Source organism: Neophocaena asiaeorientalis, unplaced genomic scaffold (assembly GCF_003031525.2).
Source record: "Neophocaena asiaeorientalis asiaeorientalis breed wild unplaced genomic scaffold, Neophocaena_asiaeorientalis_V1.1 scaffold927, whole genome shotgun sequence".
NCBI lineage: Eukaryota > Metazoa > Chordata > Mammalia > Artiodactyla > Phocoenidae > Neophocaena > Neophocaena asiaeorientalis.
In genome coordinates, this window is record NW_020174785.1 from 45,634 (window position 1) to 117,722 (window position 72,089).

Here is a 72,089-nt window from a genome sequence, read left to right on the forward strand (position 1 = left end):
AGCTCCATCCATGTTGTTTCAAATGGCAAGATTCCATTCTTTTTCATGGCTAAATAATATTCCATGGTGTATATGTACCATATCTTATCCATTCATCCATCAGTGGACACTTAGGTTGTTTCCATATCCTGGCTATCGTAAATAATGCTGCAATGAACATAGGGGTGCGTATATCTTTTTGAGTTAATGTTTTCATTTTCCTTGGGTAAGTACCCAAAAGTGCAATTGCTGGATTATATAGTAGCTCTTTTTTAAATTTGTTGTGGAACCTCCATACTGTTTTCCATACTGGCTGCACCAGTTTACATTCCCACCAACAGCACATAAGGGTTCTCTTTTCTCCACATCCTTGCCAACACTTGCCATTTTTTCTTTTTTATAATTGCCATTCTAACAGGTGTGAAGTGATATCTCATTGTGCTTTTGATTTGCATTTCCCTGATGATTAGTGATATTGAGCATCTTTTTATGTACCATTGGCCATCTGTGTGTCTTTTTTGGAAAAATGTCTATTTAGATCCTCTGCCCATTTTTTAATCAGATTGTTATTTTGGTTTTGAGTTGTATGAGTTCTTTATATATTTTGGATATTAGCCCCTTATCAGGATATGATTTGCAAATATTTTATCTTTCATTTATTTTAAATCTGAACCTTTGTTAAAACGTTTTTTAGGGTCGATGTCATTGTACTGTTTACCAGTTACTCGTTGCTGCTCACTTAAAAAAATACAGAAGGATCCTTCATCTCTGCTTCCTCCTCCCTTCTCAGCCAACTACTGCTCTTACACTCCCCGTTTCTGCTTTATCACTTCCCACTCTGGTCTGGCTTCTGCTCCCACCTCTTCACTCAAACTGCTCTTAGCAAGGTCACCTATGACCTCCTTGTTGCCAAACCCAATGGACACTTCTTAATGCCTGTCTTCCTCGACTTTGCTGCAGCATTTACTAGTTTTCACCACTTCCTCCTCTGTTCTTCCTACTCCTGTGGCTTTTCTTTCTTAGAGTCCTTCATCATCTCCTTCTCCTCTACCAACCCCTTAATTTTGGCATAAAACTCCGAGCATATATCCATAGTCCTCTTCCCGCTTTGTTTGCTCCCTAAGTAATCCCATCTGTGCTTCACTTCAACCATCTTATGACTGCTAAGTGTATATCTCCAGTCCAGATCCACCCCCTTCCTTGAGGTCTGGATCCCACATACTCAACTGTGCATGTGTCACAGGTACATCAAACTCAACATGTCCAAAACGGAGCTGCGCATTTCCCCCTGTAAGTCTGTTCCCTGTCCCACTGACTGGCCCTCCTACCCACCGATTGCCTAGGCCAGCTTACCCACCTAGTTGCCAAGCCAATTTAGGTTCCTCTTAGTTTTTCATCTCCCTTCCTCCCCGTCCAGTCAGTCACCACATCCTTCTACAAGATAATACTTTCTAAAAAAAATCCCCCTCTCTCCCTATCTCTGCTCTCTTAGATTAGGCCCTGCACTCTTAGTGCGTGAATGACCTCAGTGGCCTTCTATCTGGCCTTTCTGAACCTCTGTAGTCTAGACCAGTCTTGCTAAAATAAAAATCTGATGTCAAGCCCTTTGACATCTATGGTTCTGTGGCTTCCTTTTGCTTTCAGGACAAAGTCTACACTCCCTTCCCCAACACGTGAGGTCTCTTGTTTCACACCTCAACTCTTGCCACTTTATATCCCAGCCATACTGAACTATTTATGATCCCCTAAACGGGCTGTGTTTTCTCACTCTTCCTTGACTGGGTATGTACTACTATTCCTCCTACCTAGACAACCATTTTCTCTTACTTTGTTACTTGCTTAGGTGATACCTCTGGAAAGACTTTCCTAATGTCCCACTCCCTCAGGCTTGCTTAGGTACATCTTTTCTGTTTTTATAATACCTTGTATATATGTGTATGTGTGTGTGTGTGTATATATATATACACACACACACACACACACACATATCGTGTTATAATTGTTTATTCAGTCTGTTTTCACCAACTGGACTGAGAGCTGCTTGAAGGCGGGACCTTGTTTTCATTTGCGAACCCCGGGGGCCTACTTAGCATAGTAGTCCAATCATATATATTAAAAGAAAGGCTGACTGGTTAGGGTGAAAGAGAAAGGAGAAAGGAGACAGGAAGGTAAAATGCCACTAATAGTGGAGTTAAGGAAAGTTCCAGACGTTTGAGTTCAATTTGCAGTTGAGGTATATCTATACACTGGAACATTATTTGACCGTAAAAAGGAATGAAGCGCTGATACATGCTGCAATATGGAAAACCCTGAAAACATTATGCTAAGTAAAAGAAGCCAGACATAAAAGGTCACATATTGTAGGATTCTACTTATATGAAATGTCCAGAATAGGCATAGAGAAAAAGTAGATTTGTGGTTGCCAGGGGATGGGAGTCAGGGTGGGGGAAATGGAGAGTGACTGCTAATAGGTCTAGGGTTTCTTTGTGGAGCAATGAAAATGTTTTGGAATTGGATAGTAGTGATCAATATCCAACTTTGCGAATATACTAAAAGCCACTGAATTGTACAGTTTAAAAGGGTAAACTTTGTATAGAATTCTATCTCAATAAAATCATTATTAAACATTTTGATCAGTATAGGTTTATAGTACCTAGATCATTGTGCATATTTGAATGTCAATATGATGATCTAAGTAAAATTCCAGCAATACATTGACATCATAGTGTCAAAGTCAGGACTTCTGTTCCATGTTTTGATTTTGAAACATATTTTAAAATTAAAATCTCACCTTTTAGTATTAGAAGAACTCAGTCAATCTAGAAAAATTATTGACTTTCCAATTTGTAAAATTTGTGTTATTTGGCCAGCCATGTGATTTAGGAATAACTTGAGAAATGCATGTGTTTAAGTCTTGTGAATTGATGGATGGAGGTGGTAAACACATTTCTAACATGATTACACAGTTAGGTTGGGACACCTTGGAGCATATTCTGTGTACAGATGACTTGAAGGTATTTCCTCATTTTGTTACCTTCCTAATCACTTATTTATATCTTGATCTAGGGACGCAATGATACACGTTGTTACCCTAGGGAATGTTTTCCCTTCCTGTCCCACTGGCTTATATGAATATCGAACTCTTAGATTTGTGAATTTAGTAATACTTTAAAATGTAACTTCATTTGGTCTAAAAATGAGTTTAGAATCACAAGGGACTATCATAAGAGGTTTTCTGTTATCAATTCAAAGGTATGTGTGGGGTACAAAAGAAGTAGTCTCTGTCTGAAAGAAGAGCTTATATTATTCTTTTATTATTTCCAGGTCTTTTGGTGGGCCTTGTGCTTCGATATGGCATTCATGTTCCAAGTGATGTGAATAATGTGACCCTGAGCTGTGAAGTGCAGTCAAGCCCAACTACCTTATTGGTAAATGTTAGTGGAAAATTTTATGAGTATACGCTGAAAGGAGAGATCAGTTCACATGAGCTCAATAACGTTCAAGATAATGAAATGCTTAGAAAGGTAAGTTCTTCGTTAAAGGGAATCTTTGGATTTTTTTTAAGGTATATAATAGCAGCAAAGTGATTCAGGAGAAAAATAATGCATTTTTAATGATATTTAGAATAATCAGTCTTTTCAAATGGAGTAAAACCTCAATTAACGAATGTAATGCAAGGCTAAGGAAATTGACATGTCTATAGTTTGCTTTTCTGATTGAGGCTAAGTACTACAACCCTTTTTGTTTCACTCTGTAGTGTTTACAGTTGTAATAAATGGTGACCAGTATTGAGTGAAGCAGAATTTATAAGTGTTTCTTTCAATTTGCTTATGGCCCTTAGAGTTTTATAGTACTTTAGCACATTGAGTTTATTTGATAATACCTAAAATATTCCATTAATATTTTTTTGAATTCTTTCTTGCCTTGATTGTGTTCTGTGCTGAGCACAAGTTAATCTTTCTTTGATTCATAATCTGGCACAACTTCAGGGGCCTCAGCCTGAGTATCAGGTACTGTACCATGGTGTGCGTGAAGCTTGATGTAGGTTGGGTTGCAGTCTTACTGGCTTCCAGACATTCCTGGAGTTGCTTTCTCCTGTCCTCCCCATAGTTGCCATCCTGAAGCTTCTCAGGGCCTCTTTGCTCATGTCTCTGTTTTCGCCCACCCTTGGCCATTTGCCTCCACTTCTGCCTTCTACATTGGCAGGACTTGGCTTTTATAGCTACTTGGTTGTGTTCCTGACCATCTTTAATGCTTTTAAAAATTTCATACAAACTTACAGTTTACTTTGCAGCAAGAGTTTTTTTTCCACCTGTGGAAAATTCCAGTTCCTTAAGAGTTCTAGGAAATGAAATTTTAGCATGAGTATGTGTAGCTGCTCTGTGTTCATGTCAAATACTACAGCCTTATGAACAGAAGGGGGCGTCTGTATTATTATAGGAAATAGGTATTAAAAGGAATGGGCTGGGGCTTCCCTGGTGGCGCAGTGGTTGAGAGTCTACCTGCTGATGCAGGGGACATGGGTTTGTGCCCTGGTCCGGGAAGATCCCACATGCCGCGGAGCGGCTGGGCCCGTGAGCCATGGCCACTGAGCCTGCGCTTCCAGAGCCTGTGCTTCCGGAGCCTGTGCTTCGCAAAGGGAGAGGTCACAACAGTGAGAGGCCCGCGTACCGCAAAAAAAAAAAAGGAATGGGCTGTCAGGACTAGAAATCTGACTTGTGCAGAAACTTTTTACCACAATATTATGTTATATACCTTTAGAGATGTTACCTATGCAAGAAGTCTGTTTCCTCTTGCCAACAACAATGGTGTACCCCCAAATTTTATGTTGCCAGTTTTGGGTCTCTTATTTAAAGCAGACATGTTCATACTTTCTCTTATTTAAAAAATTTTTGCTATCATAGTATTTTAAGATACTTTGCACAGATAGGACTTAACTGATTGTTCCAACGCCATCATCTGCTTGTCATTTGGTTGAGAAGTGGAATAACAGCTATCCTATATGAAATATTTTTCACTTACCACAGTGGTAATATTCTTGCCTTTTGCCAGTTTAACATTTAATCTTTTTTTCTTTTTGCTCATTTGATAATGTAATAAGAAATCTTCTGAGGGAATTCATCTAAAAGAACTCTTTATTTTAACAGGTTACTTTTGATCCAGAAGTATTTTTCAACATATTACTTCCTCCTATCATATTTTATGCGGGATATAGTCTGAAAAGAGTAAGTGCTTTTGTATTTCATATACTTTGAACAGCCTTAAACTCCATGGACTTTATCATCTTCGACACCTTCAGAAACAGGCAGTTCCTTCCAGGTTCCCCTCCCTCCTCCCTCTCCTATCCTTTTGACATGCTGAAGTTTATGCCCATACAAAAATTCTTTCTCTTACTTATTTCCTTGAATGAATAATGCATTTAATATTAGCATAGCACACTAGAATAGAAAACCTTTTCTTTTTTAAATAATTGGTGAGTATTCTAACACGGTGTAACTTTTTTTTTTTTCCGTCAGAGACATTTCTTTCGAAACCTTGGGTCTATCTTAGCATATGCTTTTCTTGGAACCGCAATTTCTTGTTTTGTAATTGGGTAAGTACTTGAAGCTTAAAACACTTTTAGCCTTCAAATTATCATTTTACAATAATACATATTTGACTTCTGCAGTATTGTATTCTTGAATGTGTCCAAGAACTTTTGCAGTAAAATGTATTCACACAGATAAGTTGTTTGAATTTTCCTTAAGGCTAAGGCATTACCATATTTAAATGACATGCAGTAAATTTGGGATTAGTCACAAAGTACTACAGTAGACCCATCTTTCTGTTCTTACTGTATTGTAACTTCTTTAACAGTTGATTTTTTTCTAAAGTAGACATATGTTTATTGAACAGATCAATAATGTATGGCTGTGTAACACTGATGAAAGTAACTGGACAACTTGCGGGAGATTTTTACTTTACAGATTGCCTGCTGTTTGGTGCCATCGTATCAGCAACTGATCCAGGTATGTTTTACATGAGTGTGGAGCTTAAGTACTTAAGTTGTACAGTGGTTTTCCATCAACACACATGTACGTATTTCTTCCTTTGAGGTATAGAATTCAGGATTAGGTACTCCCTATCTTACTATACTTTCCAACTGTGGAGGAAAAAAACAAAATTAATGGCTCCTTTTGGCTTAAGCACACATTTGTTTCTTTTTACTGTATTTCCTATTACTAGTCCACAATTTGATGATGTTTAAATGAGGGCTGTAAGGTATTTTCTTCAGAAATTCAGGTTGGTCTCTATCCCTAGTGACTGGGTATAGAAGATGAACTATATTAGTTAAGATGGGTAATAACTATACATTTCCTTTCAAGCCTCTAGAAAACAGATCCCTAAAAATCTGTTTACATTCAGCTATCTGCATTTAAGAGTAAGAAAAAAAGTTTTAAAATGATTGTTAGAAGGCTGTTGTGCTAGAACAAGTGTGATTTGGGGTCATTGGTGGGCAGTAATATACATTAAAGAATTGTTTTTATAAAATTGGCTTTTGGATTATAAAATAGTTTTGATATTAGCATGACTAGAGAATGAATTTAATTGTATTGAGTTAGATGAGTTAGATGGTAGTTTTTCTAATATAGTATTGGTGAGCTTCACAGCTACATTCAGATTAAGAACTTAGAGAATATATAGGCTGAAGAGCAGAGACTGCATTTTTTGAACTAAAGATGCAAGTTTTCTTTTACTGATGCTAGATTTTAGATCCTTGGTAGAGGTTTGTTCTCTTTTACCCTTTGACCTTGTAAGTTAATAATCTTTAATTATCATCCAGCATAGTCAAAGGTTATCTCTGAATTCCTATGTTAACTCTGATAACACAGAGTGTTATAGAAAGTAGGAAAATATGCTCTGTACTCTATAAGAGATGATTTTAGAAGCTCAGAGGACATTTTAGAGAGGTATTTGTATAGTTTGGCATTTTTAGAACTGAAAAGCAAATCGCCTCCTTAAAGATAGTCAGGGCTGCCCCCTTACTGTTTGTAGCTGTTCCCATTATCAGTATGAAGTTGGGATGGTTTTTGCAGGAAGCCAGTGGTCTCTGTTTTCCATGTTCTCTTACTAGAAGCAAGGTCCTCGACTTTTCAAAATCCATGAGAAACCTGAGTCAGTTGGACTGGCTACATTACTTAAAACTGGTTTTGTTTTGGTGGGAGTATTGCCTGGATGGCTCAAGCAAAACTGTTCTGCTTATATAAAGCTGGATAGTTATATTTCTTCTGAATTATATAGGTATTTGCCCATATAATAATTCTATTATTTTGCAGTTGTTCACTTGATAGAAGGATGAGCCATAGGTTCTCTTTTTAAAATTCTACAGCATTGCTCCTGCCCTCCTTTTCTCCTTCTCTTGGTTAGCTTTGATATCAGGATATTCCAGATGAAATGCTTTGCAGTAGAAACTATATCTTTTAAAATACAAGCTTCCTGTTTTTTGGTTGGCATTTGAAGAGACTCTCCCAACTCTGGTTATAATAATCTTTCATGTCTGCTTGGGTTTATTTAGCAAGTGAGCTGTACGTGACTCAGCAATTAAAGTTATAATGCAACTTCAGTCTCTTCTGATTTTCTAAGAATTCTCATGTAATTGTTTCCTAAGAGAAGGTTTTTTTTTCTTCTCAAGCTGTAATAGCCTGATGATTGGATTCTTATTAAGTTAAATATAGCAGCTGTAATTCTGGTCATAAATTTTATCCCAACCGAAAACCAAACTTGTGTTTTCATTTCCTACTGTCTTTGCTAAACCGGTGTGCTTGAAATTTGTAAGTCAAATAGAAGTGAGTTGTAAGACTCCGAGGAAAAAATGAAGTTTGCAGCAGGAAATGCTTTTCATAATAGTTTTCTTCATCAAAGATTAATGATCACCTGGTCTGTAAGAAATTCTGCATGTATTTTTTATGGAAAAGAAATGTACAAGGCAAGATTATTAGCATTTGCGTGAAGAATGTAGGCCAACTCAGTCCTCCAAGGTTATTTTCAGCTGTTTGTAAGAGAGAGAAGGGAGATACTACAGGTACACAGTTATGGAAAAGAAAAATATTGACATAAAATTACTGAATCTTTGATATGGTAAGAGAATGTTTATTAGGATTGAATTCTGAGATGAAGAATGAATTTCTAAATAGCTATTACGGTCATCTGTGAAGGGAAAAATGTTATATTTGTAATGTCTTAATATTCCTCTGACTCTTTCTACTTGCTAGTGACTGTTCTTGCCATATTCCACGAGCTTCAAGTTGATGTTGAACTCTATGCACTTCTTTTTGGTGAAAGTGTCCTCAATGATGCTGTTGCCATAGTGCTATCTTCGTAAGTGTTTGTTTTCTTATTATATTCTGTATATTGAATGTTAGGGTTCTAAGAACCAAAAGTCACTTATTGAGTGAAGTGCATTATGAATGGAAACATTTGAAAAACTGAAGCATTTTTTTCCTCTTGAAGAAATATATACTTATAGATAACGTGGAAAATGCACGGAAGAAAAGGAAGGGAAAAAAATGATATGTACTCCTGACACCTAAAGACAATTACTGTAAACATTCTAGGACATTTTTAAAAATTCTTTTTTTTCTATGCATAGTATTTTTACATAGTTGTGATTGTAGTGTATGTATAATTTTGTATTATGTTTTAACATTATAACATGGACGTTTTAGTTTTTCATCAAATTAAATTTTGGGCGTACATATATATTCACATGGTTCAAAAATCACAACGATATAGAAAGGTATACATTGAAAAGTCACGTTCTTACTCCTGTCCTCATCCACCTGTCCCCGTAGCCCCTTACATAGGTAACCATTTTATTAGTTTCTTGTGTATCCTAGTATTTCTTTATTCAAATGTAAGCACACATATGAATAAATATTCTTATTTGCCTCTTATTTCTTATTTTAAAAGTAGCATGCTGTATATGTTCTATACCTACCTGACTTTCTCTCACATAACTATATTCTGGAGATCTTTCTGTATCAAAACAAGGAATTTTCTCATTCTTTGTTTGCAGGCGCATAGTATTCTATGAACTGTACTATAGTTTATTTAATCAGTCTCCTATTGGTGGAATCATAAAGGGTTTTCAATTCTTTGCTATCCCAAATAATGCTGCAGTGATTAACCTTGAACTTAACCTGTTTTATACATGCACTGGTATATTGGTGGGATAAATTCCCAGAAGTGAGATGAGTGGCTTAAAGGGTAAATACATTTGTAATTTTGTTACATTGCTAAATTGCCTGTCAAAGGTATTATGCTATTTTGCATTTTAACCACCAAATTGTGGGAGTGCCTGTTTCCTCATAGCTTCACCAACAGAGTATTTGTCAGACTTTGGTATCTTTGCCAATTTGATGATTGAGAAATACCTCATAGTTTAATTCATATTTCTCTTATTTAACATAATTTCAGAAACTTTTTAATTTTTAGAAGTATTAAATAATACACTTTTTAAAGATAATGAAAATGAGCAATATTTTAATCTAGTTGTAGAAATTACTATACGTGCTACCAGAAGGTGTTTGCAGGTGAAAGAATGGGTCTGAACCTCTGAGGAACTCAGTCCTGCCAACTCACTCCTGCTAAGCAAATATCTAATCCTATAGACAGTTGCCTTTACTCCACACCAGAACTTTCTACAAGAGAGAAGTAAAACCCCTTCACCTTTCCTCCTTACTTTTATTTCTCTCCTTAATTTCCACTTCATTAACTATAAAAGAGTAATCAGTCACTGACTCTGGTTTACACAGCTTGATTGCCCCCATTGTCTAACAGCAAAGTGAAAATTATCCTTTCTGAGATGTAACACTAATCCCTTAAATGTTGTTTATGAAGCTGTGCAAAAGATCAAATCTTCTTTTGTGAATGTAATGTATATAAATTCTACCCCCTCCACCATATTTATTGCCAGATTTTTTTGCAGCTGTCTACAACTAATGTAAATTTAATTTAAGAAATAAAGCCCAAAGGCTAGAACTAATATTGATACTAAATGTATGTACCTTCAAGGATGATAGGTGCAAAGTAAAAGTTTTCTATTGTTTGAAGGGAGGAAGAAATGGATAGTGTGGTTATAACTTACGTGTTATAAAAAGAAAATGAAGCTACAAAGATTGTTGAAGTTTTCAGCACATAAGAACATGTAAGATCACCAGTGCTACCAGACGAAGAGAATAGGGTACAGGCAGTTAACTTTTAGCATCAATTCGCCATCCTAGATAATTATTCTGCTACTTAATCGTTTACTAATACGTGTTCCTTCCTCATTGCCCTAATGGATTAAGAGTCAGAAAAATCTCCTTTCTGGTCCTATCTTAAGCTGATGTGCCCTGTGCCTTAGTTTTTCCATTAATAAAGTAACTTATTTCCTGCAACTTCAAGAACAGTTGAATAGTATTAAAAGAAGAAAACTCATCAGAAAATTTTGAGCTTGGGGGTGTACGTATCAGTGTTGGTGAAGAATAAATGTGTTAGAAAGAGAATGCCCTTTCCGTTACACTTCTCACAAAGAGGAAAGGACTTCTTGTCCTTCTGTTGCAACCTTTCTCAAACAGGGTCGTGTGAGAGAATTTAAGCCTTGTAGAGAACGATTCAAGTGATTCTTTCCTCAATTTTCCTAAGGATGGTACATAGCTAGTACTATTCTAGATTCACAGGCGATGAGTTAACTCATTCCATAGTCTGCTGGAACTGTGGTGGAGAAGGACTGTATCTAAAGAGTATCATACCCGGGGAATCATTAGCTGTGTAAGTATCTTAATAGAAGTGAGCAAATGAGTTCCTGCCCAAAAGATGAAGGGAAACCAGTGATGTTGCTGGCTATGGGAGGTCACTAGCTGGAGTGCTCGGCGTTATGTTTTTCATCATCTTTCATTTGCCTCTAAAAGTACGTTAGATAGAAATAGTCTACCTTGTGTTGATTTCTGTTTGATGATTTTCTAATGTGTATATTCTATAGAAACAGCCTTTTACAAAGAGGGGGGCCCCTTTCTGAAGGACTTCTGCTTGGCAATTAACAGGTTAAGACATCTGTTCTTGAAATTTATGTTGGAAGTTGCTTTTGTTTGCTTTTTGACCTGTTAGGTTAGCAGTGACTTTTTTTTTTTGTTAACGTTAATGCTTTTAATCTGGTGAGGGTGGAGTGAAACTGGTTCCCTCATATATTGCTGTATGAGGTAGAGCTGTGTGTACTGATATAGTGTCATACATATCTAGTTAGAGATGAAGTCTAGGTTGCGTAGCATACCTCTGAATGGATATACCATGATTACCCTGGAGACCTAAATTCATACTACTTTAAAATATGTTTTTAGGGTCATTTACATTTTATAGAATATAAGTGTGAGTAAACAAACATGGCTGACAAACTCTTTAACTTTACTGGTTATCAGAGATATACATATTAAATTAGTGGCCATTTTTACCTATTCAGTTAACAAGAAAAAAAATTGTTAGTGAAAATAGTTACTGCTGGTAATGGTCTAGTACAGTCATTCTTAACCGGGGACAGTTTTGCAGCCCCCCGCCCCCCAACCAGGGGATATTTGGCAGTGTCTGGGGACATTTTGGTTATCATGAATGGGAGGAGGTTGCTACTGGCATCTAGTGGGTAGAAGCCAGGGGTGCTGCTAAATATCCTTCAATACACAGGACAGCACCCACCACCCAACAAATGATTATCTGGCCCCAAATATCAATAATGCCGGGATTGAGAAACCCTGGAGTTGTAAAACTATATCACTTGTACATTGTTGTTGACATTGAAATTGGTATTACCTACTCTTTTATATTTTATCATTATGATAATAAAATTAATATTCAAAGTAGTTGACTTAGAAAGTAGAAAATTCCTGAAATTTCAGCTCTCAGAAATAACCACTATTAAGGTTTTTATCCAGATTTTTTCCATTAGGATATTAGCATACGTATAAATATATTAACTTTTAAACAAAAAGAGGCATAGCACTATACATGCTTTTCTGTGACTTGCTTTTTTCACGTAGACATTGTACTGTATTAATACCTCCATTATCCCATTGTATGAATGCGCTACAAATTTACCTCTCCAACCCCCTGTTGATTAATATTTGGTGTTTTCTAATATCGTACTATTGCGAATAGCACTGCAGTGAACATATTTATGTGTAAATCTGTGTGAATCCTTGAGAGTATTTCTGTAGGATATTTTTTAGAAGTAGAATTTCTAGGCCAATGGATATGATCACTAAAACGTTGAGAGATGTCATATTTCCCTCCTGAAATGTAATACAGATCTATTTGAAAGCCATTGTTCAACATGTAAAAGGAGCCATAGGTATAGTAATACCCTATTTCTAGGAATGTAGCACAGGAAAATCGTCCAAAATTTGTAGAAAGCACAAATAAGTTCTTTCACACTGTTATTTATAGTAGCAAAAACAATAGAAGCAAAACTTTTAAATGTCCGACAGAGAGGAAATGGTTAAATAAATTATGTTATATCCATTTGGATCATTTTTGAAGTCTTAAAAAACCATGGTTAGGGCTTCCCTGGTGGCGCAGTGGTTGAGAGTCCGCCTGCCGATGCAGGGGACACGGGTTCGTGCCCCGGATGTCATTGTCAGTTGAAGAAGCAGGATTCAAAACCATATGTTCACTATGATTACAACTAAACATGAAATAGCATGCATGTAACAAAAAGAGGGGAAAGAAATACAGAAGGAAAATAATAGATCTGTCAGAGTAGTGGAATGATGGGGTGATTTTTTTCCCCCTAAATTGTACATTGTATTACTCTCAGGATTTTTTTTAAGTATTCATAAAAATGCTACTGACTCAAGATAAAATGTTGACTGATGTAGAAAAGATGAATTAAGATTTCAATCCAGAGGCCAACATTTGACTGAAAAGGAAGAAAACAAACCTGTCATCTCTTCTCAGCCCACCATGCTTTTCCTGTGTTCTTATACATTTTAGTGATTAAAGAATAAAATAATGATTAGTGTGAATCTTGAATTTCCATGAACCAATCCAGGGAAAGCAGTCTCAGGAGGCGTGGCATCGATATTTTGTTCTTGCCAGCGTTTTGAAAACTATCGCCAGGGAGGAAGGTTATTGTAGCAATATCCTTTCTTCTCTCCAGCCAGCCGCTATATTTTCATGCTATAATGTAGTCAAATCTCATTTACAGTGGTGGAGCCCTTTATGCGTAGGTAAGATATCATGACATTAAAGGCCATTTCCTATTCACTGAAATAATATCAAATCTACCAGTCCCAAAATGATCTGGTCACCTTGAAGATTTAAATGCAAATGTTTAAATTTTTCAATTCAGATTGAGTCTCAGAAATTTCTAGATGCCATTACCAGAAATTCATGTTAGAGTCATACTTCAATAAAATAGGTAAAATTAGGAAATTTTAGCTTGGTCTTAGATTTTATTTTGTTTTGTTCTGTTTTTTAGTTTAACCAGCGAGGTATGAAGAGAACTTGGTAAACATGGTATAGCAAGGCCATTTTTTAGCCTTGAACCATAAAAAACATTGCAGTAACCACAGGGAGAATTCATTATATTCTTCGGAATGTGTTTTTTCTGCTTCTTTTCTTCGACATGACTTGCATGATGTCTTTGAGTCTGGATTTATTATAAAAACACTGGCACCTCAATTAACTGAGATGAGAACTGATTTAGTAATGGTAGGTGCTCTTGCCAGAGACCCACTAGCAGCAGTGATTTTCTCCGCTGTATTTACTTCCTGGGGCGACTGTTTTAAAAGAAGTATTTTTAGACTAGGTTTGAACTGTGAGTTCAAGATGGAGAGTGTCCCTTCTAATTGCTTGTCTTGGCCTCTTACAGAGTGGCTTTCTTTCAGAAGTTCGAGGTGGAGGATCCAGCTGGGTATGCTAAAAGTACTGTCAAGTGGATTCTAATTCATTGGCAGGCCTTTCAAGCCCTTTTATCTATAAAAGTCCATTTCAGTGAATGAATAGATAGGAGGCATTGGGCCCATTCTGGTATTCTAAAAGTTGAAAGGGTACTTTAGTCATCTTTTTTTTTCCCACAGGAAAAACAAAATGTGACCGGGTTGAGTATTGAACAATATTCTTTATATTCTTATGCCTCTGTTGGAAATACGGGGAATTTTTCATTAGTTTGTTCACATTAGTACATTAGGGCTTTCAGGCACTCAGTACCAGGAAGTCATAAACAGAGTCACAAAAGAATAGTACTGCACAGTATCTTGAGGCTGGAGGAAAAGGCTTGGTCCAACCTTATTTTGGCAATTCAAATCCAAAGTTTTTGGTTTTTACGCCCTCTGATTTCATCTTCAAGCTCTACACTAGGTAATTTTTTTAAATTTATTTTACTCTTTTTTAAGATAATGTTTTAAAAGTAAAAGTTGCCTCTTAGAAGTAAGAACCACCTCTCTTTTGTAGCTCAATAGTAGCATACCAGCCAGCCGGAGACAACAGCCACACCTTTGATGTCACAGCCATGTTCAAGTCTATCGGGATTTTCCTTGGAATCTTCAGTGGCTCTTTCGCGATGGGTGCTGCTACTGGAGTGGTGACAGCTTTAATATCCTTTTATTCTATTTATCTTTTCTTGTTAACCTCACAGAGTCATTGAATACTGTGTTCCATGGTCTCCACTAGTTCCATAATTGACATAGTGTTATAATTATGAACCTTATAAACAAGTACTTGGTTTGAAAACATTAGGCAATCATCTTTACCAATAAATAAAAGAATTTCATTGTTTTGTGTAGGACTTCATGCCCTCAAACACTCACTACAGAATTCTAATTGGACACAGTGACCCTTTGGGGGTGAACTTTTTTTTTTTTTTAAGATCCATCCACTTTATTTATTTATTTTTTAACATCTTTATTGGAGTATAATTGCTTTACAATGGTGTGTTAGTTTCTGCTTTATATGGGGGTGAACTTTAAGGTTGTAGACTAAATTGATATAAAGGTAGATATATTCCAAAGAGCCTCTGCTTGTTCTGTACGGCTGTTCATCCTGGCAGTATTTTGCTCTTCGTTTAATAGGACAAATAGGAATGTATGACCTCGATGCCAGTTGAACAAAATAAGGTTCCCAGGTTAGGATAGCTGGGAGTTCATCTCAGCTGTCACCGATTTTAACCTTCTGCTCTCGAGTCCTATGCACTGCCACTAATTTGCTGTTAGAAATATTGAGTAAGTCAATCTTGTATTCATTCAAAAACAACCCTCTTTTTTTCTTACTCATTGTAGTTTTAAGTTAAAATATAATAAGTTAAAATATAATAGAAAATGATAGTTTAATAAATGGATCTAAATTTTCTGTTATTGGATTCTTTAAGTGCAAATATCCCTAAAATTCTGGAACTTCAGTTTTCCTTTTTATATCAGTGTTTCATTCTTCAAAAAAATTTCTTGATTGCCTGCTACATGCCACATGCTATGCCCTGTGTATCAAAGATAAACAAGACAGACGTGGCCTCTGCCTTTTGGAGCTTCTGATATAGAAGCATTGACACTTCACCTCATGGGACCTCAGTGTAGGAAGGTAGAGGGCTGGGACAGCAGGGAAGATGAGTGGGGCTTGATCTCTAAAGAGCTTCCAGCTCTTAAACTTCTAAGGTACTTTCATATAAAACAAGTACTTTTTCTGAGAATATATTCATTTTCTATACTTCAGTTTTGTGGTGGAAGAAACTTGTCTTCAGGCTTTTTACAGACGAACTGAGGCATAAAAGGACAGTGAAAAGAGTTCTGAAGAAGGACCAGGATTTCTTCCCTAGCATAAGTTCCTTGAGGAACTTAATCTTTGTGTTGTAGTACACAGTTGTTGAAGAGAATGTAGACTCCAGCCTGAGATTCGCCACAGCTTGACACGGGCCCTTCCACTGGCAAGTAACATATACTTGTTAGACTAGTATGAGTGAGGGACGTGCCTCAGTTTCTTCATCATGGAATACTCCACATCACAGAGGTGTTAGAGGATTAAATGAACATGAAATCTCATGGAAATGACATATTTCTTAATAGATATAAATCGCTATCATTATGGAAGCTGTCTTGCTTTGGGTCACAAATTAATAGAGTTGGCATGTTGCGTATCTGATCTGTCACTCCTGTCCTTTACTGTCATGTCTATTCTTTACTGTGTGGTTTCTAGCAAGGCATGTGATACCCGTAAAACAATTGATGGACTAAGCTATAGGACTTTCTCATGGAAGGGAAGGCTGCTGACTCCTTAGTACAATGCTTGTATTCAGAGTTTCTTTGCTTTGGTACCTCCTTATTCTGTGACTTTTGTGTTAGAGACTGGAGAACCCTTCTTTTGCTTTTATGCTTGCCTTGCTTCGACTACTATTTTTTCTAGTCACACTTCTGTATTATGAGATCTTGTTATCAACCTTGACAGTATTACGTGACAAAGTTCACCAAATTACGAGAGTTCCAGTTGTTGGAGACAGGCCTGTTCTTCTTGATGTCCTGGAGTACCTTCCTCTTGGCTGAAGCATGGGGTTTCACAGGTGGGTTACTTTTTCCTTTTAATTGTAAACCCTTACAAGGAGGGACTTAGCCAGTGATTTTTTTCTGTGTGTGGCCCAACCCCTCTAGTGTTTGAACACACTTGTTAGGGTTGGGATTCATGCTGTCACTTTAGAATGTAAAAGATTTTCAGTGGAAGCGGTTCCTCTCAACAAAGTAAGTCACAACCGAAAATTTTAACACTAAGCATCTAATTTACTTCTATAAAATAAGAGCCCCCGTATAGAAGTTGGGAACTCTCCTTTTATGTGAACTTGGAACTTGTTGTATTTATAGGTGTGGTTGCAGTGTTGTTTTGTGGCATCACACAGGCCCATTATACATACAATAATTTGTCCACGGAGTCTCAGCATAGAACTAAACAGGTAAGAGAAACTTTATAGTTTGTGAATAAACTTTTCCTCCTTGCAGCAAAACAAATTTTTTCTTTACTGAAAAATAATCTTTGTTCTGTTCAAAGTGATGTCTGCTCATTTCAACTCCTCTTCTGTTGACTCCAGAGATAGATGGGATTGTCAGATTGAAGGGTGACAGCTTTTAGGGTATAGATAGGTCAGCAGAATAGCCAGGGGCTGTTATTATTGTGGCTCCAGTGGTCAGTCAGTTAGCTTCCTTTCCTTGTTTCCCTTGTCTTATGGCTTTTTATCCTTCCAGTTTTATTGAGATATAATTGGCATACAGCACTGTCTAAGTTTAAGGTGTACAGCATAAGGATTTGACTTACATACATCATGAAATGACGACCACATCATCTCATAGAGATACAAAATTAAAGAAATAGAAAAAAATTTTTTTTCTTGTGATGAGAACTCTTAGGATTTACTGTCCTAACTATTTTCATATGTAACATACAGCAGTGTTGATTCTATTTATCGTGTTGTACATTACATCCCTAGTACTTATTTATCTTATAACTGCAAGCTTGTACCTTTTGACCACCTTCATCCAATTCTCCCTCTCCCCACAACTTGCCTTTGGTAACCACAAATCTGATTTCTTTTCTATGAGTTTGTTTGTTTGTTTTGAAGTATAATTGGCCTACAACACTATGTTAGTTCCTGTTATACAACATAGCAATTTGGTTTTCCTATACATTTCAAAATGATGACCATAAGTCTAATTACCATCTGTTACTGTACAAAGATATTACATAGTTATTGACTATATTCCTCACACTGTACATTTCATCCCCATGACTCATTTATTTTGCAATTTGAAATTTGTACCTCTTAGTCTCCATCACCTATTTCTTTCCTTCCCCCCACCCCCAACTCCTCTGGCCACCACCTGTTTGTTCTCTGTATCTGTAACTCTTTTTCTGTTTTGTTATATTTCTTCTTTTTTTTTGGTTTTTAGATTCCACATATAAGTGAAATCATATAGTATTTGTCTTTCTCTGACTTATTATACTTAGCATAATACCCTCTAGGTCCATCCGTGTCGTTGCAAATGGGAAGAATTCATTCCTTTTCATGGTTGAGTGATATTCCATTGGGTACACACACACACACACACCACATCTTCTTTATTCATTCATCTATTGATAGGCAGTTAGGTTGCTTCTGTATCTTGGCTATCATAAATAATGCTGCAGTGAACAGTGGGGTGCATATATTTGCTGAGCTCTTAAGTTCAAATGCATTTTACCCCCACCATGTTTATTTTATTTTATTTTTTTTTTGCGGTATGCGGGCCTCTCACTGTTGTGGCCTCTCCCGTTGCGGAGCACAGGCTCCGGACGCGCAGGCTCAGCAGCCATGGCTCATGGGCCCAGGCGCTCCGCGGCATGTGGGATCTTCCCAGACCGGGGCACGAACCCGCGTCCAATGCATCGGCAGGCGGACTCTCAACCACTGCGCCACCAGGGAAGCCCCCTACTAGCTTTATATATGGTTGATTTATTACCTTTATTGTATATTTGCCTTTACCAATGAGATTTCTTCTTTTGTAATTTTCATGCTTCTAGTTGTGGCCTTTTCATCACAGTGATGTGAACAGGTGGAGGTGGGCAGGCAGCAGGGGAGGGTACAGAGCACCAGGCTATAATGTGTAAGCCCTACTCCCTCAGTGAGGGCTGAGACCCATGTAAAAAGTGAAATCACATGGCAAGGTGCTGTTGTGAGGGTCGTCATGAAGCATTCTGTGCCAGGATAAAAGGATTTGAACTGGATCTTACAGCCCGTAAAGAGGGACGTGTCTTGGAACTGCCATAGTTTTAGGGATTGCAGGGTTACCAGTTAGGGTCCTTTCACAGCATTATGGGTGGGAACTGATGAAAGTTAGACTAAGGCAGTGGCAGGGACAGCAAAGAACATTGCAAAAGAAAAATTGGCAGGGTTTGCAGGATGAGGACAAGAATGACTGAATATGGGGATTGAAGAAGGGAAGCTGATTGGGGAAGTGAAGGGGTAACATTTCTGGCTTTTTCTGTGGGCCCAGAAAAATGTCATCTCTACATTTGCTCCCCTCTGAATCATGAGTTTGGGGGGATATACATGAACGTTACATATTTGAAGTATCTGTTTCAATATCTTAGTAATACTCATGTTTTCAAATTATGTAACTTTATTTACTGGACTAACCTTTTAAAATTTCGTTTCAGTTGTTTGAGCTTCTCAATTTCTTGGCAGAGAATTTCATCTTCTCCTACATGGGACTGACACTGTTCACATTCCAGAATCATGTATTTAACCCAACATTTGTGGTAGGAGCATTTGTATCCTTTATTATGTGTTCCATTTTGGAAACTTCTTTTTAAATTGAGATTTGCATGGGTTTTCTGGAGGAATGATTGATAAGAATACAGTTAAATATATAAAATTTTCCTCTGAGTAAAGCAAATCAGGATTTCAACTTTTTTATCTATTCTATTCTATTTCCATTTTTTGTTTATCACACAAATAATACTAACAGATTGAAATGACAGAAAAAAAGTCTCCTGCCATTCTGCCAACCCCAAAAGATAAAACTGTTTGTCCTTGATTACTGAAGGGAAGAAAGAGAGATTGGGTGGTGGGGAGCAGTTTGCAGTCTGCCACAGGGCAGTAGTTGAAAGATGATGAAAGATGGAAGGAGGATCACCCACCCCTCCCTCCTTCCTTCCTTCCCTCCCTCCCTCCCTCCCCCCATCTCTCTCTCTCTCTCTCTCTCTCTCTCTCTCGTTGAGTTTTTAAAACCCAGCTGAAAAGGAGAAGCTGATTACATGAAAGACAGCAATCAATAGTGCCAGTCTCATGAGAAGGCAGGAGGAGATGGAACCCAAAGCACGTGGGGAGGGACGGGCCTGCAGTGGGAGGGAGCACAGCTCCGCCATTGTTCCAGGAAAGGGTAGGGTATGTAGAGATGAGGGTACATTTGCAAGATGGCGTTCCTGTCTGATTAATTCTATTTTTATCTGTAAAGTAGGAGGTGAGAGCATCTGCTGAAAGTGAGATAGGAGCAGGTGGCCTATCAGTTATCTATTATATAACAAATTACCCTAAAACTTAGCAGCTTAAAACAACAAACATGGATTATTTCACATGGTTTCTGAGAGTCAGAAATCTAGGAGCAGCTTCACTGGCTGGTTCTGGCTCCAGGATCCCTTCTGAGGTTGTAGTCATGCTCTGGGCTGGGGCTTCACTCTCTCGAGACTTGACTGGGGATGGAGGAGCCACCCCAACCTCACTGACACGGCTGTTAGCTGGAGGCTTCAGTTCTCCTCCGCGTGGACCTCTCCATGGGGCAGCGCACAACATAGCTTTCCCCAGAGTGGGTGAGCTGAGAGAGCACCAAGATGGAGGCCAAAGTGCCTTTTATGACCTAATCTTGGAGGTGATGTACCATCACCCCTTCTGCCATTTTCTATTGGTCACACAGACAAAACCTGGTACAGTGTTAGCAGAGGCTACACAAGGGTGTGAATACTAGGGAACCCTCTAGGAGGCTGGCTCCCATAGGTGATAGGAGTTTTGAGGAGAAGGTTTGGAAATAGTGGTTGCAAGAGTGGGAAAGTGAGTTGACCAAAAGAATGCAGTAGAATCGCTGAGCAGTGTTAGGGACCCACTTGAGTTTGAGGAATAAGTATTAACAGTAGAATCAATCTGCCCCGTTGTATGACTTTGTCCAGGAGAATTTAGCTGTAAGCGTGGAGAAAATAGATAGCTGAGTCCGTCTGAGTTTGGTGTTTTGTCAAGTCGGTGCAATGAAAACAGAGGGGTAAGTGAATGCAAGGTATTGGAATGAGTTTTATTAAGATGTGACTAAAAAAGGAAATGAAGAAGGGAGAGGACTGACTGATGGAAAAGTAGCAGGATCTTTGGACTGGAGGTCCCAGTGAGGTGGAAGAATTATCCGGGATAGATGAACATGAAACATTGTGGTCAGAGAGAGGGATGTTTGAATTAGTGATTTTCAAAAGAAGTACTGTTTTTTAAAAAAACACCTCAGAATGAAGATTCTGCCAAAAGAGATTGGCAGAAATATTTCTTTAATTAAAGCTCTAAGTAGGATCTGTGTTAGAAAGTAAAGTATTACTGAAATGCCATTCTGCAGTCTTAGTCTTCTGAGAATTAACTTCAGGCAAAAAATGATAAAGCCTTATTCATAAGAGAAGAACCTTAGCTGGAAGACTCCCATGAGATCAGTAACTTCATATCCTGCTAGTCTATGAGAAATTTTTTGAGCAGTCAAGTGGTTTGATCCACTATACTTATCCAGAAACAAGGCTAAATATTCTCTATAGGTTTCTGAGTCTGTTAGGAATTGAAGTTCCTCGATACAGAATCCTACCACGGAAATTGACTCGTACCAGGAGAGAGTTGCTCTCTTGCTGTCTACGTCTGTTAGGATATAGGTTTGGTTTCATGTGGCAATGACCCAAGTTAACCAAGGTTTAAAGAGGATAGAAATGTGTTTCTTTCTCATGGGAAAGTCTGGACTGATGTGGCAAGCTCTGCTCCACAAAGTCAGCAGGGACCCAAGCAGCCTTACGAGCATCCTTAGGGAGTTGCCCTTGTTCTTAGGGTCCCAGGTGGCTCACCCCCACCAGAACATGCACACATCACTTCCACCTAACACCCATGGGCTACACCTCCCAGCAGAGGAGGCTGGGTGTCTATATACTCAGATGAAAATTGGAGGTGATAGAGAGGAGTATCTACTACTATTGAGGGAAGAAAAAATAGATATTGGGGATATAACTAGCGGTCACTGCCACATTGACCCACATGTTTTGTTGTTACTGTTTTATTTTCTTGTTTATTGTTTTTTTTCAGGGAATCACTACTTTTAATAACCTTTGGATTCTAAACTAGTTTTAGATTTACAGAAAAATTGTAAATACAGAAAGTTCTCATATACCCCACACCCAGTTTCCCCTATTGTTAACATCTTACATTAGCATGGCATGCTTGTCACAATTAATAAACCAATATTGATACATTATTATTATTATTTATTTATTTATTTTTGCGGTACGCGGGCCTCTCACTGTTGTGGACTCTCCCGTTGTGGAGCACAGGCTCCGGACGCGCAGGCTTAGCGGCCACGGCTCACGGGCCCAGACACTCCACGGCATGTGGGATCTTCCCGGACCGGGGCATGAACCAGTATCCCCTGCATCGGCAGGCGGACTCTCAACCACTGAGCCACCAGGGAAGCCCTTGATACATTATTATTAACTGAAGTTCATACTTTATTCAGATCCCCAGAGTTTTTCCCTAATGTCCTTGTTCTCATCCAAAGTCCCATCCAGGCTGCCACATTTTGTCGAGTCATCATGCCTCTGGAGGTTCCAGTTGACTGTGACAGTTTCTCAGACATTCCTTGTTTTTGATGACCTTTGACAATTTTGACGGGGTACTGGTCAGGTATTTTTCAGGGTGTCCCACAACTGGAATTTGCCTGATGTTTTTCCCGTGTTTAGAGCAGGCTTGTGTGTTCTTTGGGAGGAAGACCACAGAAGTAATGTGCCATTCTCATCACATCATGGTAAGGGCACATACTTATCAGCATGTTAATAATGTTGGATTTGCCTGTCTTTCTTAATTCATGATATTGAGCATTTTCCATGCCCTTTATTGTTAAAAAAGAAAAGAAAACATGTGAGTAAAATATGCCTCTTGAAATTGTCTTCTTGAAAGGTTGCCTTCTTTGGAAATTTTTGGTCTATTTTTGACCCCCCAATTTTTTTTGAGGGGAGGTGTCATTCATGGGTCTGCAATTATTGTGAATATTAAGTGACCATTAGCACTGTGTTTAAATCTGCTGTTGCAGGAAACGGCCAAAAGGCGGCAGCGTTTCTCCATTCCCAAGTCTGGTTACTAGGTCAGCAGAGCCTTCCCGGAGGTCGTGTTCCTAGGTTGTAAGTTAGCCTGGAATGTGCCAGGAAAACTCCCCCTAAGTTTATGCCTCACTACTTCTTGTTCGTTTTTTTTTTTTAATTTATTAATTTATTTATTTATTTTTGGCTGTGTTGGGTCTTAACCACTTAGCCTAGATAGCGTTTGTCAGGTTGCTCCATTGTAAAGCTCCTCAATTTCCCCCCTTTCTATGTTGTACTGCTTAGAAGGGAGTCACTACAGGGAGCCACACTTAGGGACTGGGGAGTTCAGTTCCACCGCCTCGAAGACAGCATATCTAGAAAATTATTTGAAATTCTTTCCACGGAAGATTTTTCTATTCTCCCCCATTTATTGTTTTAAGCTATCACTTATTTATATCAGTACAAACTCATTGATATTTATTTTATACTTCAGGTTATAATACAGTACTTCTTTTAAAATTGTGTTGCTTGACCTGTTCCAGCTTTGGCCACTAGAAGCTCTTTCAGTGAGCTCCTGTGTCCCTTGTGTTTTTTTGTTTTGTTTTGTTTTTGTTTAAATTTTTGTGAGTGCTTCCTCACTTTCTGGAACTATAAGGTGCTTCAGGCTCATCTTATATATTTTCTGCCCCAGCCCTAGAATCAGCCATTTCTCCAAGGAGCCCTGGTTCCTTTTATTGGGGAATGGTATTAGAAACCAAGATCTGGGCTCTAGGTATGCTCAGTGCTACTGGGTGTCCTGGTTTCTAAGCCCCTCCAGCTGACAGAGGAGGAATATATATGTATATATTAGCTCCTGAATATATGTGTATCTATAAATATTTACATAGGTAGCCATCTGTATTTCTATTAAGCCAGATACCAATGTCTCCAACTCTAATCCGTTACCATATGGGTCATTCTAGCCTCCTCCCCTGCTGATCTGTGAATCCCCATTCCAGTAGTGGGAAACCTGGCTCCCACCTTCTACCATCCATTACTTAACTGTTCCATTCCAGCATGCATAGTAATATCAGGATTGTTACCCAGTGCTCCCATGGGAAGCAACTTTATCAATGAGCATGTAATGCTTATCTGCAGTTCCTTTTGCCTTTAGTCCTACAAACTCCACGCATTTACAAAGTTACTTAGGTCAGCACTGTTTTCCCCCACCTTTTTTTTCCCCCCACCTTCTTTTGTTTTTAATCTTAGATTTTCCTTTATATTCCTTTCAGAAAATGAGGTGGAGACTGTATTGTAACTCCTGAAACCAAAATTGTACTTTAAAGCAAGAGTCTCTATAGAGAGAAAACTGGAGAAAAAGACACTAAAATTGGTTTCTAGTTAAAACTATTCTTAATTCCAATTAAGCCTTCCCTTTGAAGCAGGGTGAAAGTGTAAACTCAGAGGAGTACATCAAGGTTAGCAGGAATTTCAGTGGTATGAGGTGTTTGAGCTGCCCTTTGTTCTGAGGAAGCAAGGGCAAGTTTAGCCAGTATTACTCTTCCCCCTACCAACACTGTCAGTTAAGATGAACTAGACTGTTACATTAGTAATCTTAAGGTTATGCCAAAGAAGCTCTGTTTTTAAACATGTTCCTATTCATCTAATGAATGTCCTATATCTTAGACCTGCACTGTCCAATTTGGTAGCAACTAACCACATGTAATTATTTAAATTTAAGTTAATGAAATTAAATGAAAATTTCAGTCACACTAGCCACACTTCAGGCACTCATCATGTTGGAGAGTGCAGCTATAGTACTATCGTGGCAGAAAGTTCCACTGGATGGTGCTGAGTCAGACAGTGGAATCTAAAGACTGTTACAGGGAGGGGGAACGGTAAGCTGAGATGAAGTGAGAGAGTGGCATTGACATATATACACTACCAATTTTTTTAATTAAAAAAATAAGTGAAGACTGTGTGTTAGAAACTGAGCTCCCTAAGATAGTGTTTCACCATCTTGAAGGTATAGTGTAAAGAATGTTAATAATAAAAAGAATTATCCTTAACCTATTAATAATTTTAGATTGCTATTTTCTTGGGAAGAGCTGCCAATATTTATCCCTTGTCCCTCCTACTTAATTTGGGTAGAAGAAGTAAGATTGGATCAAATTTTCAACACATGATGATGTTTGCTGGTAAGTTATAATTCCCTCTCTTGCTTACTCCAAGAAACAACTCACAGTGCATACACCAACTTGATTTCAGATGGAAATGATATGCTGATAATGTGAGACTCCCTTAAATATTAAAGTTGCAACCTCCAGTAGAAAATTCTTTTTAAAAGTGTGCCATTCCCTTCTATGGGGATTTTTTCATGTTCTGGTTCCAAATTCCCAGTTCGGAACTATGTCACGTGTAGTGGAGGAGGTAAAGATGATGCATTTTCACACAAAAACCTGTATGTGAGTGTTTACGGCAATTTGTAATTGCCAAAACCTGGAAACAGCCCGACTGTCTGTCTTCCAGTGAGTGAGGGAATAAGCAAACTGTGGTACATCCGTGCCATGGAATGCTCCTCAGCACTAAAAAGAACAAACTAGTGATACACACAACAACATGCATGGACGTCAGAGGCATTATGCTGAGTGAAAGAAGCCAGGCTCAAATGGTTACATACCATATGTTCCATTTACGCAACATCCTCAAAAAGACAAAAGCCCGGCGATGCAGAGCAGATCAGTGGTTGCTAGGGTTTGGTAGGGTGATGAGAGGTTAGACTAAAATGAGGGTAGCACAAACGAATTTGGGAGAGGGGCGATGAAACCGCTCTGTGTCTCACTTGTAGTAGTGGTCACACACCTCTATACATTTGTCAAAATTCATGGAACCGTACACCCAAAAGAGTGAACTTTAAGTAAATTTTAAAACAGATTTCAAAAAATTGTTAAACGATCAATGCCTGTATCATCTGCTAATTCTTTTTGTATTTGTTTGTATATACTTTTGTATGTTAAAATATATTACGTATTTGTTCATGCTCTTCTAAGGTCTCAGAATGTGCCCTATTTCTCTGAATTTATGAAGCTCGCATTGTCCTTCTTCCATTCCCTTGTAGGCCTTCGTGGTGCAATGGCATTTGCCTTGGCCATTCGAGATACTGCCACTTACGCCCGCCAAATGATGTTCAGCACCACACTTCTGATTGTGTTTTTTACTGTGTGGGTGTTTGGTGGTGGTACCACCGCCATGCTGTCATGCTTGCATATAAGGTAAGTAGTGAGGGGCCCTCATTTTAATATTAAAATATAATATGGGTTGTTTTAATCATGAGACAATTTTGAGCTTTGACAGGTCTCTAATATTTCGTTTCTTTTAAAAAGTATATAACATGTAGTACAGAAAAAAATGGAAAACATGCAAAAGAAGAATAAAAACTGTTGTTAACACTTTTGAGGGATGTCTTGCCAGACCTCTTGCTGTGCTTTACATATTTTTTTAACAAAAAGGGGCAACACTTCAGGTACTCTTGTAAACTGATTTTTAAGTGTAATATAGCATAGACATTTATGTTAGTAAATATCATTATTTTAGTGGCTGCATATATTATAGTTTACTAACCAAACCCCTACCATTGGACTTTTGTATTGTTTCTAGGATTTTGCTCTTACTGAGTGTGAACGTTTGTAAATGCATACTCCATTGCACACTTATCTATTTCCATAGGCTGCATTCCTAAAAAGTGGAATTGCTTGGTCAAGGGATATGCCTCTATTTAAGGTTTATGATCCATATTACCAGACCGGGTCAAAAATTTTCTTATATTTGCAGTATATGAGGCAGTCCGGTTTATCCCAACCCCAATCACAACTGGATATTGTCATTCTTTCTCATCTTCATGATCAGCATGGTTCCTGACCTGGCAATCCAAGGCCAAGGTTGTGACGTCTTAGTCTCGAATGCACACTAGTTAATGTATTCAATTGGAAAGCTCCCTTGTATCTCAAGAGTTCTGCCTTTGTTTCCATGGGTATAGCAGTGTATGTTGCTAAAGCCTTTGTAGATTTTACTTCTGTGTTTGGCTGTAACTTCATAGACCTTAAGAGCTACTGAGCTTCCAGCATGTGTAAGGTTCATTAGAAAAAACAGTATTTTGCATCTTATAGAATCTGTTCTCCATTTTTTTCATTCTATTATGCCTTTCTCTTAACACTCTAAATTGCAGCCGGCGCTCAGACTTTGAACGTTGTTACTGCCTTTCTCTCCCTTTACTGTTCAAATCCCTTTCTTACAATTCCTGTGCTGTTATTGTAGATAATTGAAAATACACCAAAATAATGTTCTTGTAACCCTGATTATTACTTCAGGGAGGACCTGGCATTTGTTGAGAACCTACTATGTGCTAGGCATTGTGCTAGGTACATGTTACATATTTGTCTAATGACAATCGCTCCATTTACAAGTGAGGAAATAGAGGCTTAGAAAGTTTCTAAGTTATTCAAGGTCATACATATCATTAAGTGGTGGACAGAGGAGCCTCCAGTCTCACTTAATTTCTCCTAGAATGCTGCATCACGAAATGAGGGTGGTCCATTTTCGAAGGATTAAACTCCTTTTTTTCCTCAAGAGCTTGTAAATGAAGGCTCTTCCTTATTCTACTAAGAACAACAAAATTAAATGTGAGATAATTTAGGAAAAATAACAGTCTTAAGTGGAGTCTCAGTGTTTAAGTAGAATCAGTTCTCTTCCCTAACTGCCTTCCACGTAAACCAAACCAAATACCCACGCTTAGCCCCCCCCCCCAAAAAAAACCCCACAAAAACCTACCTATTCACATAAAGTCGAATCTACCTCACCAGCTTTGCAAGCTTTTTGGCTCCATCTTGCCTGTCCTGTAGCATAGTTTGGCATTCAGTTGTATCCATTACTTTACAGTCTTAGGTTAACTCTTGTTACTGTTGTTGCTGTTTGGGGTGGGGGGGGTTTTGGCCTCTTTTCAAACAGAGACTGGAATTTAAGTTTTTCTTACCTCCCCCCAAATTTGTCTAGTACAACTGTGAAGATACTAAAAAGTCCTCCAGGTTTAAGATTCATGCAGGATCAGACCTGACTTTGAGTTCTTGCCCCTTCGTTTAGTAATTCTGTGATCTTGAGCAAGTTCTTTAACCTTTCTCAGCCTCAGTTTCCCCGTTTGTGACGTGTGTAACAGTACCTCCCTCCCAGGGTTGTTGTAAGGATTCAGTGAGCTAATTAATGTCTGTAAAGCCTTTTATTCATTCATTCGATAAATACTGATTGAGAACCAACTATGTGCCATGGTTCTCTAACTTAGTGGTTCTCAACTGGGGGTGATCCCCCCCGCCAGGGACATTTGGCAGTGCCTGGAGACATTTTTGATTGTCACAGTCTAAGAGGGGAGGCCAAGGATGCTGCTGAACATCCTCCAGTGCCCAGAGCAGCCCTCACAACAAAGAATGATCTGGACCAAGATGTTGGTAATGCGAAGGTTAAGAGACCCTGGTCTGGAGAGGTACAGTGATAGTAATAAGATAGAAGAGGTCCCTGGTCTCATAATGTCTATACTGTGGTGGAAGAAGACAGATAGTAAGCTAGCAAGTAAATAAATGAAGATGACAATTTTAGATGATGTTAAATGCTATGATGGCAAACAAGGTACTATGATAGTAGCTGGGGATAGATGTATTTTATAGGTGGAGGTCAAGAAAGGTCTCTCTGAGGTTAGATTTGAGCTCAGTCTACCTGAATGACAAGATGATGCCAGTTAAATGGTGAGCAGGAGGAAGAGCAGTCCAGGCAGAGGGGAGAGCATGTGCAAAGGCCCTGAGGTAGGCACAAATGTAGCCTATTGAATGGAAAGGAACAAAGGCCACCTAGCTGGACTACAGTGACTGAAGGGTAGGTAGGAAACAAGGTGGGCAAGATCCTTTAGGGGCAGGGGTTGGCAAACGTGTCCTGTAAAGGGCCAGAGAGTAATATTTTAGGCTTTGAAGGCTGTATGGCCTCTGTCTCAGCTACTCAACTCCAGCATGAAAGTCCCATAGACAATATGTGAATCAGTTGCCGTGGCTGTGTTCCCACAAGACTTCATTCACAAAAGCGGGAGGTGCACCAAATTGGCCTGTGGGCTGTAGTTTGTGGACCCCTGCTATCGGGTCTTATAGGACACAGTAAGGAGTTTGGATTTTAAAATCCAAATTGGCAATCTTGTAGGATTTGAAAGCAAGAAAGTGACATGATCTGTCCTGTTGCATGGACAACGGCTCCTCAGTGAGTGAGAGCCAGCCAGCTCTTCGTAGGTCCTTTCGCATAGTCTGTGACAGTCACCTTTGGCTCCTTGTCATTTACCACACATACTTTGCATTTCTCCATCTCCAAACCTTTGCTCACACTGTTGCCTCTGCCTGAAATTCTCTTTCACTCCCAGGAGACGGCACAGCTCAAACGCCTCCTCCTTTTGCCCTCTTCTTTTCTCTCAGCACCACTCTTCCGTCTGCTTAACATGGAGTACCTCTGTTACAGCATGTGTTTCGGTCAGCCTTGTAATAATGATATTGTTATAAGAGCTACCATTTAGAGAATGTTAGTGATGTATGGGACACTGTTTTAAAATCTTTAGACACATTTTCTTGTTTAATCCTTGCAGCGACTCTGTGTGGGGTCTGTCATCCCCATTTTCCAGGTGATCGAACTGCGGTTCATAGGGCCGCATAACTTGACTGAATTCAAACAGCTAGAAAGGAGATGAGGTCAGATTGGAACCCAGCCCTCCTGGATTGCAAAGCCCTTAGGGATTATGCTCTAGTTGTGTCTGTCTCCCCCACTAGTCTGTGAGCTCCCTGAGGGCAGAGCCGTGTCTAATTCATGTCTATGCCCTGTGCTTAGCATAGTGCCTGGCAGATAATAACTGCTCTGAGAAATTTTATTGCCTTGAATTGGCCTCCAGTACTGTTCCATCTGAGAATTACAAATCTGCTGTCTTCAGGGGGCTTTCCTGGTGGTGCAGTGGTTAAGAATCTGCCTGCCGAGCTTCCCTGGTGGCGCAGTGGTTGAGAGTCCGCCTGCCATAGAGCCCGTGCTCCACAGCAAGAGAAGCCACGACGATGAGAAGCCCGTGCACCGCAACAGAGTAGCCCCCGCTCACCCCAGCTAGAGAAAGCCCGCACACAGCAACGAAGACCCAATGCAGCCAATAAATAAATAAATAAATAAAATTTATTAAAAAAAACAAAAAAACCCAAATGTGCTGTCTTCAGGACCACTAGATGTCACTTGAGATACACAAATGTGATTAGAGTTTAATCTGGCTAAGAAGATATTAAACAGCTTCTGGCCATCTTAACAAGGAAGAAATGAGTGTTTCTTTCAATTCTGAAGCTGGTCGTGGCCATCTGTTTTCAAGTCTTTGGCCCTGATTCACTTGCCTTCCAGATAAGGTCGTGCATCATTTTCCTCCCTTCAGTGTTACTGGGCTGCTCCTGCTACAGCTTCTCACACTGCTATTTTTACTGTGTTGTCTGTAGTAGTGACCTTAATCGATAAACATTTGAGCACCTATTGTGTGTCACGTACTGTGCTAGACTCTGGGGATACGGAGATGAATTGGGACATGGCCTTTACCCTCAGGGAGCTCACAGTCTTTTGGGGGAGACTGACTGGTAAATAACTATACTGTGCTAAGTATTATAATAAAGGAATCTAGAAAGTGCTGTAAAAGCACAAAGGAAAAATCCCGCCTGAAGGGGCCATAGAATGGTTCCTTTGGAACTTGAAAAAGGAGGACAAAAAAAAAAAAAAATAAGGGGCAGTACATTTCCGAGAGAGGGAACACCATGAGCGGAGGCGTGGAAGCTCAGGGGAGGACAGGATTTGGGGAGAGGAGCAGTCGGTCTGGTTAACAGCGGGTATGTGGGCGAGGATGAGGGGAAAGCTAGGCTGGAGCAGCGGGGGAGGCTAGTTTGTAGAGTCTTGTATGCCACACAAAGGACTTTAGACTTGACCCTCTGGGTTGCAAGCTGCTCTCAGAGTCTTTTGTCCAGGGAACAAGCCAGTGAGTTAGTTCTCTGCTTGAGACAGCTAACTCTAGAGGAGAGCCTGGCAGCTGGGCAACCTTACAGCCAGTTGCTCCAGACCCCACGAGTCGGAATGAGGCCCGAGTTTGAGCAGTTGGAAAGGAGAGAAGACCTGAGAAACAGTTTAGGGGAAGAATGAGCGGGGTTGGTGAGTGCTCGTGCTGAGGGGGTAGAGGAGTCAAAGAGAGCTTCTTCATAATGAAGCTGTTCCCTGGGATACGGAAAGCAGATAAGAAAGAATTCTGAAGAACCAAGGCTAATGTCTGTCCATTAGCCTATGGGAAAACCCCTGTAATTGGACCCTCTCTGCAGTCATAAGAGGATGTTGCCGTGAGAGCCGAGAGGTCCGAAAACATGCAGCTCCCTCCTGGAACTGCACTGGGCCCAGCCTTGTTTTTGGAACTACGTTGTAGTTCTTATTCAACCACTGGGGCAATGCTGCTTTCCCTGACTCCTGCTTGTAGTGGACTTACAGAAGAAAAAGTTCTTTTTCTGAAACTGGTAAGTGGGATTGGATTGCAGGAAGAGAATATTAGTAGACCCTGCTTGCCTTAGGGTCCAAGCTGTGCTAAGGAGAGTGGTGGGAGCCAAAAGTCTACGTCACCAGCCATCGAGAAGCACGAAAATATTAAGCATTCCATAGCTTCTGTGTTGAGAAAAGCAGTTGCCTGACAGTGCCCGTATGTGAATAGACAATTTTTCTTTTGACTTCAAGATCTCATTTTCCTTTTGTGTTTCTCCTTTAGGGTTGGTGTTGATTCAGACCAAGAACATTTGGTAAATATGCATTTGTGTTGTCTCTGGCATTTCTGTCAAATGTGTAGTCGCTTGGAAAGAAAACAAATCTACTGTAGACTTCATGTCACTATTATTTAGATCCTGTCCTATTTGCATCAGCTTTTAACTGACATCATTCCTGGCTTTTCTCACTGCTCGATAGAGACAAAACTGAATTTTAGGCAGCGTGTGGTTATCAAGGGTGACAGCTCTCCTATCTTTGGGCCAACCTGGGCTTTGGCCACAGACGAGAGCAGTCCCTTAAGTGCTCCTGGGTTTTCAAGTGACTGCTCTGGCACGGGGAGCCTTTTTCCACTTTGGTTTGCGCATGAAGGCTTGTCTCTGATGTAAGCCCCACTCCAGCTGCTCTTCCTGTGTAACTTTCAAATTGGATGACCAGCAGCTGCCCTTGAGAACTGCCCAGAAGCGTTGGACTCTTCAGCCAGTCTTTCCTGCCTGTTCAGGAGAATGTGCTTTCTTACCCCGTGCCTCAGCCCTGCCCATGTTTCCTTGCTTACTTCCATGTGTCGCTTTCTCAGTTGTTTGTCTGAACCTGAACCTGGTAGACTGAATGCAGTGTGACTCAGTGCCTTCCCCTAGACTGACCACCCTTTTCTGGTATTTTCCCGCCACTTGTTAATGCTTTCTGAGCACCACTGACTATGTGCCTCTGCCCTAGACATGAGATGGGGAATCACAGAAATGAGGTTTTTGAAGATGGAAAGCATCTCTTTAAAAACACGGTTCTTTTTCCTGTCTGAAACAAGCCCTGGTTTATTTGTCTTCAGAGTGTAGTTTAAAAATGTTTTTTATCAGATTCATTTCCTGAATGCTAATTTTGCTAGCTATTGAGTGCTGAGTGTGTACGTGACATAGTAAGTACTTGCCCCTTTTGTGGTCAGAACCTTAAAGTATAATTTCATGGGCTTGCACTATTTGTACAAGGCTGGATAAATTCCCGTGATGGTGAGCTGCTGGGGTGCTTTCCAAGGGGCAATAGCTCCTCAGTGCCTCCACCCCAACGGCCAAACAAGAAGAGTTACCAAACAGGCCCTTGGACAAACGCTTGATCACCATCTGCGTAAGTCTCCGCTTGCTATGTCCCCTCTGTCGCCACAGAGGACAAATGGAAATGGAGTGACAGGGAGAGAGCCAGGTAGGTGAGTAGCAGCTGTGACATCCAGGAAAAAAAATCTCATTTTTACCTTGCCCTCAAAGCCGTATGGATGCCTTGGCTCAGTATATTGTTCACTCAGTATTTCGAGTGTCCACTGGGAAGCCCAGAGGAAGATTTTAGTAACTACGGAGCGTGTGGGAGTTGGGTGTACAGGTGCTCATGTAGTGAGAGATCGTGTGAGATTTACAGATTCGTCGCTCTTCAAAAAGTGGAGACATGCAAACCAATGCCTCATGATGTGAAAGGAAATATGGGTGATTCTCCGCTCTTGTAAGCCCATACAGTGTTCTCAAACATTTTTATATTGTCTATGTTTTGATACTTGTTGAGAGGAAGAATCATTTATTTCGAAGATCAGGAAGAACAGGAACCAAAAGCCAGAATCTAAACTCCGTACTCTTCGAAAATCCCGGAAACATAGAACATTCATGCTGGATAGAGCCTTCGAGTAACATTGTATACATGAAAAAACTCCGCTGGAGAGAGGGAAAGGGAGTTGCCCAACTAGTTCGTGTCAGAGCCGAGAGGAACCAGGTGGCCTAACAGCGCCACTGCTGGCCGACCGCATCATATTACACATAAGGACCCAGTTTATGTTTTGGGGGAGCTGTTTTTGAAGAGGCCTGCTTGCTGTTACTTTTCCCTCCTACCCAGTCAGGCTTAACATGGAATTTCCCTACTTACTTACATTTTGTTAGTGTTCTAAGAACATAGTAGCAACTTTGAAAATGCCAGTTAACTTTGGGACCCATGACAACTCACAGAGATCGGGATGTTGATGGGATGTTTTCTACTTAAGGTGCAGTTCACATGGGTGTAAGCCTTTCAGATTTAGGGGATGGATTATCCCACACTAATATTTTTAAATGCCAGTAGACTCATAAATCAGTAAGCAGCCTGAGTAATAAAGGTGTTCAGAAAAACACTTCAATTTTTTATTCCCAAGCCGCAGTGTACAAGCTGTTAAATTTCTCATGTTACCCATGTTGGAGAGTATCTCGTGTGCGGTAGGCTATGTTCCTGATTCTACAAAGAAATGACTCTTAAAAAAATGTGTTTTTATCTTTGTGTATGTATTGATTTATGATCTGTTTGCAGGGTATTCCTGAAAGTGAAAGAAGAACTACCAAAGCAGAGAGTGCCTGGCTTTTCCGGATATGGTATAACTTTGATCATAAGTATCCTTAACTGAGAAAAAAAATGGCAGTATGGACATGGACGCTAGAGTTTAATGGAACAACGGTTTTGACCACTCTCTTCCTGAACTGGAATATAAAACCTGCCTTTGATCTTCCCTTTCCCCTTCAGTGTAGTAGAGAAGGTTACCAGAGGAAACCCACACAGATGAATCCTCTGAAAACCCATGGAACCAGTAAGGACTGGTTATTGCAGAAGCTTGCTGTGTGCAGGGACTCAGGAGCCCTTATGATAGACTTGTTTTGATATATAGGTTTATTTATTGAGCAAACTTTAATATTTATTGTCCTTTAGCTAATCGAGTGAATGCCGCAAAAGGGATTTGTTGGTGTTTGTCCGTGTGCTTGTTAGAGTAAAAGAGGAAAGACTGCCTTAGGAAAAAACATGAGAATGAGAAATTCAGTGATGCTAGGTACCGCAGTAGTCAACGATGTCGTTTTTTCTCTGACCTTTCCACAGACTGGGAGATTCTCCCCTCCATTCAGAATGCCAGTGCTTCATCGTTTACCAGATTTCCTTCTTGTCCTATCGTAACAGTCTTCTTCATAGCTATACTTTGGGTCGGGCTATATATAATAACCTGTTTAAATCATGCCTTTTAAAAAACATTTTATCACTCACTATTTATTAAAATTAATTTCTTATTTGAAAGTTGAACTAGAAAAAGGGACCATGGAGTTCTTTCTGGCTGAGACTTATCAGTAAGGGAATCAAAACCTGGTTTATGTTCCATTGAAGCAAATTTGGGACAACCATGTAAAATGTTTTTCCCTTGCTTTTGACTTTCTGATCAAAACCTTGTATGTTTACAAAAAATGCGCTTGACAATTATCATTAGAAGCTACTATTTACTATATTCTGTTTGCTAGATTTTTACATTCACTTTTTGCGAGGACTCAAAATTAATATACAGGAACATGAATACTCGCTTATCTATGGTATTAAGACTCCTATTAGAGGGAGAGAGATCCTGGCTCCTTAAAATTGTTTAATGAGGGCTCCCCTGGTGGCACAGTGGTTGAGAGTCCACCTGCTGATGCGGGGGACACGGGTTCATGCCCCAGTCCGAGAAGATCCCACATGCCGCGGAGCGGCTGGGCCCATGAGCCATGGCCGCTGAGCCTGCGCGTCCGGAGCCTGTGCTCCGCAACAGGAGAGGCCACAACAGTGAGAGGCCTGCGTACCGCAAAAAAAAAAAAAAAATTGTTTAATGATTATGTCATTACTTTTGGCTCCATTATCAGCATTTTGGGTATAAGCCACTCCCATATCTCTTGGGATTTTTTCATCCCTCTGATTTAATAAAAATTGTTTAGTTTTTCCTTCGTAAATGTTTTGTATATTTTCTGCATAATATACAAAATAATTAAATGATCCTAATGTAGAGAAAGAGTAGAATAATATTTTTTATATTCTTATAGAAGTGACCACCAAGAATTGACTCAGTACTACTAGACAAAGACTTGGTAATTTTAATACCTAGTGCCCTAGTATAATTAATCATTCATCATTCTAGATTTCAGTTCCTTTGTGCAGTCCGTTTGTTCATTTGTTATAATTGAGATATAACTTAAATACAGTAATGTATACAAGTCTTAAGGATACGGCTTAATGAATTTTGACTTATGTATACACCTGTGTGCCTGCCACCCATATAAAGATATGAAGAACATTTCAAGCACCCCAGAAGGCTCCCTGTTTTCCCTGCAGTCAGTAATGCCTTCCCTGAAGGCCTACCCTATCCCAGCCAAAAGGGCGGCCACTGTTCTGATTTCTTGCAACATGGATTAGTTTTACCTATTTTTGATCTTCATATAAATGGAATTATATACTATGTATTACTTTATGTTTTGCTTCTTTCAGTCAACATTGTGTAACTTATCTATATTGTTGCCTGGACCAGTAATTCATTCTTTATCATTGCTGTGTAGTGTTCCATAAATAGTATGAATATACTACAGGGTTTTGGTTTTTGGGGGCTTTCTTTTTTTTTTTGGTTAAGGATATCTCAGAAACTATTGTTGATAAACATTTAGGTTGTTTCCTGCTTTTGACGATTATAAATAAAGCTAAACATTTGTACATCCTTTTTTTTAAAATAATCTTTTAATTAATTAATTTATTTATGGCTGTGTTGGGTCTTTGTTGCTGCAGGAGGGCTTTCTCTAGTTGCGGTGAGCGGGGGCTGCTCTTTATCGTGGTGCGTGGACTTCTCACTGCGGTGGCTTCTCTTGTTGCGGAACGTGGGCTCTAGGCACACGGGCTCAGTAGTTGCAGCACGTGGGCTCAGTAGTTGTGGCTTTCGGGCTCTAGAGCATAGGCTCAGTAGTTGTGGCGCATGGGCTTAGTTGCTCTGCAGCGTGTGGGATCTTCCCCGACCAGGGCTTGAACCCATGTCCCCTGCACTGGCAGGCGGATTCTTAACCACTGCGCCACCAGGGAATTCCCTGTTTGTATATCTTTTGATGAACATAGGCACTCATTTCTCTTGGGTATATACCTAGGAGTGGAATTTGGAGCAAGTGTATGTTTAGCTTTAATAGATATTGCCAACCCGTTTTCCAGAGTGGGTGTAACCAATTTACACTCCCACCAGCAAGTTAAGTTGTTCCACATCTCCTCCAAAACTTGGTATTGGTCAGCATTTGAAATTTTAGCCATTTCAGTGGGTGTGTGGTGATATCTCATGTGGTTTAATTTGCATTCCTCTGATGAGGTTTCCTTTCATATGTTTATTGGCCATTTGGATATCCTCTTTTATGAAGTGTGTCTGTTAGGTTCTTTTGCTCACTATCTAATTGAACTGTCTTATCTTTTTTTTTATTTACTTGTAATTCTTTCTACATTCCTGAATTGAGTTCTTTGTTAGTTATAGGTATTGTGATTATCTTCTCCCAATCTATAGCTCACCTTTTCATTTTTGTAATCCTGTCTTTTGAGGAACAGAAATTCTTCATTTTAATGAAGTTTATTTCATTAATCTTTTCTTTTATGGTTAGTGCTTTTTGTGTCTTAAGAGATCTTTTATATCCCAAGGTCGTGAAGATATTTTCCTATGTTTTCTTCTAAACATATGATTGTCTTAACTATCACATTTAAATTTTCGATCCATTACAAATTGATTTTTGTGTATAGTGTGAGGTGTGGGTCAAGACCTATTTTTTCCCGTACGAGTATTCAGTTGACCCAGCACCGTTTATTGGAAATGCCATCCTTAACCCACTGTATTGCAGTGGAAATTTTGTTGTAAATCACTTGGCCATATAAGTCGGGGGGCTCTTGTTTCCGGACCGTCTTTTCTCTTTGTCTGTTTTTACATCAATACCACACTCTCTTAATTATTGTACTTTTTAATAAGTCTTGCTATCCAATAGGAGAAATTCTACAGGTTTGTCATTCTTTAGTATTGCCTTAGCTATTTTAGGTCCGTGGCATTTTCATCTAAATTTTAGAAACAACTTGTCATTTTCCATACATACATGCACACTCATGCTCACACACACACACAGAAAAAAAGCTGCTGGCAAATTATTGAATTTGTATTAAATCTGTGGATGAATTTGGAGAGAACTGACATTTTAACAATATTGAGTCTTCCAATCCATGAACACTGTATATCCTCCATTCATTTAGATCTTCTTTAACTTCTCTCATTAATGTTTTATAGTTTTTAGTGACTGGTCTTGCACATCTTTCATTATATTTATCTCTATATATTTGGTATTTTGGGTGCTATTGTAAATGGTATGTATTTCATTTTATTTTATTTTCTATATTTTTGCCCTTAATATATAGGTATACAATTGGATTTTTATATATTGGCCTTGTATCCAGCAATCTTGTTAAGTTTACTTACATTTCTAATAGTTTTTAGATTCTATTTTCTATGCACATAACCAAGTGAATAATAATGTTTTATTTTTTCTTGTCCAATACCTTGTATTTTTTTTATGTCTTATTATATTGGCTGGACATTCCCAGTACAATGTTAAATGTAAATGATGATAGCGGGCATTCTTGTCTTATTCCTGACCTAAGGGGGAAATTTTTCAATATTTCACCATTGAGTATGATGTTAGCTGTCAGTTTTTGAGATATCCTTGATCAATGTAAGAAAATTCCTTTCTATTTCTAGTCTGCTAAGAGTTCTTAGCATAAATAGGTATTGAATATTATTAGACGCTTTTTCTACATCAACTGAGACGATCGTGTATTTATTTTTTCTCCTTTAGTGTGTTATCTTGCTGATTTTCATCAATTGTTTGAATGTTAAGCCAATTTTACATTACTGGAACAAATCCCACTTGATTATGATATTATTCACTGTGTATGTCACTAGATTTAATTTGCTAGTATTTTGTGTCTGATTTTTGTGTCTTTTCATGAAAGGTATTGGCTCGTGATTTTTTTTTCTTGTAATGTCCTTGTCAAGTTTCTATAGGAAGATTGTGCTAGTTTTATAAAACAGGTAGGGAAGAATTTTTCTCTTTTTCTATTTTTCTGGAGGAGTTTGTGTAAGATTGGTGTTATTTCTTAAGTCTGGGAAGATTTTAACCAGTGAAGCCTTCTGGGCCTGGAACTTTTTGTATGAAGAGGTTTTTAGTTTCTTTAATAAATACAGGACTATTCAGATTTCCTTTTGTCAATATTTGGTAAGTTTTAGTTTTTAGGGAATTTGTTCTTATAGAGTTAAATACCAAGACTTATTAGCCCCCGTACTAGCCTGTTAAGTACCACTAAACTACGATCTGGTACTTTCTGTACTTAATGCACTAGTAGAATTCATCATTCCAGATTTTCAGTGGTTTTGTGTGGCAAGATGTTTTATGAGCTATGTAAGTGTGTTTATATGAAGTACTTTAATCTTAGAGTTTATAAATATGTGAATTTATGTAAACTTCTTTGGCCTCCTCATTTTTAATTGAGAACAACCTTAAGTTGTAATTTTAGAAAGTAGCGAATATGTATGTGTCTTTCTCCCTTTTTCTGCTTTTTCTCATGATTCCCTCTTTTTTTCTTCTGAGTATCAAATATATTGTTGCATCTGTTTTTATTTTTATTTTTGGAGAATAGATGAATACTGAAATAAGAGTCTATGACGGAGGACCTCATGATGTGTAATTTTTTAATGTTTTTAGAATTGAGTTTCCTTTGATACTAAAGTTTCAGCTCATTGAAGAGGCCAGCTGAATCTACAATAAATAGTTAAAACCATCTTTATTGCTATATTCTACTACTGGAATATTTAATCTCTTTTTAGGCTCTTACCATTCTTTAGTTTCTTCCGTGTCTCCTTCAGCGCTAAATTGAGAGTGATTTTGTCTTCCTTTTGGCTTTAGTAAAATCAGAAATGCAATATGATGTAGTGGAAAGGGCGGAGGATTTGGAATCAAGCCAATCTGGGTTCGAGTATTGGTCCTCCATTTACTTAATTGTGTGACTTTAGGCAGATGATTGACTTCTATGAGCCTGAGTTTCCATATTTGTAAAACAGAGATAATAATAAAATCTCCCTCCCGTTGCATAATAGGGTCATGAAATGGGACAACATTTGCTATCTGAATTGGTAGGTACACTGTGACAGTGATTGTTATCAAACAGATTGTTCTTTTAAATTGGTAAAGAAAGGAACGCAGCTCTTCCTTAACTGGCACAGCTATCTGAAGCCTCTGCTGACGCACAGTGGGCCTCCTCTCACGACAACCCTCCCTGCCTGCTGTGGACCCGTTGCGAGATGCCTAACCAGCCCCCAGGCTTATGAGGTAAGTTGGTTTTATCCAGAACCTAAGTTCTTCATTAAGTTAAATTTAAAACTATCTGTTCTGTGGATGGGTTACTGGTGTTTTGTTTTGTTTTGCTTTGCTTTGCTTGCATTTAAGGTATAAAATCCACAAGCAGGAATATAAACATATTTTGCTCAGCCAGAAAATGCACTGAAATCTATAAATATAATTCACCGCCTTTGAGCCGTCATTTGAAAAAAGATATAGAATAGCATCTCATCTTACTGTCAGTGATTTTAGTAAATAATTCTATTTCCATGCTGGTTTTCATTTATTTGCAGCATGTGGCCTGAGCTTAGTACTAACTGCGTATATTGTAATCTATAAATCAGGGTCGTCACAGTCATGTGGAGAGGATTACTAAAACATTTTTTGATGCCCCTAAAGTGCAACAGATGCTCTTTTATTTCGGGTATTAGGGAAAGTTTATCTACCTGTGTACCGTATCGCTGGGAGGCATGGATATATCTAGATATAATCTAGATTCCATATTTTTTCCTTAGCTGCCGACATAAGATTAGTGATTCAGCAGGTATTGCCACAAAGAAAGAAATGACAAATGCTAACCAGTTTTTATTTTAAAATATGAATATTTAATTTTTCAAGTTCTTTTTTAAAAACCTTTACTTCTAACCCAACCCTTCAAAAATAATCTGGTGCATCAAATAAAGTGCCCATGTTAACAAAACCCACCAATTTTGACTACTCTGATGCAACACCTTGAGTTGAGAGATGAGGCTGTGGTAAAGCAGTGTAGACGTGCACCCTCCAGTTCCCTGTGACCGCCTCCGTGGTGTTTTCGAGCAGATCCCACAGAGAATGGATGGGGAAGAGGAGTCTTAGCAGGGGTGGCACCTGGGTCAGGCAGGAGCACCCTGCAGCGTTGTGTTATGTTGAGTCAGTGCACAGTTCCGACAGACTACTGGTGGGCTGGGGGGAACACCCCGTGTTGTCTTGTCCCTCCCTGCCACTTTGCCCAGGCTCCCATATCAAGCACGGCCCCCATTCCCTCTTTACCCTGTTAGCCCATGTGGCTCTGTGCTGAGGGGTCAGCCAGCTTTGTCAGTTAAGTCATTGAGATCTGGCTCTGGGATTCCAAAGACCCACTCGCCATCACCAAAAGCCAGAAGAGTTCCACAATGCCTGTGTGTCCTGTGGATAGCAAAATACGGCATTGTTCTATTCGTTTCCTTGGGCTGCCATAACAGAGTACCCCGAACTGAATGGCTTCACAACAGAAATTTACTGTTTCAAGTTCTGGAGGCTAGAAGTCTGAGGTCAAAGTGCCAGTAGGGTTGGGGCCTTACGAGGGCTCTCTCCAGCTTCTCGTGGTTTGCTGGCCATCTTTGGCTTGAAGATGCATCACACAGATCTCTGTCTTCATCTGTACCTGGCGTTCTCCCTGTGTGCGCGTATGCCTCTGTGTCTCCAAATTTCCCCTTTTTATAAGGACACCCACCAGTCATACTTGCTCAGGGCCCACACCAAGGACCTAATCTTAATGTGATCACCTGCAAAGACTCTATTTCCAGATAAGGTCACATTCACAGGTACTGGGAGTTAGGATTTCACATCTCTTGGGGGGGAGTGTGGGGGAGAGATACCATGTAACCCATAACAACCATAAAACTTAATTTTTTAATTTTATTTTTTGCTATGTTAACTACTTATTAAATTATAAAAGTAGCATGCTTGCAGCCAGATATTCAAACAGTATGGAATGTACAAAGTGAAAAATAAAAGTCGCTCTCTTTCTCCCACCTCCATCCCCCAGAGGCAGTCTTTATTAAGGGTTTATTTTGGATACTCCCTGCTATAGTTTATCTACACAAACTTATATGTGAATATATAGCTCTCTTTATTGTTTTACACAAATGGGATCATAATAAGAGTATTATCCTGCTACTTGCTTTTTTCACTTAATGATACAGCATGGATATGTTTCTAAGAGTCCATGAGATCCCTTACCTTCTTTCTATTGGTGGCTGCACAGTGGTTTTGCCAAGATTGATTTAGTCTCCTGTGGCTAGACCTTTACATTGTTCCTCCTTTTGTTTTTTTGTTATTACAGACAATGTTTACAGTGAATATCCTTGTGTATATAAATTTACCCAAGAATATAAAGTTATAAAGAATAGATTTTAAAGGTTAAGTTGCTGGGTCAAAAGTCATATGCATTTTAAAATTTGGTAGATATTGCCCCAAACCTGAAACTTAATGAAGTCATTAGAAGGTGCTGAAGAGCCCCTGCTGACGAGTGAAGGTGCCACAGAGCTTTGAGTATTGCTGAATTAAGCGATAGACACGCTTGTTAGACTTAACTGTTATAACTGGATTGGGCAGGAAGGGATTATGGCTGGTTGGTGGAATGGGTTTGTTTGGTTTTTAATTCACATGTCTTTGTCTTTGAGTATTTAGGCAAATTTCTAGCAACAGCAAATTTTTTTTAAGTTTAAAAATTTTTGTCCAATCGTGCCCTCAGTCTATTTGACCATCTTAGACAAATTTAAAGATTTTAAACACGCACAGGATAGGAGAGCTGAGTGTAGGATGTTTCTGTCAGCTCTACTTCCCTCAAGGAGTATTAGTCACAGACTTTTTTGCTAGATCAATATGAGTATTTAGAATAATTCTTACTCTACATTTTAAAAAATGACTTTCTGATTTTTAAAAGTAATATGTACTCATTATAATAAAATTTCAGATAGTACAAAAACATAAGAAAATGAAAACCACTAGCAATTCTGTCATGCAGAGCTAACTATCATCATTTTGTTGAATACCTTCTAGACTTTCCTGTGCACATGTACACTTTTTAATTTGCCACAGTGGCACTATATATGCTAGACATTTTTCCCTTTTCTGGAACTTTATTTACATTCTTTTTGGCCCCAAAGTTTCCATTAGAACCAACGCCCATTGAGCTGGGTGACAAGTGTGTAGTGAGGGTTCAGTATTTCTAGGTATTGTTGATACGGCAGTAAAAGCTTCATTTATATAAATCTGTTCAACAATCAATTGAACTTATATTTAGCAAATACTTTCTCTGTGCCCCCAAACTGTTAGGTGATTGAAGTACACAGCGTACAAGGGACTTAGGGTCTAGTGCGGGGGGTGTGTGTGGTGCAGACCACTGCCTGAGCAGTTACGCAAAGGGGTAAGTGCCACTCTAAGGAGAAGACTAAGTACAGGACGCTAGGGGAGAACACAGGAGGACCCCTAAGCTAGCCTTGGATGATCAAGGAAGACTTCTGGGAGAAAGTGACTTTTCAGCCAAGACCTCAGTGATAAGTAGGCACTAGTTACATGAAGGAGGGGAGAGGGGACAGGACGTAAGAGAAAGCACGAGAGATTTGGGGCAGCTGTCAGCACTTCAGTCTTCGGGCACACAGTGAGGCGGGTGAGGTCAGGGAAACAGAAGGTGGTGGGAGATGAAGCTGAGGGGCCCAAGTCGCACAGTGTCTTTTAAGCCAAGGTGAGGACTTTCGACTTTATCCTGAGGGCAGGGAGCGGCCCCTGAAGCTTTTTAAATAGGGCATCCTTGAAAATTCTGCTATTGGAAATGTTTCTTGAATTTCATAACAATTCGCAAAACTTATTTTATTTGAATTTAGAACCAGGAACAGTTGAAAGATGATGACTCCGATCTTATTCTCAATGATGGTGATATTAGTTTGACGTATGGAGATTCTACCGTGAACACTGAATCAGCATCGTCCGGTGCCCCTAGGAGATTTATGGGAAACAGTTCTGAAGATGCCCTGGATCGGGAACTTGCATTCGGGGACCATGAACTGGTCATTCGGGGAACACGCCTGGTTCTTCCTATGGATGACTCTGAACCCCCGTTAAATTTGTTAGATAATACAAGACACGGTCCAGCCTAAGCTTACTCATTACTCACTTAGTGATCTGTAAAATTTGCACATGTGATTGTGAAGAAATTCGTACTACCTAAAAAGTCCCAGTGCATGTCTCTGAATGTTTAAGCTGTATAAATGCTATTTATATGGCATCGAAAGACTATAAATACCCTGTACAAGGCAGATTGTGAACAAACTCTTAATGTTTTATTGGCTGCACTATGTAGACTGGATCTGTTTTAGAAAGTTAATTTCAGTGATGTCGTGTGTCCCAGCTTTATGTCCCAGTTCAAGTATACAAGGTGACAGATTTACTCTTTCTTATATTTACTTGACACTTAACCAGAGTACCGAGTTCTCGTGATATGAATTAATTTTAAGGCAATGAATTTGTGGGAGGGGAGGGAGAGGAAGAGGGGGCAGTGCTAGCAGGAGAAGTTCCTTTGTCGGGAAACTTGTATTGATTGCTGCTGCCTCTGTCGTGACCTTTTCCTTTCCTTTTTGTCCGGTGGCCTGTTGTGGTGCAAGAGGCCAGTGGCTCTGGATCTTGCCCCATTCAGATTGGGGAGTGAAGTGCGGGGGCCCTTTGCCCCCCTTGCCATGAAAAGAACAGGTTTGTTGGCTACAGTACACTGCTACTCGGAAAAGAAGGCTGCACATGACTTCCAAGACTTTGTTTCTTTTCTTCCACTCCAAGACCTGGGAAGGAGTCGCGCCATCCAGCCCACTTAGCCAAAGTACAGTTGTATATAGTTCAGAGCACTTGATTTCGATTTGGAGGGGCTGGGGCAGGCGGAGAGGGGGCAGAGGCCAGGAAGGGGAGTAAGGAGCATGGTGGTTTCGGAGAGCTCTCCCCCCAAATATGTAAATACTATATACCAGATAAGTTTAAATAAGAAATTCAATTGCTGCTTACTTTTTGATTATGTACTTTATGTGTATAGCAAGCTTTGTGGTCAGAAGTTTTTATATGAATTTAAATCGCTGCTCTTTAGCAGCCAAACAGGAGCAAAATGTAAAACTTTTGAACTTACTTGTGTCTAATTGTCACTCATTAGTCTTTAGTTGATGTTAAAAGTTAATTTATGAATCCATGACCGTTCCACACTACACCACAGCCAGTCATGAGAGAAGTACAGCGCTGCGGAGAGCTTGCTGTGAGGGCGGTTGCTCCTTTGTGTGCACCAGGTGTAGTTGTCTTCATGCTCATGTGACATTTTAATATGAAATACCTAAGCTGCCATGTTTGTTTTGTTTTTTTACAGTTTTCAAGGAAGAGTACATAACATTGCCCATTTCGTATTCAGAGTATGCAAGTGGATCCTATTTTGTAAGCTGCAGATACCTAGTGGTGCATTGAATCTTAGCGGGGGGATCCTTTCCGACACTGATACTGACCCGTCAAAGTTTCAGAAGAAAACTAGAAACTTCTGTGGGTTTTTTCCCCCTCAGGTCTGAGTAGCATTGCCTTAAATCGTACCCAATTCAAAAATGGATTTGTTTATGCGATGTTCAAATTGTCCAACACAAAACATCTTTGCAAACAAAATATGTACTTGTCTTCCCAAAGGTTTCCTTGCTGTGATGCAAACACTCCTTGCGATTTTGAGGGAATTCTACTGTTGGACCCTTGAGTGGCAGCTCTAACTGTTGGCATAGCCATTTGTTATGTAGTGGTAGTGACTTTCCTGCTATGCAGGAACCCCGTGAAGTGTGCATTTTCTACAATGTGTGCCTCTTCATGCAGTCAATAATTTCTTGTTAATGTGTGTTTGAGGGGCTTTGAACTTCAGCGTCATTTACCCACGAAGTCATTCACGTTGTAAAAGGTTATATAAGAAATTCACAACTACCTTTTTTATCCTGTCAAGTTACTGAGCTCACTTTATGAAAATTGCTGTAAATACTTAGCATGACAAATTCAGTAACTCGTCTGTTTCAGCATGCATAAGACCTTTTCTTAGGGAAACTGATAAAGTTTGAGTCAACTAAATCTGCCTTCGTACTTTATCAGAGGGGAACCAAGTCTGCTGCGCTTACATCAGCATCTGGAAGATTCTCCTCTCCTCTAATCTGCGTGCGCATCTCCAAGCAAAGAAGAAAAAACAAACTCTGCTCATACATCTATTGGTTTGAGACACCTGAATGAACTTGGATGAGGTACAGTCTGAGTTCCCATCATGCACAAGTAGAACTGTTCTCAGACTTGTTTTTCTGTTCTTTGTGGACCCTACACGTTTGAATGACTTGAACGTTGCATCTTTTCAAGTTATTTTTTAAGGTTCCTTGGCATTTTATCCTAGTTGTCCGTGTTTGGCAATGTGCTATTAAAGTAATAGACTTTTAATCTTTTATGTATTTTTTGTTTTCCCTTGGAGTTCTTGGACAGATGTTATAGTGGTTTCTTTTAGGAAAATCTGTCATTAAAAAAATTATAGCCTTGCAAATAACCACTCACAGTGTTTGAGTCAACAGTTTATTCTAGTGAGAAGTAAAGAGTGCTGACTTCATTTATTTTTCTACCTATATACCTACTGGGAAAGGGGGAAGACTGATGTTTTAAAAAGCAACAAACAGAAACCTAACGGAACGTAACTTACGGGGTGGCAAATTTTTGGTGCTTATGTGTGAGGCTGGATGTATTTGCTTATGGGACCATTTAAGAAATACGACTCAAAGCAGTCGAATCTGTTACATTGATTTGTAGCCTGTTAGCTCAGTGGTGGATAATGTCATGAAAATGTTAGTTCCATTATATGGGGGGAGTAAATTCTGTATCCAGTTAGGTAGAAAGGCAGTTGCAAGTTGGGTTGAGAGCACGATCACACAAATAGTCCTTTTTCCAAGTTATAACAGGTCTTTCTCTTTGTACGTAAGAAGTTTTATAGGTTGGGGTTGGTGACAGCAGCTTTGATGCTCGTTTCTTGAACAAATGCATGTTTCCTAATTCACAAATAAAACCCTGCATTAGATTTGAGCAAGTCTATTTGTTTACCTGACTCAGTGCACAGGTGTAAGGAGATGAAAATGTAGATGTCTTGACTTCATCAGAAAGTCCTTGCCAGGAAGTACTGCACACAGATGATGCAGCATTGAGGTATGAGGCTTGAAATAAACTGGGAATGATAAAAATAGTACTCATTTTTTTGAGCCCCCTTAGATCCAGGCAGTGTATATAGGAGGTGTTCTTTTCATCCACATTTCAATCTAATCTTAAGCATGCTTTGTGTTATTCTCCTTTCACAGATGAGGGAACTCAGGTGGAGGGAAGTTGTCACACTGCTAGTAAGTGGCAGATCCAGGATTCAAATCCAAAGTCTAGATTTGTTACCTGCTACTCTCCCAGCTCCAATAGCACGCGATGGGCTAGTCCATCTTGAGTATAACTAGAAGGATGATGAAAGGAGTTGCAGACGTCCATCCTGCTGCCCATCCACCGCCTGCTTGCCATCAGGCCAGGGTAGGGCATGAAGTCTCAGCTCTGTCCTTCCGTCTGCTGCACTGTTGGCTGCCAGACACAAGTTCCCCTGGTTGGGAAGTTTCTTGAATTCTTAGTGAAGTGCCCTCCTGTATCTCTTTGAGCCCATGGGTGAGGCACCCTGGCTGGTGCCATGCCTTCACACTCTGCCTTCCAACATTTTCACCAAGGGGCCCACCTTTTATGGCAGACCGCGAAGTCCTGAACAATGGCTCTGCACCCGCAGAGTTTGGTGTAGTAGAAAAAAACCAGGGTTTGGAGTTACACATACCTGGGTTCAAATCATTAATTCATTCAAGAAATATTTGCGTACTTGCTTTGTGCCCCACGCGATGGCTATAGCAGCAAATAACAGCAGTTCCTGCTCTCACAGAGCATACTCTACAGGGGATGCCAACAGCTCTCTCACGGCATTGTTGGGGATCATTCAGGCAAGAGAGACTGAGTGCCTTCGGGTAGGGGAATATCTACCTCAAATAACCAGCGAATAACGTCAAATACAATCATCACACGATGGAAAAATGCAGGAGGCTCTGAGAGGGCCCTGTAATTCGGTGATGGGGGATAGGGAAGCTTTTCCTGACGACGGGATATTTAAGGTTAGACCACAGAGTAACCGGAGGGTCAAGCAGTTGACAGGCGGCGGGGGTGGGGGGGATGAGGAACATTCCAGGCAGAGTGAACAGTGACAGCCTCCGCCTGTAACTGATCTTCGACACAACATTCATTCAATCAAATAGTTATGGAGTGACAAACGTACCAGGTACTGTGCTATTTACATAGCGAGAGGAATAAAATGGATGCCGGCCACCCTCTTAGTACTCATACGTTAGTGTGCAAGACAGGAAGTACCCAGCAGTCCTAATGAGGAACACCTTGAACCCAAGCCCGCCCCTGCAACTTTGTCCCTCCAGCCCTCTCCCACCGCTCCTCTGAGGCAAGTCCACGGCCCTCTTCTGGGTCGCAGCCTTCAGACGTTGGAGAAGAAGAGCTGGTGTGTCTTCCTTGAGTCTTTCCGCCCCGTGCTGACAACCCCATCGCCTCCCTGTCTTTCAGACACGCACCGGAAGTCCACTGTTCTGGACATCTTTATGAATGCACCTGAGAGCACATTGGCTGTTTGTTTCAGTGGCCTCGTCTCCCTCATCTTATGGCGTCACCAGAAAGCCTGAGCCAGCCCCCTGCCATCACGGAGCTTCCAGTCGGGGAAGGCCAACCATAAATAGACAAATACGCACATCAAGTAATTAGAGACGGGGATGAGTACCAAACAGGAAACGGCGTAGAGGGTACTGGGTGCGAGGCGGTGGCGGCCCGGTGGCTGTGGAAGGGCTCATCGAGGAGGCCTTGCTCAGGAGGTGACACTAAAACCAAGGCTTGAAGGAACTGCCCAGGCAGAGGACAGCGAGGAGTGGTGGGAAGGTCTGCTTTAGGGTAGACGCTCAATGAATGTTTGTCAAAAAGGAGCGAAACGTCCTCCTGCCCTTTACTGAGTTGGATTTAGAAGGCCAGCATGGTGGAGTGGGAAAGACAGAGGCGGGAGGCCAGCCCTGCCTGCCGCTGGGCATGCTGAGGAGGCTGCTTAAGCCTCTCTGAGGCTGTTTCTTCCTTTATAAAATGATGACAGGTCACGGATCCCGCAAACATTTATTGAGCTACTGTCATGTGCCAGCCCTGTGGTAGGTACTGGAGTATGATTCCAGCCCCAAGTAGCTGCCAGGCCTGTTTGGGGGATCAGGTGAAGTGATGTACCTTGAAACGTTTTGACCAGGATTCAGAAGGCTCTTGACATTGAGCTTGAGTATTCTGTCAGGTTTTGCTGGTGAGGTGCTATATGAATAAACTATGGAAAACTCTCTGAAGACCGTGCTTCTACTGTGGGTGACTTTCCTTCAGAATCTCCAGTTCAGCAAGTTGGAGGTTTCCCAAGCGGTTGCCATGGTGAAGGCTGAACTCTGAGAACCGGCTTAGCCGGGGCTGTCATTGCTGGAGCCTGAACTCCATGAGACCTGATAGTTTCTGGACAATTCTGTCTGCTGAGTGAAAGAGCCCCTTTCCTTTACCAGGCACCCGTACCGCCATTGCAGCCTGGGAGCCCTGCCCCCGGTGTCCTGCTCGTTTTAAACTTGCTGCTGTCCAGTGGGCGTGGGATCCCACTCGAGAGATGCAGCTTAACTGTGCAAGTTCTTTCTTTTCGCCGTGATGGAAAAACGCATTGAAAGTTGTGTGAGCGCTTCTTGGAAACAAGGCTTAATTTCTCCAGATTTGTTGGAACTGAGGTTGTTCACTGTGTGTTTAAATACTAATCCTACCAAAATTGCTTGAGAAGTATTCAGTTCTTGGTTGCCTGGGGAGTCACAAGGCTTTATTGCATGATTTTTTTTTCTTTTGTTCGCTTGAATTTCCTATACAGCTGTGTTCCCATGTGGACTAGGCAGAAAGCATGTGAGCTGTTTTTTCATCTGAAAAATCTGGAAGACTTCTGTCAGATAATGGAAGCTGACTGTTTTTCCAATCTGAGAGCTGGTTTACTGTGAGAAAGCAAGATAATGGCGATAGGACCCCCTGATTGTGCTATAAAATTGTTTTTTTAACACTTTCTTGGGACCAACAATCAAAGCTCCCTTTTCTAAGGGGAACCAAGAAGCTGCTATTTAAACATTCCAGCCAACCAATATTTTACTTCCTAACTTCCAGTCAGCAAACACTGAGCACCTCACAGGGTCTGAGCCCTGGACCAGGCACTAGGAACACAGAGGTGACTTAAATCATGGTTTTGATATAAAGGCAGCTGCAGCCAATTAGGTAAAAGCATTGCAATCATGTAAAAAGCATTTAGAAAGGGACCGCTATATGGGATTCAGGGCCCTTACCCATTACTGCTTATGGTGGGCGGAATAATGAACCCTAAAGATGTCCACACCCTAATGCCTGGAACCTGTGAATAGTGACATGGCAAAGAGACAGTTGTAGATGGAATTACGGTTGCTAATCAGCTGACCTGGAGATGGGGAGAGTATCCTGGATTATCCAGGTGGGCCCAGTCCAGTCACACGGGCCCACAACATTGGAGAACATTTCCTGGCTGTGTTCAGAGAAAGAGATGGCTAACAGAAGCAGGGGCAGACAGATGCTGCATTCCTGGCTTTGAAGAGAGAGGAAGGCGGTCTCTAGAAGCTGGAAAAGGCAAGGAAGCAAAGTCTTCCCCCAGAACCCCTGGAAGGAAAGCAGCCCGGCCGACACCTTGATTTTAGCCCAGTGAAGTTGTGTCAAACTTCTGACCTACAGAACCGTAAGAGGACAAGTGCAGGTTGTTTTAAGGCACTATGTTTGTGGTAATTTGCTATAGCAGCAGTAGGTAACTAACACATTGCCTTGGAGGGAGAGGGCATTTTGTCTCTTATTTAGTTTTGAATGTCTGCTCTGTGTCAGGCACTGTGAATGGTGCTGCGGGTTCAGAGCTGAACAAGATCCAGAGTCCACCGTCCAGTGAGGGAGACTAGCAAGTACGCAGGCAACATGGCACTGGGATGGAGGAAAGTCCGGATGATAAATGCCCAGCTGGGAGAGGGGTCAGGAGGCTGGGGAATGCCCTGCCATTTCTGTGGCTTTAGCCTAGCTTTAACGGACACTTCCATGTTACTCACTGGTGTAAGAGATTTTCCCAGGCCTCCACGCCCACTATCTGACCAGGGAGTGGCAGTGTGTGGAAGACATGACCATATTTGGGTTCTAGAAGGATCAGTCTCATTGTGGCTGCAGTGGGAAGGATGGCTTTTCCGGACAGAGGAGGAGCGAACACAGGGATGGTGGTTCAGGTGAAAGAGGGCGTGGCCTGGACTATAGAAACGTCAGGAGGAATGGAGCGGAGGGAACAAACGCAGGAGACATGTCGTCAATAGACTCAAACAGGACTTGGAGACTAAATGCGGTGAATGAGTGAGGGGTGAGGTGGGTTACGATGATTCCCAGCGATCTAGGTTGGGCAAATGGGTGTGTGGAATGGTAGTACTGCAGTTTTAGAGAATCCCTTTTTTGACAAAGACATTCAGAAATGTAGGCAGGAAAGGTGCAAATCTAAATTTGCCTCTGGAAGGTGAGGGGAGATGGAACCCAAGCAGGAAAAGAGGAGTGAGAGAAAGGAGCTCAGGGCTCCAAATGAGAAAGTTGGGAGGGGATGAGAGGATGCAAGCTTGGAAAACACCAGGACTTGCAGTCCATTCTCCCATTATGACCGAAGAACACCTGGAGCTTTCTGCTTGGGGTGGCGTCTGGGGAAAATAATTGCCTTAAGCAAAGTACAATAGATGGAGGAAAAAATAAATGATTTTCCCTCACAAAAAACAGAATGCTTCCGAAGTTCTCCGGGAATGATGGGTGGTATTACTAGGAAACTTTAAAGAGTGCGTCACTCTGGATTTCGGTGTATCCTCCACTGGTCTGGCCAGGAGAATGAAAATATATGTTGTGGGCACTCTAAAATACAGTTCTTAGCATTTTCTGGGAGGGTCAAGGGCCAAAGAATGAATCCTGGATCTGGAAAGGAAGCCTCGGCTAGTTGGCCAGACCATTTCTGGTTCTGGGGAGGTTTACATGTGAGCAAGGAGACTGCTTCACTTTGTGCTTTTCCCCAAAGACTGTTGCAGGAGTTCTTTAGCAAATCCAGTGTAGCGTCCAAGGCCCTCTGGTATGCTGTCCTCAAGCACTGTGTGCCATTCGCTTGCTGAAACCGTCGGTGCCGGAGCTGCAGTCTTTGTGGACATTTGAGCCAAATAGCAACTGTGGGGACAGAGTTCATCAAAAACTGCAGAGAGATTCAAACTTTTTAAAAATTGATTTTTGCCCCAAGAGAAGGAAACTAGCAATTGACAGTATAACTGACAAAAGAGAGCATAGAGGCCTATATTAAGATGAAGGAAACATCTGGTTTTTGTTTTCTTAACTTTTATTAATTCATCTGAGGTGTGAGTCATCAGCTCACCCAGCCAATGTTTCCAAAACGAAGTCTTCGTTGCCTCCGGAGTTGTTGGGAAAAGTCAGTTCAGAACTACCTTGAGAGAAAGATGATCCACAGAGAGCTGTCATTGAAAAAAAAAAAAGTAACGTTGATCCCGATAGGTAGTTCCTAAAATTGCTTTTATGTTAACTCATGATTACATTCCTTCCTCAGCAGGATTTTATTCCCCCATCCAGAGATTGTAGGACTGATGTGCTGATCTAAAAAATGTATATTTTTATATATGTATAAAATGTATATTAAATTCAGAACCTCACAAAGTATGCCCTTAACCTATACAGAAAACTTCATTGGCTTACCTCAGTCTTTCCCTGTAGACGGCAGGGTTAGATGTATAGCCCCTGGAGACACTAGGAAGAAAAAGTGTCCTCTCTCTCTCCCCAAGGTTTTCTTCAGCTGACACCAATCCCACCCCAAAAGGGGGTTCAGATGGAGACACCAATGAGAGGAGAAGATTACTTACTGGGGTGAGACCCTACCACCATCTGGGTTAGTGATGCTGCATTCTCACCCACTCCTCTTGATGACTAACATTACGTTTTCAAGACAGCTGGTCAGAGTTCACAGTTGGCCTAGAGTTACCGTCCAGGACAAATTTGGCTGGTCTGGGTAATAATGTAGCCAGCAACTTTGCTCTCATTACAGTATACTCTATCCAGCTGAACTCTACTCTTTTTGACCCGATGGTAGGGATGTCAGTAGGGGGATTCAAACCTCTGCCTTTCATAGGAGACCAATGACTTGATTCTCCTAACCATTCATTCATTCAACAAACTTTATCTGAGTGCCTGCACAAGGTATTGGGAATTCAGAGGCGAATAAGACATGGTTCCTGCCCTCAGGGAGCTCACAGTCTAGCAGTAGAGACACTTGTAATTAGATGAATTACTATTCTGTGATTCCTGAGGAAGTTCACGTTGAATTGAGCCTTAAAGGATAAGTTGGATATATAAGCCTGGAGCACAGGAGAAAAATCTGGACTTTGGGAGCAGATGAGATCCCCAAGAGAAAGTATATAATAGGAAGAGTCCTAGAAAAAAAATACAAAACAACAACAAACAAGCAAGCAAAACCAGTGACGTTTAAAGAGACTAGAGAGGTTGGTAGAAAACGAAAGCAGTGTTACAGATATTAAAGGAGAAAGAGTTTTCATTAGGAAAGGATGGCCAATAGTGTCAAATTCTGTAAAGAGATCAAGTCATACAAAGATAGGAGAGCATCCATTGGATCCAGGAATATGGAGACCAGTGGTAACAGTAAGGGAATGACAAAGCAGGTTTAGGAGAGACCTGTTGACTGCTTGCATATGGGAGGTGAGGAAGAGTGGGAGGTTAGGGATGACTGTCAGGTTTCTGGACTGAGTGACTGGTGAGTGGTGGTTCCATTCACCAAGATGTGGAACCCAGGAGGAGCAGAGCAGGGAGACAGGGAAAGGGAAGGAATTCAGGTTTGGACACACTGAGGACACATCATGTACCTATGGGATACCCAAGTGGAGATGTCCAGTGGGCCTCTGGCTTTATGGGTCTAGAGCTCGAATTTCCTAGTTTGTAAATAAAATAGACTAACATGGCCAATTTTTTTTCTGTAGAAAACTCCATGCCATCTTTTCATTTTGCCCTTAACCAGGACCCATCGCTTAGATATTTTCTAATTTTCGGTATTTCTCTGTGATTTCTCAACTGATTTTATCTGAACCAGGAGCAAGTGTACATGCAGTTTCTGTACCACACATCTGAAGCCACTTCTGAGGAGAAACAGAAGAATTTACAGGTTAATAAAAAGTAACTGGAACAGCTCTTCTGTCTGTATTGAGCCTGTTGCCCATCTCCTTTCCATAACACTGATTTATTCTAGAATCTCCTCTTGTTATTGTTTACCTAAGGAAGAAGTGGAAGTAGCTTCGATGCTACCTCAATTATAACAGCATCTAATGTCAGTGTTTATAGACAATGATCTGATTCGATATGAAATAAAGGGCAAAGCAGCCTCAAATATTTAAATGATATGACTGAATTTGAACAGCAGTGTCTACCCTGGTCACTCAGGACAGGAATTGTAGCACCCATCCCTATGCCATACACACAGGGGGTCCTCAAGTCCTTTTGTGTGAAGGAGGGTCTGTGTCTAGGCACCTCTCTCTCCTAATACAGATAATCTTATGTTCTTGCCAGTTTCTGGTCATGTAGTTTCCTACTCAAAGGTAGTCTTTATGTTGTGTCCCTTGTAATAAATGAAAACCCCAATCTTCGTAAAGAAAATTGTGTCAGTGGCTGGTCCTTTTCTCGATTCTCCATCAGACTGAATTTACTTATTTATTTATGTATTTAATTTTAAGATTTTTTTTTGATGTGGGCCATCTTTAAAGTCTTTATTGAATTTGTTACAATACTGCTTCTGTTTTATGTTTTGGGTTTTTGGCCACGAGGTATGTGGGGTCTTAGCTCCCCGACCAGGGATCGAACCCGTACCCCCTGCGTTGGAAGGCGAAGTCTTAACCACTGGACGGCCAGGGAAGTCCCCTGAATTTAGATATGATACTGGCAAGAGCAACAAGGTAAATGATCAATTTGTGATGTGTTTGGTCCAAGGGGGATTATTTTGACAGTCTGTTCTAACCATACAAGCAATGTTTCTAATAATAATTTTTATTAGATGTTGTCACAGATGTAAATGTTTCATAAAGTTATCACTCCAGTTGTAAATCATATACTTGAATTCATACTCAAGTCACCTCATTAAATACCAAGAAAAACTATGTCTTTCATATATCCTGGTCTCAAGTCACTTTAAAAAAGGAGTAAAACCAAAACACCAAACTCAAGCCCCAGCCATTTATGGCTGAACTTGAAGAGACTGAGAGGAATATGAAATTATTTTTTATCTCTTTCTTTAATCTTCCTTTTGAGATCATATCCTCCAGATTTGTCATTATCTTCCTAGGTCCATTAGATTCTTCAAAAAATAATAGAACCAGAGAAATGATCCAGACTCTAACAAAAAAAATTCTGATTTATTGAGGAACAATTTATATACGATAAAATTTATCCTTTTAAGTGTGCAGTTCTGTGAGTTTTGAAAAACACATACGATCATGTAACTATCACCACAATCAAGATACAGAACATTTTAATCACTCCAAAAAATCCTCCTGTGTCCCTTTTTTTTTTTTTTTTTTTTTTAGGAGTACAGGATCCGGACACGCAGGCTCAGCGGCCATGGCTCACGGGCCTAGCCGCTCCACGGCATGTGGGATCTTCCCGGACCGGGGCTCAAACCCGTGTCCCCTTCATCGGCAGGTGGACTCTCAACCACTGCGCCACCAGGGAAGCCCTATGTGTCCCCTTGTAGGTAGTCCCTTCCCCACCTCAGGCTCCTGGCAACCACAAACCTGTTTTCTGTTTATATAGTTTTGCCTTTTCCAGAATGTCATATAAACAGAATCACATAGCAATGCAGCCTTTTGCAGACAGACTCTTCGCTTTTAAAATTAACATTGTTTTTCAGGTAACAAAGATTAATACATGTTCATCGTGGAAAAATGAAAATACTTAAGAAACAAGAAGATATAAAAATGCTTCCCAAAGAGAACTATTGTTAATGTTTGTATGTGTTTCCTTCCAGTCTTTTTTCTGTATGTGCATTATGAACTCCCACATACAGAAACAAAAAGTACAAGATTGGAATCCTACTGTATACAGGATTTGGGATTTTTATTTTGGATGTTTAAAATAAATATGTTTAAAATAAATATATCCTAGGCATATATCCAGAAAAAATGAAAACTGTAATTCGAAAAGGTATACACACCCCAATGTTCACAGCAGCACTATTCAAAGTAGCCAAGACATGGAAGCAACCTAAATGTCCATCAACAGATGAATGGGTAAAGAAGGTGTGGTATACAATGTTCATTGCAGCACTATTTACAATAGCCAGGACATGGAAGTGACCTAAGTGTCCATCCACAGATGAATGGATAAAGAAGATGTGGCACATATATACAATGGAATATTACTCAGCCATAAAAAGGAACGAAATTGAGTTATTGGTAGTGAGGTGGATGGACCTAGAGTCTGTCATACAGAGTGAAGTAAGTCAGAGAAAAACAAATACTGTATGCTAACACATATATATGGAAGCTAAGAAAAAAAAAGGTTCTGAAGAACCTAGGGGCAGGACAGGAATAAAGACGCGGACTTAGAGAATGGACTTGAGGACACGGGGAGGGGGAAGGGTAAGCTGGGACAAAGAGGACAAATATCATATGATATCAGTTATATGTAGAATTTTTTAAAGTGATACAAATAAACTTATTTACAAAACAGAAATAGACTCACAGACATAGAAAACAAACTTATGGTTACCAAAGGGGAAAGGGGGTGGGGGAGGGATAAACTAAGAATTGGGGATTAACAGATACACACCACTATATATAAAATAGATAAACAGGGTCCTACTGTATAGCACAGGGAACTATATTCAATATCCTGTAATAACCTATAATGGAAAGGAATCCGAAAAAGAATATATATGTATAACTGAATCACTTTGCTGTATACCTAAAACATCGTACATCAACTATACTTCAATTAAAACAATATTGTGAGCATTTTCTTAAGGATTAACTCTTTCTTGAGGGTTGGAGGCAAGAGCCCAATCAGGCTCAGGAATGGACAAGAAATAGCAGCAGAATCACCATGACCCAGAGGAAGAAGATCCAGAGCTGCCTTTGCAGGCCCTGTACCCTCTGTATTTGGTTTCCTGGGCTGCTGAGTTCCATTTGTTTTCATCAAAGCCTATTTTTTGTTGTTGTCGCTGGCTTGTTCTCAGACTAAAACAAACACTCCCAGGATGAGTTCAGTGCCCGTTCCTCTGGGGCCCAACGGCAGAGAACTTTCCACACCATATGACAATTGCTCATTTATTTTGTCCATCTCCCCCAGTAGATGGTGCACCCCTCGGGCCCAGGCACCGTTGTCTTATTCGTCTCATTTTCCCCATACCTGTGGCATATTACTCAGCCAAGAGGAGACACTAAGAATGCCATGAATGAACAAATGCACGAACCAAGATGAAACATTCTCTTCATAGGACTGGTTGCTGCCACTCATGTTTTCTTTTTCCCTCTCTTCTGCTTTACACTCAGAAGAGGAAGGGGAAAAAATACCTTTGGGGGCATTATTTTTGGTGGCCATCACAGAAGGTGTGGCTTTTGCTTTCAGATGCCTTGGTATTTCTGATTCACAGCTCCACAGTCTGACAAGGTAGCCAACTGACGCCTTTTCACATTGCCAGGGTGTGCCTCGTGCGTTGTCCTGTGGAACCAGGCCAAAGTGGCATTGTCAAGGAGATGTAAACTGCAGAAAATGGACCTGGCCGGGAGGAAGAAAGAGACAGTCTGCTCAGAGTGGCGGTTGACGGGCACCCAGACCTGTGAGTGATTAGCTCATGCTTTTCGATGGTCAGGTCAGTCCTCGTCCAGGCTGCCCTTCTGGGGATTGGGAGAAAATGGATAGGGTCTGTGTTAAAGAGCTAGGGTAAGGTGAGAAGAGTGAGGGTGAGGGGAGACAGAAGGCAGAGTTAAGACCATTCTCGTTTCCCTCTTTGAGCCTAATCATTTGATACTTTTCACGTGGAATAGTAATAATAACAGTTGCCGCTTACTGAGTACCTCGTATGGGCCAGGGGGCAGGGTTAAGCCCTTCCCACGCATTGCTTTGCTGAATCTTCACAAGCATCCTCTGGTGTAAGCGCTATTATTGTGTCTCTTTTACAGGTAAGCAAGAAATTGAGGCTAGGAGAGGTTCAGTGAATGTCCGAGGTCACAGGGCTGCTTAGTTCCAGTGCCTGGGGGACAGTGACCACTCTATCCGTGGTGGCTGTTACGGATATTATCCCTACTCTTAAATCGGAAGAGATGGCTGGTGCCATGGGCTCAGAGGTCCAAAGGAGGCTCTGAGATGCCGACTCTCGTGGGCCTTCTGGAGCTCACCAGCTCAACGGGCATGAGGCCCCCGACTCCCCTTTCTGCCTCTTTGAGGTTCGGGAAGGTGGCTCCTTGGGTGGTGGGAAAAGTGATGCCGTGCTTGTGTTTGGCTCCTTGTTGGTTCCCACAAATGCCCTTCACATTTTCCATTTTCTGAGTGCTTTTGTGAAACAGCTATGATGTGGTTGACAGTATTTGTAGCCGGAGCCAAGTCAAGCCTTCCTCTAGAGGAAAGCTGGAAGCTTTTAAAGGTCTCGTCAGTGCTCACGTAGCCCACAGACCTCTTCTCGGTGGCGCCCGAGGCTGAGCACAGTGCGCTCATTGATGCCCGCGCTGCTTCTCCGGCCGGAAAACCAGCACCGTATCAGCCTGGCTGGGCCTCACCAGGGCCTTCCTGTCTCCAGGGAGGCCTGTGCTGGAGCCTCCAATCCGCCCGTGATGCTCTTCGTGGTTTAGGGACTGCTCAAGATAATTTCCTTTTCCGTCTTTTCTGCAGTTTTGTTTTTTTTTTTTTTAACCAGGACCCAGGAGAATCTTTGAAACTTAAAATCACCCACGTGCCAGGAATCCCCACAGCCTCCTTGGGAGGGGTAGATGAGCACCATATGCTGTTTATAGAAAAATAAATGGCTTCCCCCCATGAAGCACATGGGCCTGAATCACTGGCTAACCCCTCTTTTACCTTAGCAGCTGGAACAAGGCCCCTCTGGATGAGGAGGCAGATGCAGAGAGCAATTTGCCTTGAAAAAGCCCCAAACAGTTTGTGTGAGAGCCACGTCTCCTAGAGAGGCAGGTGGTAGGCAGGCCAGTAACCCCCGTGGGGGGCCAGCCGAGGGAGGCAAGAGAAGAAGGCAAACAGGTAGCACCCTACAATGACCTACCGCCTCCCCGAGCAGACTTTCAGAGGGGTCCCCCGCATCCTCATGACCCCTCGCAACATCGGGAGCCCCAGGGATGGTGGGGGAGGGGAGAAGGGAATCTCTTTTCTTGGACTTCAAACACCGTAAGGCTTGGCTTAGGCAGTAGCTGTTCATTCATTCATTCATCTGTCGAGTGATTATTGAGCAGCTACCAACCGTTTGTCCCCAGTGATGACCCAACCAGGACACTGGGCCAAAACTAAACGTCTGGAAGTGAGACAGGCTGAAACTCGACAGCCCCGGCAGCTAGTTAGCGACTAGCTAACTAGCTAGTTAGTTAGTTAATGTCAGCTGCTACATTTCAGTGGAGTTCCATTCATTCAGCAAACAATTCCTGAGCCTCTACCGCATTCCAGACACTGTGCTAGGCACTTGGGTTATCCGAAGGGAGAACCCCGGCTCCAAGCAAAGGGCATTTCAGATAACAGTAGCTAACATTTACTGAGTGCTTACTATGTGCCAAGAGCTATGCTGAGTGCTCCCCATTCCTTATCTCTTCAAATCCTCATTCCACAGCTGACAGGGAAGTCTACACAGATGCGGAAAACTGAGGCTCAGATTCCACCGACTTGCTCCAGGTCACCTAGCCAGAAAGTGGCAGAGGTAAGCTTGAAACATCCAAGTGAGGCCAGATGCCTGAGGCTGTGTTCCTTGTGCATGGCTGCCTGCTTCCGTGGGCAGTCCGCTGCAGCCCTCAGTCCAAATCGGGCCCACCGCCTGCCTGTTTTTATATTGCCTGAGAGCTAAGAATGGCTTTTACATTTTTAAATGGTTGAGAAAAATCAAAAGCAGACTATTTCATGACATGCGAAAATTATATGAGGTTCAAATCTCGGTGTCCATCCGTACAGTTTTATTGAGACACCGCCACACACATTCATTTATCGATGGTCTAAGACTGTTCCACTCCCAACGGCAGAGTTCAGGAGTTATGACGGAGGCCTTAACAAAGTCAAAAACGCCATCTAGCTCTTTACAGGAACAGTTTGCCAATCCCCTGGCCTTATAGGTCACTGGCAGAAAAGGAAGCAGCTCTTAGCCCTTGTCTGAACTCAGGTGGCTTCCAGAGCCCTGGTCTCCCACCCCAGCCTCCTAGCAGCTCAGGGAGGCTCAAGCGAGCATGTCCACCATGGCCACATTTGATTTATTTTCAGCACTTCTTTCAAAGTCTGTGAGGCCTGAAATGTTTAGGGTAGTAATAGAATTTTCCTCAAATGTTTAGATGAAAATGGAGACGGCAGATCTGGGGTTCTTGGTGAGCAAAGCCCTGAGAGCAGTCCTGCTGGTCTTTGCTGAGAGGCGCCAAATTATCTCAGGCTCCCCTGGGAGCGGCCTGCAGGGCCTTATATGGGCATAATCTCCGGGCTTGTCTCCCTCTGCAGTATGGTCAGACCCACTTTTAAGGTGATGTGTGAACATTTCTGGTTTTCCCAGTTGCTTAAGCTGTGGGGAATTTAACTTCTGCTGCCTTTGCAGGAAACATGAATGCTGTCAACTTCTGCACACATCTTATTTGTCCAGGAAAGATGACAACTGCCTTCTTTCTGGCTTTCATCTCCCTTCTCATTTGTCTGTAGACAGAGGGAAGCATTTTTGCAAGCCGAGTAATGGGGGAAATGCCGCTTCGTTATCCTAGCTGTTTCCTGGGATTAGTGTGTTTGAAGAGATGTCGATAAGAAACATTTACGGCACGCCTCTAGGCGATGGTGACGTGTGGGACATTCGAGGTGTATTATGTTACTCAGACCTCACGGCATTCATTCATTCAACAGGTATTTATTAAATACCAACTAAATGCCAAGTCCTGTTCTAGGTCAGGGCTACAACACTGAATAACATTGCCCCTCGTGGAGCTAACCCTTTAGTGGGAGAGGCAGACAATAAACAAAGAAAGAAATATCACAAATCGTTACAGATTGTGATGAGTGACATAAAGCCAAAGAACGGTGAGCCAAGACAGACTAATGGGGAGACCTACCCGAGACTGTGGGTCCAGGGAAAGCCTCTCAGAAGAGGAGACATTGAGGGTGAGACCCGAAGGATAAGAAGGAGATGTCTGGGAGACTCTCAGTAATTGGACTGGAAGAGTTGGGTTAAAGTTCATGAAGGAACTATGCCAATGACTCAGTTGACTGGAGCTTCACACTGAGGAACCCAGGACTACAGATTGTTGTGTTCTAGAGACCTTAACCTGGGGCCTTAACTTAAGCAAGCCCTGGAAAATATAGCTGTGGTTCAAAGGAGAACACCTGGGCAATTTGGAGCTCTTTCCCATGAGCCCAGCGCTGTCTAGGCTCTGGAGATCCAGAGATGTATCAGACAGCAAGGAGCTCTTGATCTGGTGGAAGAAATCAGTCATTTAATCGAACAAATGACTCAACAGTGTGGTAAATACCATGGGAGAAATATGTACAAAAGAGCCCTAAGTAGCACAGAAGACGGGGTGCCGAACATATTTGGGAGGGTCAGGGAACAGACAAAGGAGGCTGAATTTTGACTTTTTTCATTGAAGTGTAGTTGATTTACAATATTATGTTAGTTTCAGGTGTACAAAACAGTGCTTCAATATTTTTGTAGATTATCCTCCATTTAGAATTACTATAAAACATTGGCTGTATTCCCTGCGCCGTACAATATATCCTTGTAGCTTATTTATTTTATACATATAAGGAGGCTGAATTTTGAAGGGCAGGAAGGGCCTTCTAGAACAAGGAACCCCATGAGCAAAGGCCCAGAGACATGAAACCACATGGCCCTGGGCCTTTGGGGAATTAGAAGTCACTGTGTCATGTATTTTTGAGTCTGGAGTACAAGATAGAGAGTGGTGGGCCTTGAGGTTGGAGATTCCAGCGGGAGCAGGTCACGGGAGGGCTTTGCGAATAAGTGTTGGGGATTTGGGCTGCACTAAAGGTATGTAAACACAAGAAAGAGATCTCCCCATCAATTTGCCTTGATAATGCCCCTCTTGTTACCTAATCCACTGCTTTAGACTCGATTTTCTAGGAAGCTATGGTATTTCAAAGAAACTGCCTGATCCTTTTCTAGACAAATTTCATGCTTTTGGAAGTAGCTTTTTCCCCCTAAGTAATTTCTACTTTTCTTACAACTTTTCAAAGCATCTACCATATGGTATTTCTCCCAAGTGAGAGATTATTACCCCCTTTATTTGGGGCGGGGGAAAGCTGAAATGAAGTCATCTGGCCGCTGGAGTGACAGCTGCAAGGGGCTATGTGCTCTGGGGTGGGGGCAGTGGCAGCCGCCCATGGCTCCCTTCCCTTTTCCCTTGCTTCCCATTATATAAGAGCATTTTTGCAGCGATGAGCTCGGGGCTTGTTCTGAATATTTTAGGTGTCGAGCATCCTGTTTTTCTCTGAGTAATGTGACCCTGTCAATGACCCACTGCATTTCAGAATGACATCATGGGATTAAACTGAGAATGGCTGAAGAGAAGTGATTATAGGCGTCTAGGGATCTCAGCTTGTCCCTTTACCTTTCAGCAAGTTTGGAGATGCTGAACAAGAAGAAATCTGCAAATGAGTGTTCACTTAGCAGAGGGCAGGGGTCACCAGGTATGGACTGCAGGCCAAATCCAGCCCACAGAGCCAATCGGGCCCAGGCTGCTTTTGCAAATAAAGTTTTATTGGCACTTAGCCATGCTCATTGGTTTGCATATGGTCTGCGGCTGCTTTCGCACCACAAAGGCAGGATTGAGCCTGTGTGACAGAGCCCACAGGGCCCATGAAGCCGAAAATATCCACTATCTGGCCCTTATGGAGAAAGTCTCCCCCTCAGGACAAGAGCATGTGACTTTAGTGGCCTCCCCCATCCCCTGCCCGTCCTCCCCAAACACCTGGCACCACAAAAAAGTAGAGATTGATTTTTAACAAGCATATCAGAGCTTTCATATTTCTTCAATGACATCAGAACTTTTATGTTCATTAACTGAGTGTTGCCCTTCCAAGAGGCTCCCTCGGGACATTGCACACTGCTGCCGATGCTGCTGCCAGCGTGCGTGACCTCACGGGGGCGCTCTTAGAGGAAAGTCATGTGACACCTGAGAAAACCCGTTCACCTTCTCTATTGGGACCCAAAGCTAGCACAGCCTTGTTGGAATACGTGCCTCGTGGCCATGGATCAAATGTTGACCGGGTGTTTAAAAAATTCCATCTAGCACTCAGATTATCCCAAGAAATTGGCTGCAGGGTCTGAAGGTCATTTCCTAAAAGGTGCTCCGCACACGAATTCTTCACAGGCAAGTTTGCCTCACCCAAGGAATTGAGAGTCAAGGTTATATTTTACAAACACTTTGGGGGATTTTGCTGCATGTTTTCTGCACTTGGCCCATTTGATTTCTCAGAAAATGACCCCTCAGCATGTGGCTTTCTCCTCCCTATTTAGGGACTGCTTCTCTACTTCAGAGGCCTTTCCCATCCGCCCCGCATTTCCCCATCTCTTTACGGCTGCTGGCAGTGGATTTTACTGTGGCTTGGTGCATTGGACCCATTCGGCTAAAAACAGCCTGGGCTAAGGGCTGAGGGAGTCCTTTGCCCAGTTCCATGTCTCACAGCCAAGTCTGGATGGGAAAGAGTCCCCCGGGGGCCAGGACTGGGATGCTGGGAGAGAGTGGAGACAGTGGGCATGGCAGCCTTTGGTGGTCCCTCTTGTCTCCCAGAGTGCTGTGTGCTCTGGGCTGCTGTGCCGGGGCAGGGCTAGAGTTTGGTGGTTTCTGCAGACCATGAAATGCTTTCTCATTTTCCTTTAAACTCATTCTGTGACAGGGATATTGTGTGGCCAGCCCTGAAGCAAAAAGATAACCAGTTCAGCAAGTTGCTTTTTCTGTGGTTGTCCTTTCTTTCTTTTTTTGTTTTTCCAAGAGCCACCGCCTCCCACACAAAATGTCTACATTTCCTGAGCTCACAGTGGCTTTGCTGATTTCTGCGCTGCCAGAGTCTCAGGCGCCGTCCTTTGAGGGGAGTTCCTCAGCTCCGTGTGTGTACTTCTACCTCCCATTAAAGTAAATGCACTTGCGTGATGGAGTGTGATCGAGTGGATTACTAAGAAGCGAAGAGGTGCACTGTTGGTGGGAATGGAAGCTGGTGCAGCCACTATGGAGAACAGTATGGAGGTTCCTCAGAAAACTAAAAATAGAATTACCGTATGACCCAGCAATCCCACTACTGGGCATATCTCCTGACAAAACTCTACTTCAAAAACATACCTGCACCCCTATGTTCATAGCAGCACTATTCACAATAGCCAAGACATGGAAGCAACCTAAGTGTCCATCAAAAGAGGAATGGATAAAGGACATGTGGCACATATATATAATGGGATACTACTCAGCCATAAAAAAGGAATGAAATAATGCCATTTGTGGCAACATGGGTGGACCTGGAGATTATCATACTAAGTGAAGTGAATCAGACAGAGAAAGACGAATACCATATTATATCGCTTATATGTGGAATCTAAAATATGACACAAATGAACTTATCTACAAAACAGAAACACAGTCACAGAGAACAGACTTGTGGTTGCCAAGGGTGAGGGAGGGGTGGGGGAGGGATGGACTGGGAGTTTGGGGTTAGCAGATGCAAACTATTGTATATAGAATGGATAAACAACAAGGTCCTACTGTACAGCACAGGGAACTATATTCAATATCCTGTGATAAACCAAAATAGAGAAGAATAGGAAAAAATATATAGGTATAACTGAATCACTTTGCTGTACAGCAGACATTAACACAACACTGTAAATCAACTCTACTTCAATAAAATAAATTAAGAAAAAAAAGAAGCAAGGAGGATGAGGCTGGAGCCACAAGTGTAAATTCCTCCCTGTGCTCCTAGATTCACAGCCTTCACCCCGGCCTCGGGGGGAAGGCTGGTCATTTCCAGTTGACTCAGTTAACAGACACTCCACTGGGGGGTAGTTTGGGTTGGGAGGCTCTTTGGATCTTCTGAGATTTTCTTGTTCCGGGAACCAGAATTTAAACTTGAGCTGTTATCACTAGCCCTGGATGCGGGGTGCGGCCTGATCCTGATGTTCTGGAGTCAGCTCTTTTGTGTCATGGGGCCCAAAGGACAGCTGAGAGCTCAGCCCACTCACCAGAGGTGGCGCAAAGAGAGAATGCTGGTAACGCCACATGCGTCTGTACTACAAGTGTCTTCATTAACACGTATGTCCTTGGCACGTATGATTATCTGGCCCCGCTGGACCCCTTTAAGGGTAGGAATTATGTCTTCTATTATTTGAGCAACACCACACAGGGTCCCCTTAGACCAGAGGGCACATAAGGTGTGGAATTGCCTACAGCAATATGTGAAACAGCAAGCAAATGGGACTTCGGGGAGTTTGGTCTTATATTGGGGGTCTTAGTGTCTATTCTGGAGGTATTTAATAATCAAGCAGCCTTTGAGTGGCAATCCTCTAAGGGTCGAATCTCACAGGACTTCCGTCAATCAGGCAGCATTTGGGGGAACTTGCGCTTTGTTCATAAAAAGTCTGGCATAAAATGTCTGGTCCTTGGGAGGTGTCCAGACTGGCATGGCTGGCCACCAAAGGGGGAGTGGGGAGGAGGGCTCTTTGCGAGAGAGCTGTGTAGTTTTCAGTTTTTAAAAAAGAAAGAGGGTGGCTTCAGAAATGTTTGTTGGAAAGCTCAGAACCTCGATTTTGATGCTGAGCAAGGGAGAAGTTCCGTTGGAAAGGGCTCATTTAGGTTCGCTTCTTAGTATTCACAGAAGCGAAGAGCTCGATTTAGTAAAGTTGGATGAGTTCCTGAGACCAGAGCTTCTGGAGGTGGAGTGATGCCTTTCTGTTCTTGCTGTTGGACGACTGGGGGTGGAGGATGCGAGGGTAGGGGATGGGGAGAGGCAGGGCAGCAATGGAATGCAGGGACTGTTGGCCAGTATGTCTCCTCACTGCCTTCCAGCAAAGCTGAGACTGTTCGAAAGCTCCGTCCTGCCCTGGGTCTAGCCAATGGTAAACTGGTTTTCATGAGTGTTCGTTTGACATCTGTGTCCCAGGCCTTACTTGTTACCGATTAACCAGCCTCCATCATCCATCAGAAGTTCTGAGAAGCCACCCTCTGCCAGCCCCTTCCTTTAGGAAGCCATGGCGGGGAGAGACATTGGGGGCTATTTTTTCTTCTTGCCATACCAAAGGTCTGCCCCATTTGGAAATTTAAAAAAAGAACCTTCCCAATTGTCCTTCTCTCATGAGTTTCAGAAGCCATTCATGCTGGGCGAATGTTGGCCACTGTCCTTAGGCATCCACCGATGACCCATCTTAGGCCCCAGCTTGTGAAGGAGGCTTCACAAGCTCCTCACTTAGTTTACAGCTTCCACTTGAGAACTGTCAGCTCTCCTCTGAGAGTTATATTTGATTAATTGATTGATTGATTCATTCATTCGTTGGTTCACTCATTCAATTCATCCAACATATATTCATCCCACATTCATGCTACCACATGCCAAGCTTTAACCTGGGTGCTACGTTATAATGTGGGGCAAAACTGGACAAGATCCCCGATCCCATGGAGTATACATTCCTGCTGGGGAAGATAGGCCATGAACAGATAAAAAATAAACACACAGGCAAGGAAAATATCCAGCAGTGGCAAGTGCAGTGCAGAGAATGCAAGTAGGGTGATGTGATAGTGAGTGGATAACTAGCTCTGATCGGTGGTCAGGGCTAGCATCCGTGAGGAGACGACCTTTGACCTGAGATCTGAAAGATGAGCAGCCAGACTTTTAAAGATGCTGGTGAGGAATATTCCAGTATAAGGATAAGCTGGTGCAAAGAGCCTACTATGAGCTCGACACATGGCATCCAGAGGGGAACAAAAGACAAGAGGTCCCTGCCCTCCAGAGCTTCTAGTCTAGATGGAGAGACAGAAAGTCAGCAGTTACAACGCAGTCAGATCGACGCTATGACAGGAAGAGTATGTAGAGAGCTCTGGAAACATCGAGCAAGGACCCCGAGGGCTGAGCGTGAGGGTCAGAGTGGGCTTCCTGGAGGAAGTGGCATTTAAGCTGTGACATGAAAGATGAGAAGTTAGCCAGGTCAATAGGGTGAAGGTGAATAGCGGAGAAGAGGGGAAACACATGTGAAGGGCCCGTGCTCACCATGCACATCTGAGGGACCAAGAAAAGTTCAGTGTTTAAGGAAGGGGAAGGAGTCATGCAGGGGAGACCAGAGAGGTCAACACAGGCATGTCATGGATTGGGGATTTGTATTCTGATGACAATGGAAGAACCATTACATGGTATTGAGTGGGGGAGAGACATAATCCAATTTGTGTTTTGAAAAGACTATTGATCTGGCTGCAGTGGGGGAGCAAAGAGGCAGGAAGATCAGTCAGGACATGAGTCCTGCCATCCAGGTGGGAGGGGATGCTGGCTTGGATGGGGTGATGGATGGAGACAAAGACATGTCATGAGCTATTTAGAAGGTAAGACCGACAGGCCTTGATGAGGGATTTGTAACTGGAGGTGAGTGAAAGAGAAAGAGGAATCGGTGATGTCGCCCAGGTTTTTGGCCAGAGCCACTGGATCTGTGCTGATGCCATTTAAAGAGATGAGTGACACAGAGGAGGAGATTTGGTGAGGGCGCTCTGTTCTGGACGTTTGGGTTTGAGGCGATGTCTAGTAGGCGGACAGAAATACTGAAGTCCAGAGCCCAGAGAAGAGTCCTGGCTAGGAAGAGCTGTCAGGAGATGGATGGGAGTCTTGGCAGTGGAGGCCATGGGAGCGGAGAGGCAAAGCCAAGGGAAATAGCCAGAAGCAGGATGAAGACAGAGAAAAGAAGAAGACCACAGACTGAGCCCTGAGACCCTCACGGCCACGTTGGGAGTTCAAGCAGCGGAGCAGGAGTAGCTGGTGAGATAGGGGGAAACCCCAGGTTATCTTCACGGCAGCTGAGAGAAGAAAATGTTCCAGGGAGGGGAGAGCTGTCGATGTGTCTCACCCTGCCGCCGAGCATTGAGGCAGAAACGATGGAATGACTGGGTACAGGAGGTCACTGGTGTTCTTGACCAGACCTATTTCAGTAGAGGCGAGGGGAGGTGGAGCCTGACTGGCGCCAGTGGAGATAAAAAAGAATGGGATGCGAAAAGATGGAGATAGAGCCCCGGAGGAAAGGCAACATTTTGCAGTTGGAGGGCAGCCCAAGATCGAGTTACTCCTCCGCTGGCTGGGAAGAACTCAGCTTGAACCCACAGTGGGCTGTGCACGGCGAGTCACTCGCATGAATTCTGTATTTATTTACTCAACATGTAACAGCCTACACTCTTCTGAAGGGAAAAAGCAGTGGCCACACTTTACAGAAATTGAGGACTCCTCACTGGTCCTCCACGCTTCGCAGGAACCCCCTTCACAGAAACCCTCATCACCAGCTGACACAGGCTTCCCCTCCCCTGAATGCATCCTGTTCACCCCACTCTCCAAAGGCTTCGTAAAGGGCCCTCCTGTATGCTGAGAAGGCAGCACAATCGTGATCAAACTCACTCATTCTTCTCTTTCATCATTTTCTAACTGCCGGTTATTAAGTGCATTGTATGGGCCCTGAGGATAAAGCACTGGAAAAGACAAATTCATGGAGCTTGGATTCTAGTGGAAAAGGCAGACAATAAGGGGGAAGAAGATAACTAAAGAAGCATGATCTTTTCAGACAGCGATGAGTGCATTAAAGAAAACAAAATAGAGTAACGGGATGCATGGGTGACGGGAAGGGGAGGAGAGAGGTGTGAGAGAGGCTCATTTAACCACGAGAGTCAAAGAAGAGCTCCCAGAAGGGGAGACGTTGGAACTCCCTACAGAGCTGCCCTTGTCCCCTTCCTCCCAATAACAATGACATCTGCTTGGGCTGCCATCACAGCCACGACCTCTTCCACTAATAACACCACCACTACTTCGGTACCCACTCCAGCCTCTCAGTCCCTTGACATCCTTTCCTCCAATGATCTTGTTCTCCCTCAGCCTCACCTCAGCCACTCAATTCCATGATCATACCCTAGACCTGGCCATTACCAATTTTTCTACCAAAACTTTCAATGTCTCATTGCAAGGCTAGATGGGGGACCAGCGTCTCCTATCTGTCCAGCTCACTCCCAACTATCTTTTGACCCCCTGAGACTTCCCATCCGTTGATCCTACTACCTTTTCACCATACCTTACTCCCTTGATGTCTCCTGTCCCCTCCTTACTGAACCTGCACTCCATATTCAGTCGTTGTAATCACTCCCTTGTGTATGCCCCAACTTAATGCCCTTCTCACATCTGCGTACTTACTTGGCAAAACCCCAAACCTGGTTAAGTTCACCTCTCTCCCTGCTCTGCACCTGCAGCTGAACTGTGGCTGAAGGAAAATACAAAACCACACTATCTGTTCTCACTTTAAATTCATGATTAATAGCCACAAGTGGATCCTTGGAGTTGCCTGGCAACCAAACTATTTTCCTAGACATTCACTGTCCAACTCGTGTGGAAGACCACGTCACATCTACTCCTCTCTCCTAAAGCCTCTGACACCTCTTCCCCCATTTTCACTCTCAGTAAGTGATCTAGTTTCCTATTTTATTGAGAAAATAAGTGAGCAGAAGATAAAAAGAACTTCCCAAAGCTCCCACAACCAAATATGTTACATTGGAAAAGGTGTGTTTTCTACCTAAGGGCAACTTTTCCAATTCCTCACTAGATCCCCACCCCGCTATCACCTACTCAAGGATGTAGCTATAACAATTCCCCCCTCTCTCTTCTAAGTCAGCCATTTTTTCTGCTCTACCACATCATTCCCTTCAGTGAACAAACATGTCTCTTGACTCACTTCCTTCTCTAGCAGCTGCCCCATTTTTCATTTTTCTCTTTCCTTTCATGCTAAAGCTCCTTAAAAGAGTTGTCTATACTCACTGCCTCCAAATTCCCTCCTCCCATTCATATTCCTGTGTGTGTGTGTCTGTCTGTCTGTCTGTCTGTCTCTTCCTCATTAATTTATCATACACATATGGAAAAGAGGCAGAAAGATGGTTAGCAAGGAAGGCACAGAATTGTAGAGGGCAGTGGAAATGGAAACCATACAAAGTTAAGACCAAAGGAGTCCTCCATTGAACAGTGGATCAGCTCTAGTGTCCAAGAGGAATAGAAAAACATTGTAATAAAAATCTAATCTTGAGAATTCCTTAGAAATGTAATTCCATGAAAGCTACGAGACTTCCTGGATATACAATAAGAATTCCAGTTGTATCAGCAAAAATTTCTAGACGTCATAGATCCAGAAAAGTATAAAGCAATATATTGAGATTCTTCTACTAGATTTTTTTTAAAGACTATGTTTTTACAGCAGCTCTGGGTTCACAGCCAAATTAAGAGGAACATACAGAGATCTCCCATATACCTCCTGCACCCACACATGCATAGCCTCCCTTATTAACATCCCCACCAGAGTGGGACATTTATTACAACTGATAAATGAATACTGACACATCGTTATCAACCACAGTCTATAGTTTACATTAGGGTTCACTCTTCGTGTGACACATTCTATGGATTTGGGCAAATGTATGACATGTATCCATCATTACAGTATCATACAGAGTATTTTCGCTGCCCTAAAAATTTTCTGTGTTCTGCCTATTCATCACTCCCTGCCCCAACCCCTGGCAACCACTGATCTTTTCACTGTCTCCATAGTTTTGCTTTCTCTAGAATGTCATAGAGTTGGAATCAGACAGTATGTAGCTTTTTAAAGAATGGCTTCTTTCACTTAATATGCATTTAAGGTTCTTTCATGTCTTTTCATGGCTTGATAGCTCATTTCTTTTCAAGTGCTGAATAATATTCCATTTTCTGGATGTACCACAGTTTTATTTATCCACTCACCTATTGAAAGACACCTTGGTTGCTTCCAAGTTTTGCCAATTATGAATAAGGCTGCTATAAATATCCATGTGCAGATTTTTACGTGACATAAGTTTTTAGCTCCCTCGGGTAAATACCAAGGAGTGTGATTGTTGGATCACATGGTAAGAATGTGTTTAGTTTTGTAAGAAACCACCAAACTGTCTTCCAAAGTGGCTGTACAATTTTATACTCCCACCAGCAATGAATGAGAGTCCCTGCTTCTCCAAATCCTTGCCAGAATTTTGTGTTGTCAGTGTTCCACTTCCATCTCTTTTTTTGCCCTTAGAATTTATTTGTTGGAAAGAACTTGTTGTTTATCCTGTAGAATTCCCCACATTCTCTAATTCACTGACTGCATCCCTGTAGTTTCATTTAACATGCTCCGTTGTCTCTTGTGTTTTCTGTACATTGGTAGTCGAATTTAGAAGTTTAACCAGATTTAGTTTGATTTTTTTTTAAAAAGCAAGACCATTTCATTGGTGGTGGCATGTGCCTCCATTAGGAGGTACGCAAGTATGATAATGCCTCCTGGTGTGATTTTAGCAGCTTTTGCTAGTATTGCTAATCTAATACACAGGTTTACACTGAGGGTCGCAACGTGGTGATATTAGAATTCTATCATCCCATCTTCACTTATTAGCTAGAAATACTTCTATAAAGAGAAATGCCCCCTCACATGGTTTTCTAGTGGTACCATTTTCCTAGAAAGGCAGGAAGGATGCTTGATTCTTTCTATTTTCCAGTTTCCAAAATAATGAGTTGGATCCCTGGCATCCTCCAACAGTGACCAATGGGTTTGTTTCCCCATCTCACTCCAGTCAAGGCTTCACCCCCACCATTCCACCTAAATGGCTCTTCTCAAGATCATCAGTGACCTTCATGATGCTAAATCCATTGATGTAACTGCAACCTAGGTTAAGTCTGAGCAGCACTTGGTAACACTTCTGTTGAAACATTTTTTCTCTTTCTTTGCAGGACAGTCCACTCTCCTGGTTTTCTTTCTACCTCACTGACCACTCCTCAGTCTCCCTTGTTGAGTCCTCCTCTTCTTTCCAACTTCTCTTTTTTAAAGTGAGATATAATTCACATACCATAAAATGTACCCTTTTATAGTGTACAGTTAAG

The 72,089-nt window shown here is 41.6% G+C and overlaps 1 protein-coding gene across 1 annotated transcript; it reads left to right on the forward strand.

The window, feature by feature from the left end:
• The first annotated feature begins 3,299 nt into the window (after positions 1-3,299).
• Positions 3,300-46,113, forward strand: SLC9A6 (solute carrier family 9 member A6). The gene is made up of 15 exons (XM_024760093.1): positions 3,300-3,503; positions 5,127-5,204; positions 5,496-5,572; positions 5,875-5,987; positions 8,232-8,337; positions 14,440-14,581; positions 16,426-16,531; positions 16,827-16,915; positions 19,153-19,266; positions 24,860-24,971; positions 25,892-26,045; positions 31,610-31,640; positions 33,916-33,995; positions 39,671-39,776; positions 43,412-46,113. Exons 1-15 carry the CDS (start codon positions 3,492-3,494, stop codon positions 43,682-43,684), a joined length of 1,593 nt encoding a protein of 530 aa, XP_024615861.1. The 5' UTR covers positions 3,300-3,491; the 3' UTR covers positions 43,685-46,113.
• The last annotated feature ends 25,976 nt before the right edge of the window (positions 46,114-72,089 follow it).

Excerpts from the sequence above, each read along its gene's own strand:
- SLC9A6 (XM_024760093.1), top strand. Across the intron at positions 19,267-24,859 it reads CATTTGTGGTAGGAGCATTT|ATTGCTATTTTCTTGGGAAG; the intron begins GTATCCTTTATT and ends TAATAATTTTAG. Across the intron at positions 26,046-31,609 it reads CTGTCATGCTTGCATATAAG|GGTTGGTGTTGATTCAGACC; the intron begins GTAAGTAGTGAG and ends TTTCTCCTTTAG.